The following is a 60948-nucleotide window of genomic DNA, read 5'->3' on the forward strand; positions in this document are numbered from 1 at the left end:
GTATTTTTGCGTCGCACTGTTGCCAGGAAATGGAAAAAGTTTACTAGGAGTATGGCATCAACAAAATATGCGCATTATTTATGATGCACAAATTGGTGCACTCCAATTTGCCACCGAGAATTGTGCTATTAATAATCTTATAAATTAATTATAAGATATAATTCCTTTAATTATTTTTTTTGAATCCTATTTCATAAATAAATAATTAATTAGTCTTTAATTGAATATTATTACAAGCATGTCATGTTATGTCATGTTATGCTATATCTCTCTTTATTTTGATAAAAAATAATTATTTTTTAAAAAATTAATTCTTTATAAATAAACAGTTTTTTTATAATAATAATCAAATTAAATTTTGGAGCCTTAAAATCGAAACGGGGCAAAGCACGTGAGTGTAGTTAAATGAATTTCCTTTAAATTAGTTGAAGGAAATCTAATACAATATCCATCTCATAAATTATGTCCAACCTAGAAAGTAACTGCTTGTTAGGAACTTGATGCGGAGAGGACCCATTGAGCAACTTATTACAGAATTTGAAACAGCCTATCATTTCAATCTGCAATTAATGAGCTCAGTACTTTAACAGCTTTGCATATTCTATGGCAATTAAATATGAGATGGCATCTCTCCACTGGCCATTCATTTAGCTATTTCACTTAAAAAGAAAAGAATTATTAATTATTAGCTCCAAAATATGATAATGTTTGCACGTCATTACACTTCTAAAACGATAACATAGACATGGAAGAACAAATTAATTACCCCTTGGCTTTTAAAAGCGGGATTCTATAGTACCATACGACCCTCTGTAATAACAACTTGATTTGCTACGTAGGGACCTGAAGAATTTAAGAGGAAAATGTTGGGTTACGTAGAGCCTGGTTTTGTGAGCTAAAAAGCATTAGACAGATTATTGATTTGACTGTCATTCAATTTGACGCTTAAGCAAAACTCAACTTTAGAATTTGCTTCAGGTATGCACGATTATTGACTTGAGCGAATATTGGATAGAGAGTTCAACATAAAGAGAGTTTACTCAAGTGTCGCTTGATAGTCTACTCAAGCGAATATCAAACAAAGAGTTTTCTCGAGACGTATGACTAGACATGCCGCTCGAGCGAATAAATCAAAAAATTGCTGCCTTAGGGTCTTCTCACCATGGCCTGTATATATATATATATATATATATGTAGCATTTAAATGTAAAAATTATATCAGATTGAGAGAGGAAGAGGCAAACGGCAATTTGGGAGTTCTAGTGAGAGAAAAGGCCCTAGAGAGAGAATTAAGATTTGTGAGTGGACTGTTGCTCTTGTAACTCATTGTGTGTTTGTTATCTTCTTTTAATAAAATCTCATGCAACTCGATGTGTAGATGTGTGCATGTTGCCAAACCACATCGAATGTGTGTTCTTATTCCTGTATTCAGCAATTATTTTACTATCTTACCATTGTTTGTGGATGCAAGTGGTATTTTCACAATATAAAAAAGAAACCATTAATGTCTAATTAAAGCACTATACATGGATATAATGACATACATGGAAAGAAATAGAATAAAATACAGAGAAGATTTCCATTGTTCTTGTTCTCTTGCATGCTTACTATATATATAGGGCTGGCTATAATTATAACATGCTTAATTTACATGACAAATAAGCTTATGAGAAACGCTATAAGTATCTGCATCATGTATATGTGCCACTCAATTCTGCGAGCTAGCTATCGAGGTTGACGTGCGGGCCGAACATATTGATCTCTCAAGTCTTAACGTCGAAGCTAGCTAGCTAGCTCTAAAATGACCCGACTCCAATTTCTTGCTGCTGCTCTATTTCTTTACTGTACCCTGATCATAACAATGTCCGGCCAATTTCATTTCATTCATGCAAAACCTAGGGGATTGAGCCTAAAGATCATCCCTAGGGACTGCCCAGAGTCTCCTTTATATGCTGGAAACCTGACGCTCCTATCGTACCAGCCTGAGGAAATTCGACTTCGACTGCTTGTCCAAGGCCTTTTCTTTTTGGTGCAGGTAGGCATTGGAACACCAGAGAAACACGTGTTTTTATTCGTGGACACAGGTGGTGGCCTGATTTGGACGCAGTGCGAGCCATGCATCAACTGCTACCCGCAAGCATATCCCATTTACGACTCAACTGCTTCCATTTCTTACAGAAAGCTCCCCTGCAATCACCCACTCTGTCAAGGTGACAGTGCCCTCTACCAATGTCTCGATGGCGAATGCGTTTATAACTATGGCTATGGCAGCGGAGAGACCACCAAAGGCATTGCATCTTTGGATACATTTGAGATTTTAGTTGGTGATCAAACTACTACTGAGTTCATTCCTGATGTAATCTTTGGTTGTTCCAAGGAGTCCAATTTTCCTCAATTTGCCAGTACTGGTGTCATTTCTGGGATCTTGGGATTGAACCTGTCGCCGGATTCTCTGGTGAATCAGCTGTTTGATGACGAGGACCGGCGTTTCTCTCATTGCTTTGTGCCTTTTCTTGATGCAATGATGTCTCCTAGTTTCCTAAAATTTGGCGATGACATTCCCCCGCCGCCGGCAAACATTCAGACAACCCCATTTGTGACACCACCGGGGAAGTATCTCTACTATTTGAATTTACTGGATATAAGTGTTGGTACTCATCGCATAGGATTCCATCCAGACACTTTCAAAATCCAGCAAGATGGCTCGGGTGGTTGTATTATAGACTCTGGAACTCCGATCACTCAAATCGATCAAAACACTCTTATGATCGATGCATTTTACGTGGTGATGACTGCATTTCAGTATTATTATGATTCGTTCAGCCAGCTTCAGAGAATTGGCACGCCGCCGGAACGTTTTGAACTTTGTTACCTGTACCAACCGGATTTCGAGGAGTTTGCCACAATGACGTACCATTTTGAAGGTGGAGACTACTTTGTGGATTCAAAGTACGTAAACTATTTCGCCCAGGGAGGATATTTCTGCGTAGCACTGAGGGAAGGAAATGGGAAAAGTATACTGGGAGCATGGCATCAGCAAAATATGCGCATTACTTATGATGTCAATGGCGGTGCACTGCATTTTGCCACCGAGATTTGTGCTAATAATGATTCTAATTGATATAATATATATGATGGTTGCCCAAAGAGGCTAGCTAGGGGGAAGATCAAATTAATTAAGAGACAACCCTTGATTCTGTTTGCCCCAATTATATATATATATATATATATATATATATATTGAATAAATGGATTGAAATTTATATAGGTAACCACCATGTATTCCTCAAATATTCTTGTTTTTCATTCCGTTGTTACGCTACATTTGGATGTTGAGATGAATTGAATTGAATTATAAAAACTAGTATTTTGGGAGTCTTATTGACATAGACTTAGGATTTGTTTGGAAGTCAAACTCATCTCAATTCATCATTACAACTTTTTCAAATTCTAATATAAAATATAATAAACAATTCAATTTTTTCAAATTTCAAAATAATAATAATATTAAAAAATAATATTCTAATAATATTTTATTATCTCAATTCAACTCAACTCAGTTCAACATCCAAACGCAACCTTAACTTTTTTAAGTTGAGATAAATTTAATTTTTTTAACTTAAAATGTACGAGTAAGTTGGAATAAGTTTAATCTTTTTATGAGAAGTTGAAAAAATAATGAATTTTATCAACAATTGATTTGAGATAAGTTAGATTGAATCACAACTAAACACAACTTTAATTTCTAGGTTGGCAAGTCTCGAAATGGAAAACTTTTATCGGTAAACTTGCTTATTAATTCTCCAACATGCAATTTTATGTGAAAGTCTTATATATGTAAATTAACTATAATAAATACCACAATAAATATTATGTCTGTGCACCGATAATTTATAAATAATATAAGTACTCAGTCGATTTTTCATAAATAAGTCTTTTAACATTAATGTAAAATTATATTCACTCTAAATAAATTCTGAAAGAATTGATTAAAAAAAATCTGAAAGAGTTGTTCCTATAGAGAGCATTGCCGCAATGGTCTAGTTATTGTCAAGTTTAAAATTTGATTAAAAGTTAAGATTTTGGCTAAAGTTAAAGTCATTGAATATATTAATTCACATTAGACTATCTATCTTAAAGTCAAAATAATAATATAATATTATGTGTTTTAATAATAATTTTGTTATACTTTGCAAATACATTTTATACATTAATTAATAATTTAATTTTTACTTAAAATTATCGTTTCCTAACTATTTTTTATGTCGACTTAATTATCCAACATAAATTACATAATATAGCATTGTTTACAAAAAATTATTTACTGAAAAATATGAACATAATATAACCTTATTTAGTAATGAAAGTTTTAAAAAGAATTTAATTATAAAAATTTGTTGATTATTTGTGAATAAAATATGAGTTTGAAGGGTAAATAGTGACTCTTCAACTTTAGAAATTTCTTTAGAATTATGTAGTTCAAAGTCTAAGTAAGAATTTTTTAAGTAGTCCAATACAGATTTATACAAAACTTAATTATATTTTGAATTTTACTTACATTTGACTAGCAAATGCAAATACTCTTAGGCCTCGTTTGTATTTAAAATCTATTTCAACTCATCATATTTTATTATTATAATTTTTTCAAATTTTTATATAAAATATAATAAATTATTTAATTTTTTTCAAATTTTAAAATAATATTTTAAAATTTTCACATAAAATATAATAAATAATTTAATTTTTATTTTATTATTTATAAATCATCTTAATTTATTTATAAATTCAAACCAATCCAAATGAGATGTCTGATATTTTAAATTATCACTTCCAAATAAATAATTTAATCTGATCCATTATTCAATGAGCTGTCAAGTTCAACCCGCATCCTTTGTGAATCATTGTGATGCGACGTCTTATCAACTTCAATATTCAATTCAATTTTTTCCCGAGAGTATTCAATTCATTCATTATCTCTTAAATCTACATCTATTCAATGAACTTAAAAATTAAAATATACATACCCTTCTTTATTGGAAAAAAAAATATATCATTTTTAAGTGGATTAATATTACTCATTATTCAAATTCATATTATCTTTTTATCAACATTAAATTATTAAAAATTATTTATTATATTTTATTTAAAAACATATTATCTAATATCATATTATATAATAATAAGAAAATGATAAAAAAAATGATGAATAAATTTTTTTTTTGTAAATGAGCACTCGTACAAGGATTATAATTCCTTTCTTCTCCCAAACCAATAGAGTTTATAATTCTTTTGCAAAAAAAAAAAAAAAAAAATTAGAGTTTATAATTCTAGGAATGGATGAATTTTACAGATGATATATCTAATAAAAGCTGATAAGTTATAACCAATTTTTAAGATTTTGTAGGATTTTAAGCTCTCGTTTATTTTTATAGATGAGTTAAGTTGAGATTAAAATTATAAGTTGAATAAAATATTGTTAAAATATATTTTTTTAATATTATTATTATTTTAAGATTTAAAAAAATTAAATTATTTATTTTATTTTATATAAAAATTTAATAAAATTATAATGATTAAATAAAATGTGATAGAGTTAAGAGAAATTGTAAAAAAAAACGAGAACTAAAACAATATTAATCGTCTAATAATAAAATAGTGAGACATAGTTATATCAAAGGTATAAACTTTGATGCTTTTTGTTTATCCCCGCGAACAAAACACGTGTCTCTTGACGTAAGAACGAATGCAACATTATATTTATACTACGTTTAAAATAATAAAATTAAATATTTTAATCACTTATTATGTATTTTGACAGATGTTCTCCTACATTTACGCAAAGAATTTGTACGAATAAGAAAACCGATTCAACCGCAATTCTTTTTTTTTTTTTGAAAAAAATTCGATGACTTATCGATCTTGAAGAATCATCCCCTTCTCTTTAAACAGACATTAGGAAAAAAAAAAAAATCTTGTTTGACCATACCGTCACGGTTTGCAAGGAGAGAGAGAAGAAGAAATATCTCAAAGAAGACCAAACCAACACCATCTCGTACTTTGCTGAAAGGTAGATGGGCAGCATCCAATCCAATGAATCCATGCTATGGTCTCTATAGTTATCTCTGTTAGAGTGTTGGTATTAAATTAGTTAAATACATTTTTATCTTTAAATTTAACAAATATTATCTATATTTACTTTATATTAAATTAATTAAATTATTTTTATCTAAATTATAAGCTACAGTAAATCTATTCTTATTTTCAAATATGAAAAGAATTATAACAAATTCAAAAGTATTTTTTGAGATTATTATATTATAAATATCAGACTTTTATTCATATGAGATTTTATCATTTATATATATATATATATATGAAATTATTATATTATATATTATTAGATTGTGAAAATGAAAATAAATATGATTGTTGGATATTATTGAAGATTATAAAAATAAAATTTAAATTAATTAAAAAAATATAAATAATAAAAAATAATAATATTTTATTATTATAGAGAGTGTGATGATTAATCCAATGTAGACTTCAAGTTTTGAATGATTAGTTAAAAATGAAAAAGTTACATATTAGTCAAAATTTGAAAAATATGATGGTCAATCCAATACTAATACTTTTAGGTCGTATCTGCTTTGAAAGTAAGGTAGATGAGAAAACGTGAGATAATTTTAAATAAAAATTAAAAATTAAATAAAATTTTATTTTTTAATATTATTATTATTTTAAAATTTGAATAAATTGTATTATTTATTATATTTTATATAAAAATTTTAAAAAATTATAATAATAAAATATAATAAGATGAAATAGATTGACAATTTCTCAATTCAAATGACTCGATATTTGCGGTATAGAATTTGTAAATACAGCGTTCTCAATTTTTTTAAAAAATAAATATAAAATTTATATAAAAATTAATTTTTTAATAATAAATTCTATTTAAAAAAAAAAAAAAAACTTGGATACTTACACAATCATATATCAACGTCCGACTGAAATCACGGCAACATAAGAAATCTGCATCGTGCTGCAGACGTGGCAATATGCTATTGGTTCCTGAAACCATCAATCTCTGCACATTACCACAGCATAGCTAAACCTTACAGTTTCCAAAACTCCTGTCTCTCTCTCTCTCTCTCTCTCTCTCTCTCTACACCTTTTCCAACAGCGAGAGAGTTCGATCCAACACTACTTTTTTACTCAAAAAGAGTTCCACACCACCACCAAGTCTGAATTATTTGTTAATACTAAATAACATAACATAAAGGTTTGGTTGGACTGAGATCTCGGAGAAGAGTCCCATTAGAGATCTCAAAGGCCATCAAAATTTTCACCAACCCGATCAAGCCACTCAACCAGTCACCAGAGAGCAAGAAAGAAAATCCAATAACCGTCTACGGTGCTTCCTGGCTCTTTGTTGTTTATAAATCTCCACCAGATATCACTCTCAGCCTGTCATAGTTTATGTATTGATCCTTCTTTGTGATCGAGTTCTATTAGATCGTGGCAGGGCTTTAGGTCAAACCAAAGCTTTTGAAAATCCTTTTAAAAGTCATAGTAAAGGTTTTGGCTTTCCCTTCTCCAACTCTCTAAAAGCTGATTGATCTCCTTCCAAGTATATTTTTTTTATTATTTGCTGATCGTCTTTTGCGTTTTTTTTTTGTTTTTTTTTTTTGTGCGAGATATCCAGAAAACCTATTTGGAATCCTTTACACCATGATTTGCTCCGTGAAACAATCTGTCACGACGACGATCAATGGGTCCGATTTGTTTCTTCGGAAGAGGTCTCCAGCACACCCGATTCAGCGATCCTCGCTGTTTTTGCCGGTTCTTCGTAAACCACAGGGATTCTCTTTATCGGTTTCGAAGCCTCTGCATTTATCTTCGGCTGAGAATCTGAGTTTGAAAGCTAGGAGGGATCCGATCAAATGCGAGGCTTACGATGCGGCGGACAGCGCGAAGCCGGTCAAGCCAGTGGAGCCGGAGGCGGTGAATAAGGTGAAGATCGGAATTTATTTCGCAACGTGGTGGGCTTTGAACGTAGTGTTCAATATCTACAACAAGAAGGTTTTGAATGCGTACCCGTACCCGTGGCTGACCTCGACGCTCTCGCTTGCTTGTGGTTCTCTCATGATGCTGATCTCTTGGGCCACTAGGATAGCCGAGGCACCGAAGACCGATTTTGAGTTCTGGAAGACTTTGTTTCCGGTGAGTGGGAACCTCGGTTTTGTTTGGTTGGTGAGAAAGTAGAGTGAATGGAAAGAAAAATGAAGTTTTTAGTATGTATGCCTCTTTATGTGGTTTCGCATTTGATCTTTTAGTTTTTTTTTAGTAATCCTGCATATATTTGTTTGAATTATGAAAAGTTAGAAAATTGCCCTTCTGTTTGGCTGCCGAGAAAGTTAAGAAAAAAGAAAGTGATGTTTTTGTATTGTGTGCTTATGTTGTGTGGTGTAATACATGAAGAAAATGACTTTATTCATCCAAGTAGGCCCAAGTTGTTGAATTTAGTGCAGCTTTGTGGGGGGTTTTAGTGGTGGAAGCTCTGAACTCATAAACTATGATTCCATTTAGCCACATCTTATTGACAACAAAGCACACACAATTAGGGGTTTTGGTGTTTCTAGAGTTCGTCATATGCCTTGGGTTATTGCGATGCTTGAATTCTTTGGCTTTCTTTAAAGGATTGTGAACTCAGTCTCTCTCTCGTTTTCAATAGGTTGCTGTGGCGCATACAATTGGTCATGTTGCGGCAACTGTGAGTATGTCAAAGGTTGCAGTTTCATTCACCCACATCATCAAGAGTGGTGAGCCTGCTTTCAGTGTATTGGTTTCAAGATTCCTGTTGGGTGAGAGCTTCCCGGTGCCAGTTTACCTGTCACTCATTCCAATTATTGGCGGTTGTGCTCTTGCTGCTGTAACTGAGCTCAACTTCAACATGATCGGTACAAAAACAAACTATATATTGTAACTCTTGCAATTATTATCTTAGAATGTTGGTATTGCATTATTATTTGTTCTTCTTTTCCTGATGTATATTTAGTTTGTGACATATATATATATATATATATATATATCTTTATATATGTGTATTTATATATATCTTGTCTAGCTGATTAGAATAGGCAGAAAAAGATACTCCCCAAATTCTTGACATTAACTTTGGACTGCAGAACGCAAAAACTTTTGTTTAGTTAGGCTAAGTCGCAGGATATCTGTTTTGTCTTGTATAAAAAAAAATAAATTGTATATATTACCCCTTGGCCCTTTTGTTGTCAGCATTCAATTTGAAGATTTAAGGTTTTTTTTTTTTTGTATGTCTTCCATATCCATCATAAGATGCAAAACTTGCTTGCTGTTTATTTTTCCAACCCAGGAATCTCCAGTCAGTTGTTGACACTATTTGTTTTGTTTTTGGAATACTTTGTGCCTTGGAGAACGTTTTATGCATTGGTGTAGTTGTTCTTGATTTTCTTTTAGGGTTTGTTTTCAGAACCCTGAATTTGGTTTGTTGACTTTCTCTACTTCAGGTTTTATGGGGGCCATGATATCAAACTTGGCATTTGTCTTCCGAAACATATTCTCAAAGAGAGGCATGAAGGGAAAGTCCGTTAGTGGAATGAACTATTATGCTTGTCTTTCTATGTTATCCCTTTTAATTCTCACACCATTTGCCATTGCTGTGGAGGGACCACAGATGTGGGCAACTGGTTGGCAAACAGCCATGTCTCAAATTGGTCCGCAATTCGTATGGTAATTTTTTGACAACTACCAATTTAGATGTCCTTGTTCTGTTTGGTTGCACAGTTGCAGTCTACTTCATATGTGTGTGGTCTCCCATGATAGATTACGGGGATGAATGGTGAATCAATTGTTTGAAGTAATATTGGGTTGAACAATATGTTTCATACCATCGTTTCACTTTTGGAGATTATAGATCTGCCTTCTCCTTCTCACCTAGACGTTTTAGGTGCACGATAATTGCAGTTTTTTTTATTTTAATTCCTCCCGAGTAATTAGGAAACTGTGAGCCAACTTGTGATAGCTTGTCTATAAATCTATTTTCTTTCTGTTATTCATGCTCAAGACTTTGAATTGTACCGGAAGGAGTCTAGAATCGTCATCTGAATGATAATGCTGTCTCCATATAGCATCAAGGGGCCTGAAACAGTCTATATAAATTCACGATTTCCAACATATTAGACTATTTGCAGATTCAAAAGAAAAGCTTACTTCTTTTAGCCCCAGGCTTCAGCTCATGTGATAAAAGTTAGGTTCGGATTGGGGTAGGTCTCAGATTCAATGCTCTGACAAGAAAAGATAAATTGAAGACAATAAAGAAGAAAAAATGTAGTTTTTTGTGATAGTCAAATGCATATTATTTGGATTGTTATATGATTGACAGTGTTTGATACTCATGGTGCCTTAGATCCTTTTGTTTTTTCAATTACTTGTTAACTGATGTTTTACGAGGTTTCCCTGGAATGTATATACTGTATTTCCTGTTTGGATTCCTTTTCGACTAATTGTAATTTGTGTGGGTGTTAATTGTGCGTGATAGGTGGTTGGCAGCGCAGAGCGTGTTCTATCATCTCTATAACCAGGTCTCATACATGTCCCTGGACCAGATCTCTCCCTTGACATTCAGCATTGGAAACACCATGAAACGTATATCTGTCATAGTCTCCTCAATCATCATTTTCCACACACCAGTCCAGCCCGTCAATGCTCTTGGAGCTGCGATCGCAGTTCTTGGAACCTTCTTGTATTCCCAGGTACTTCCCTGTTCTGTTTATGAGTTGAGCATGATTGCTCATAATTGATTATTATCTTTATCATATCAAACGACTACTACACCCTAAATGGACTGATTGTAATCTGGACAAAGTTTTGCTTGTTCTCATTCTCATTTCACTTGATTGATTGTACATTAGAGATATCCACAGAGAGAGAGAGAGAGAGAGAACAATGGCCGACACAGAAAATCTATCCCTAATTGTTGTGGTAGCTACCTACTTCTTAATGCATAGAGATGCATGGCATGAAGGTTAGGTGGAACCATGTCATGTCTCCTACCCAGAGCAGTTCTGGAGCCTTATTATGCGGTTGGCTAACTCAATAAATCATGGATGGGGTAGAACTAAAGGCTGCTTTCGTAGTGTTAGGGGTTTTGTTTAGGGTTGGGTCTTAGCTACCAATCGTTGATTAGGTGTTTGGTGAGTTCGTGTTGTGCGGACGGTCTAAACAAATTGCCTATTTCAGTTTAATAATTAAAACTATAGGATATACCTTCGTATATTCCCCTCCTCTTGTAAAAGCATAGCATGGGGTCCTTCTCACCGAAGTTGACCGTTGCCATAAATTATGGGAATATGCTTAATTTCTTCCCTTTCACATTATACAACTCGGGGCCTACATTCATTTGAGATTTATTAAAATCTAATTAAATGTTTTCAAATTTACAGGCAAAGCAGTAAGAAGTCTTGGGTTCTCGAATTTAGAATCGAAGAGAGTGGCTATCAAGATTTGCTTCTTGGCCGCAGGGGGCATTGACATTGAGCTGCTTTCAGAATTCATGAGTAGCACTGTTTGTTTTGATTTTTATTTTATTTTTATTTTTATTTTTTGTTATCAAAATGAACCTACTGTTTGTCATGTTGTAGATGATAATTATTAGTTTTGGAGACAGTTTTATTGCCATAAGGGTAAAGTAATGGCGGCTTTTTAGGAGAGTTTTCGAATAAACAAGGATAATTCCTCAAGTCCTTGTCCGTTATGGAAAAACAAGCAATTTCAATGTTCAGTTGCACTAAAATTTGTTGGTATTTTGTGTTCAAGAATTTTTTTTTTTTTTTTTTTTTTTTTTTTTTTTGTTTCTTCTGTGAGTTGGAGAAGGGGGTTCGAATTCCAACTTCCATTTTGGAAGCTGTGATTATTGCCAATCAGGCCTCAATATTGCAGATGTAGACCGACAATGGACTTGGTGGAGATGTTTCTGAGAGTAGTTTTGGAGGTATCCCTTGATGTAATAAGACACAAACAGCATCTGCTTTTGGCAGATTGGAGGGCCCGATCACAAGTTGGCTTTAGTGAGGAATCTTTCCACATTGAAGGGGACATCCCCATGTGACCAAATCTTTCCAGATTTTCAAGTGGGCTGGTTTGGTAGGGAGTTTGCAATATTTTATTTTCCTGGGTTCGCAACATGATTATATTAAATTCATAAATGTTATAGGGATGGGAATGAATCTACATATAAACAACCATTTAAAAAGAAAATGCATTTGTTTTTTCTTCATATTAATCTAAAATTAATTGAACTTTTCTGTATTATTCTAATGAAAGTTTGTTATTTGAGATGTGAATGTTTATTCAAAGGTGTTCGTAAAAATCTGGAAATGATTGATTGATAGCTCTGCTACTGCAATCAACCACGACCTTTTATTTCATTTGGGAGAGTAAGGATAGGAATACATGAAGAGTACCATCTAAATCTGCAAATGCTTGATAGCTGTATGAACATCCTTGTCTCCTCTGCCACTGCAATTAACCACAACCTTGGTTCCACTGGGGAGAGTAGGGCACAGCTGCTCCAAGTAAGCCACTGCATGAGATGTCTCCAGCGCAGGGATTATGCCCTCTAGTCGCGACAATCTCTTGAAACCTGCATGTACAAAATAAATCAAAGACAACGAGTTAAGGGGAATAAAATGTGGAGGATCTTAAGAGCAGCTTCGACCTGGGGCAAACCTGAAAAAAAATAAAGATGGCATACCTTCCAATGCTTCCTCATCAGTTATGTTATAATACTCGGCACGGCCCGTATCTTTCAAATAACTGTGCTCTGGTCCAACCCCAGGATAGTCCAAGCTATTAGCCATAAAGAAAAAGGTGTCCAAAATTTAGAAATAAATACAACATAAAGCCAGACCAAAAGTCATATCAAGTGCCTTACCCAGCACTTATGGAATGAGGTTCAATAATTTGCCCGTCCTCATCCTGTAATAAATAGCTCATAGCTCCATGCAAAACCCCCACTTCTCCTTTTGTCAAGGTAGCAGCATGTTTACCACTGTCCAATCCAAAGCCTGCAGCCTCCACACCAATCAACCTAACATCTTTGTCATCAACAAACTCATGGAAGATTCCCATGGCATTTGAACCCCCACCTACACATGCTACCAGAACATCTGGCATCCCTCCCCATTTTTCCAGTGCTTGTTTTCTGGTTTCTTTACCAATTACTGCATGGAACTCTCGAACCATCATGGGGTATGGATGTGGCCCAGCAACAGATCCCAAAATATAATGAGTTGTCTCAACATTAGTTACCCAGTCCCTAATAGCTTCTGACGTAGCATCTTTCAAGGTGGCTGTCCCAGAATGAACTGCTCTAACCTGTATTGAACAGTTAATTAAACGACGGATTAGAACAGTCAATGCATCAATTAGGCTACATCACAGAAAGAATCAAAGGATGAAAACTATGACAAATAGACCTCAGCCCCAAGAAGCCGCATTCTGAAGACATTAAGTGCTTGCCTCTCCATATCTTGTGCACCCATATAAATGATACACTGCAAACCAAACCGAGCACAAACAGTTGCAGTCGCGACCCCGTGCTGACCAGCTCCAGTTTCAGCAATTATCCGATTTTTCCCCAATCGCTTGGCAAGCAAAGCTTGGCCAACAGCATTGTTGATTTTGTGAGCCCCCGTGTGATTCAGATCTTCTCTCTTAAGGTAAATGTGCGGGCCTTCACCATTTGGACGCTTATAATGCTCAGTCAGCCGCTCCGCAAAGTAAAGAGGACTCTCCCTTCCAACATAATCTTTAAGGATTGCGTTCAGTTCTTTCTGCAATATCAACTATTTTTTAGCTCACAATACAGTAACTTCGACACATGTACATAAATTCATGCACAGTTCACAACTAGAGTTCTTTTCCCCCAAGACACTTGATTAGGAGTAATGTATTTCAATAATGCTCGATACTTTCTCGCTTGATTGAGCTTTGAAAAACTAGGGAATTTTGTTGGAAAGGCAGAAATTGGTTCCTTTTGTGGCAAATTATCAAGCCCTCAAAATTGCTATACACAGTTAAGTTGGGTCTCAGCGTCTCATTACACTCACACCAATGCATTACTTCGATAACACGTCAAAACGATACAAAAATCACGAAAATGAAGCCCTCGGACAAGGAAATCTCAATCCTCTATTTATAACTCTCTATTTGGTATCCGGGAAAATGAGGGGAACCCGAAAAGAAAGATAAAAAAGGTCCGCAGTTTACAAATCAATGTGCTCCGAAAATTCATACTTTCCTCCCGATAAAAAAAGTCTTCGCAAACATCCCAACGAACCAAACCCCAGCAAACAAATGAACCAAAACAGATTGGACATTGGAGGAGTGAAAAGAACCTGAAAGCCCTCGTCGGCGGCTAGAGAGTGGAAGGCGGACTCGAGCTCGGAGAGGGCCTGCATGAGGGTTTCGGGGACATACTTGCCGCCGAACTTGCCGAAGCGGCCGAAGGAATCGGGTCTCTGAAGGAGAGAAGTAGCCGTAGGCATTTGGAGAGCCCGGCTGTCTAGGGAGCAAGATACAGCAAAAGAAGATAGAGCCTTGGAAGGGCAGGAAGGGGTAAATTGGTGGAAGCGGAAGGGCAATTTGGAGGAGAGAAATGGTTTGGGGAGAGCTAAGGTGATAATGGTAGTGGCTGTAGAAGAGGGTGGTGTTGCTGGTGCGGCGGCCATTTGTGGGAAGAAATAGTTCAGGGCTCGATAGTTATTTATTTTTATTAATTTTCAATCAGTTGGGCATTTTAATTTTGGATTTGGCGACGTGGATGGCTTTTTATGCATGCATCTCTCGACCGAATGTACACAACAGGGACAGGTCACTGTCTGGATTTTCTTCACATGTCGTTTTTGCATTCCGCCACGTGCGTGCTTGCTTGGAGATGTTCTTTTTTCTTTTAGCAATATTTAAGCCGGGTTTGGTAATGAAATGATTTTAAATGATAGTTAAAATTTAAATAAAATATTATTATATTATTATTTTTTAATAATATTATTATTTTAAAATTTAAAAAATTTATTATATTTTATATAACAATTTAAAAAATTTATTATATTTTATATAACAATTTAAAAAATTATAATAATAAAATAAGATAAAACACTCTTTAAATTCAAACGATATGTAATACTTTTAAAAATACATTTAAAAATACATTAGCTGAATGTTGTATCATTCAATGAATGACTGAAAAATAATTCACCGATCAAAATATCAAATCATAACGGTTGTTACTTTGTGGATAAGCAAAATGTTCAAAATTGCACTTATACTTTCTACTCTGACAAGAAATTCTTTCTATATTTTATTAATATGTTTTTTAGTAAATAACAGAATCATAGATAGGGAACTATACTAGACTAGGGACCTACCTAATTTTTTTGTATAAACTTTTGACACCAACTATGCAAATTATAAATATTTTTTTTTTAATATTAGTCATCATCTTAATTCTTATCATTGCATGATGTAGCATTAGATAATAAATTTATAAATAAAATATATTAAATAATCTTCAATCATGTAATATCATATCATGAGATGATGAGAATTAAGATTTACTCATATATATATATATATATATATATATATATATACTAGCAGTAGGGTAATAACGTCCAAAGGATGTTTGCCTATTTTTTATTTATTTTTACCTAGTGATTAAAGAAGTTGTAAATTTTTTATTTTTTTAAAAAATGTTTATGATGATTAAAAATATACATGAAAAAAAGAAAATAAAAATAAAAAAAGTAAAATACACATTCAGGACACATTTTCGGATTACTTTTTCGGTAGTTGTATTAGTTTTTTTTAGTTAATTAAGAATATTATCATATTTAAATTATGTTAAAATTTTAATTATTTATATAGTTTTACTTTTTTAAAAATATTTAACAAAATTTCATCATTTATTTAATGATGAAAGATTAGTATTTTATAAATTAAATTTGATAATTTATCTATGATATAATATTTATATGTTAATTATATATTTAAATTAATTTAAATCAGTATTTAAATTAATAATGATGAAAGATTATTAATTTAAATTCTTTACCGAAAACTTTTTTTATTATTTTATTTTTTTTTACTTAATGATTAAGTAAGTGTTTTTAAATGAATATGTGTTTTTTTTTATTTTAAAAAATATTTACACAGTTTAAAAAAATAGTGAAAGAAAAGATAAAATAAAAATAAAAAAAAGATTTTGTGTGTTCGGTAGACGCTTTCTGTTGAAATTATCTGTGGACGTAGCAACGTCCATATCAAAATACTGTTCACTTAAACAGTAATTACTGTTTATTACTCATTTATTTATTTATTGTAAAGACGAATAAACTTTTATTATTATTTAGATTATTTAAAAAAAACTTAAAAAAAATGAAAATAACGTGAATAATAATTACTATTTATTACTATTGACATTATACATGCTAAAAAAAGAAAATAACGTTATATATGCTAAAAAAAACTTTAAAAAATATAAAATAACGTAAACAGTAATTACTGTTTATTACTGTTTTACTGTATACATATATGCGTGTATATACACATACACACATATAATCTATTGGGACTCTGCAGTGCTCTCCAATTTTGCTTATATTTAAATATTGTTATATATAAATGATAATATATATTTTATTTTTTTATTTTTTAAAGTAGAAGAAACTGTATGAGTGAAATTATAATCAATCTTATTTATAATAGCCTTAATTCAAAAAGCAATAGTATTTTTTGGTCAGACTTTCTCTGACGATTTTATCCTAATGAAACTGTCTGTTTTGTCCCTCGTGAAATTGACTGAGAGCTTATGCCGGATGAACAGTAATTTTCTACAACTTCTCCCCCACCCCCCAAAACAAAAAAAAAAAAAAAAAATCACGACATCTGCTTGCTTTCAAACTCAAAAAGACACTTGAAAGTGCATTAGGGAATAAAATGTTGGTAACAAACCAGGAAATACAACAAGCAAACTAAATGAGGCAAAAACTTTCACGAACCGCACTGTCTGTCGACTATATATCTCACATGACCAATATAAAGCTCTATCAAGAAGAAAGCAAGCCAAGAAGTCCAAAAACCCATAAGACAATAAAACAGGAAAATCTAAGATGTAGAAGATCATAACATTATTGATTCGGCATAATTAGATTCCTATATATCACTTATGTGGTATATAGAAAAAGAATTGGAATGGAATGGAGATGAGTTCCATACAAAGTAAATTTCTTCAACGCATACAAAAAATAATTGGAATGGAGATGAGTTCCCTTTGCTTTGCCGTTATCTCCGTTCCACACGGGCATCTCAACTAACAGCTATCGTGTAAGCCCAAATCCACCATGTATTCTCCATCTTAATGTCTCTATCGTCGACAATATTTGCACCAACTACTGTTGTCCTCGACCGCGTCTCCACCATCTCATTCTGCCATTATCGACCTCCAGTCGCACCACTATGAATAACGTTACAACCACTAAGCTCCATCGTGCCCTTGTTTCTTCCGTACAATGCTCTGCTTTTCATTGGGTAAGCTATGCCGCATAGCACCCCTTGGTTCTAGAATGATTTACTTTAAATTACTTTTAGGTCTTCAACTTAAAAGTAGATACATATCTATTACTATATATAAAAACGAAATCATATAATTCAAACATGGTATTCTACCTATAAAAATAGACATTCTATCTATTAAATTTGAAGTGTTATGTTTATAGAGTAGTAATCATTTTAAAAGTAATAAATCATTATAAATTGTTGTAACTTTTAATTTCATTTCATTTATTATATATAAAAATATAAATCGATTCAAATTTCTGACTAAATGTACTATTTAAACATTTATATTGTTTCGTCAAATAAAACATTCTATAAACTGTTTCAAATTATAAAATCCAATATCTCTTTTTCCCATACACAACAATCTGTGCATTGCGCGAGTTATAGGATTGTGTTAGTATAATTACAAAGATGGCCATTGAAAAAAAAGAAAAAGAAGTAAACCGTCTGCCGTGTACCTATCCTGTAAAGGTTTTGAACCTTTTAGTGTATTGACCAAAATGACGCTGACCTTTTTAGATGGGCTAAACTCTCATGGACTTTCGTTGTAGTTGGGCTTATCCTAATTTCAACTTAGTTTTAATTGGCTTGAATTATATGTTGAACCATGTTTTTAATTGGGCTTATTAAATCAGCTTGCATCTCTTGCTTTAGCTGTTTTGTTTGTTTTAGTTCGGCTTATTTAACTTCACATGGGCTTTTGTTTTATTTAAAAATGATTAGTCCATAAATTTTATTTTACAGAAAATATTTACGGATTTTAATTATGTTATTGAGTATTAATTTTACAACAAGATTTAGTAGTAAATAATAAGAGTCTACTTTTATTTTTAGCACGTTAGGTCTGGTTAGGTATTTTTTATGAAAATAATTTACAGTATTATTTAATAGATCTAAATAAGATATAATTTCTTACTAATTTGTAATATGATATTAGTCTTAAATTATTATTAGATTATATTAATAGTTTTGCCAGGATTTGAGTTTTAAATACGATTAGGTCAATTATCAAAAATACTTTTCGTTGTTATTTTGCTAGCTTCGATAAAATAGTTTTATTATAGTTATAACTAGAAAATAAAGAAGTATGTTCAGAATAATTAAATGACATTATTATTCATTAGATTTCTTGTAAAATTGAATATTTATGTTATTGATAAGAAAGTTTAGCCGTTTTATGAATTGAGATTTCACGACTTGTTTTAATGGATTTGTGTAAGGGTTAAATACTTAACTTAATTATAATTTGGAAGTGAGAATAGGTTATTAATATTTAAATAATTTAAAATATCAGTATTCATTGACTTTTGTATTAAACATAATATTTATTTGATTATTCTCTATCGTATGGATTTAATTACGTGAGATATTAGGACACGTTTTCCTAGATATAATTAGTGGCGTCTAATACTTCGTGCAGGTGATGAACTACGAAGTTAGATTTAGGAAGCATCGCATCGAGGTAAGTAATTTAATCATGAATTAGGATCATCACGTCCGCTTAGATAAATTATTATTAAAGTCAGTTATTTGACGACCACTTTTTATGTATCATGCATGTCATAATATATGCAAATATATTGTCCAGTATAGCATACGATTATGTCATTTTGCATCATGTCCAGGTTTAACAGCTTTAATTATGTACGTATTATGTTATGCATATCACGTTGTACAAGACATGTAAGCTTCTTTAAGTTTAAGTGTAAGATAAGATCACACCAGTTTAATCAGGTGGTCATTCAGATATATTGTACTAATACAGATTTAGGATAAATGTGCAAGGAAAACCAGAAGAGTATGATTTAAGTGATAAAGAAAAACTAAAAGAATATGACTCAAGAATTAAAGGAAAAGTATTTTATGATGAATTGGATGTCTTCTCAACTATGTATATATGTCATATAAATATATATATTTATATGACAGACTCTCTACACCTGTAATGAAGAGTATTTTTAAACGATCTTACCATCAATGATCTTCTTACCTTATGCTATTTAATTCTCAGCAATGAATCAATTTTATAGTTCGGATATTGTTATTTATGATATTGCTCCAATTTATAACCGAAAAAAAAAATGAAAATATTAGATTATTGAAGTAAATATACTCCATTTTCTTTTTCTTTTTTTAGTTCAGAAAGTTGAAACTAGTTGTAAAATCTCAGAATCACATGTTCATACTTTACACAGAATTAATGGCAGATAGGTTCACAGTCAATGGCATACATTATGAAGACTCCCAATTTACTTCATGAGTGCATAGACTAGAACATATGGCAAAAGGCTTCAGGAAGTCACTAGCCCATATTATAATGCTTATCCACACCTACCGAGACATCCCTAGTGCAGCTCATTCCTTTTGGGAACTCGACCAAGTCACTAGCACCTATCTCCACCGACTCAGAAGCCCCATCAGGTGTAACCTTTACTTTTCCTTCAAGCAGATAGCAAGTCTCTTTAGTATCACATGTCCATGGGAATTTGCTTGGAGGGCAACCCCACTTGGGCCATTTTCTGATACCGAGTTGGGTGAGCTTGGATTCGGGTGGGTTCTTCTCGATCTTGATTCCCAGTTTCTCAGTGGCCATGGTCTCTGCTCTAATTGAACCAAACTGCCGCCTAACCCTCTCTCGAACAGCTCACGGGAAGAACAGGAAAGAGGTGATAAGGAGTGCTTGGATTTGGCACATAGGAAAGACTGGCTTGGTGATAGAGCACCAGCACGCGCCATGTGCAATGTGTATTAGCGATGACTCGAGATTCTCATTTTTTGTTGGGGGCCAAGTAAATATACTCAATTACAATCTTTCTATTCTTAATAAACTACGCCGACTTGAAAAACAAAAAAACTGCGCCCTCTTTCTAAAATCATGCGATGATTTATACTTCCTAACATCGGTTATATATATATAAATATATATATATATATATATATATATAAAACCAATAAAATAGCCAAAAGAAGCTAAATGTAAAAGAAAAATTATACTTATCATCCTCACACCGCACCACAAATAATTATTTAATTATTTTTTCTCTCTTACCAAATGTATAGCATGTGGTATGTAGTTGATGGGTAGAAGAACTCAATTAGTTTAGAAAGAATAAAACCAATTTTAAAAATTTTAAAAAATAAAAATAAGTGGTGTGATAATAAGTGGCAAAACTCAATGTACAAAAGGAAATACGACCGTTGTCCAACGAGATGAAACTTAAGAAATGATATTGTTAAAAGAAAATTACTACATACACAAAGAGATTACATAAAAATAAACACAAAAACTAATGTGACTTCATAAAATCCGTTAAATCTATTTTATAATAAAAATACATTTACAATCTAAAATATCATATTAAACCATATCAATTTATGAATTTATTTTTATTTACTCTCTTTATAACTAAAGTATTTCTTTCGTTAAAACTTAAAAGGAATGATCGTGATTGAAGAAGAAACCCGAACCAGGCACTCACTCCAAAAAAGCCAACAGGGTCTTAATCACCTAGCCATAAATAATAGTAGTATCAGTAGTCCACCATTTTGTGTCTCTTATCTTTTCCAACATATCAGTTTTGGTTGAGTCAGGCCTTAATAAGTCCCACAATATATATATATATATATATATATATATACAAAATATATATATTAAGCCCAACAAAAGAAAAAGAAAATATAAAATAGAAAGGTATGCTTGAAGTTCTTGATCTAGTCCTCCAAAACCAATCTGCTCAAGTGCTATGGACTTTGCTATAGATATGTACGACTTTTGGAGATTTTGTTTTGAATCCAAAGATAGACTGCCCAGAAAAAAATAATAATAAATAAATAACAGAGTACAAATGTCTTCCAAATGAAAAATTGACTCCAGAGTCGAGCAAGAGGTCAAAGCAATAATGAGGTCCTAACTAATATGTAGAAGAACACGAGTCAAGATATTCACCGGTTATTTCAGCAACCTCGGCACTAAGACAATCAAAACTGAACTCCATCTATAGAAAAAGAAGCACAGGCATTCAGTAAATAGTACCTACGCATATCAAATCAAAACATGTTCCACATGCCAGAAGGAGGCACATCGAGCAGCCAAATTCTCGTTGTCACTCGGCTGAGTTCTCGTGCAGTAGTACATACTCTCGGCTACAAGAAAAGGCAATATATAGAATCATATTACAATGATGCAATGGGACTGTTCAGGTAGAGATTCTAAAGAAATTGTGATAGTTCAATCTTCACTTGCCAATCAATATTTTTCATAACTACACTTAAATAATGAGCCCCCCCATGCTTATTGAAGATTTTATATATATATATATATATATAAGAAAGTTTTACTCATCGAATGAAATAGGCGAAGCCCATGCATACGGGAAACACTTAATTACATTCTATAAAGAAGAAAACGAAAACAAGAAATCATGAATGTAATCTCCATTAAACACTATAGCTAAAAACCATTGACATAAAGAAAACAAAGAATTTCCAGATTTCCTCTCCCTCTCTCTCTCTCTCTCTCTCTTTAATTTTTATGTCAGGGAACCTCTCGAAAATTTCCATACACGAAACTAGTTAAATCGCTAGCTTCTCATAAGGAAGTGTGGCCCTAAAAGATTATTTGCACCCATGAGGTGTTGAACCTTGGACCTTGAAATGAGTGATACCCGAAGGCCAAGGCCTTCACCAAAGGTTTCCTTTCCTTGTTATTAAAACATCTCTCGTTAATTTTCCACCAAATACACCATATAAGACACAAATGAACCATCTTCGACGCAACAACCACTTGAGGAGAACTTTGGATTCCAGTCCAACATGCACGTAGATCCACTACTTTCATAGGCATCACCCTAGCCATCCAAACTTTACTGAAAACACCATCCCACAGTGCCTTTGACACCTCGCAGTACAGTAATAATTGATCCACAGATTTCTCATATTTCTTACACATGAAACACCACTCCATAACAAGACTGCGCTTTCTCAAGTTATCAATCGTCAGAATCTTCCCGAGTGATGTTGTCTGTATGAAAAAATGACTTTTGAAGGCACATGGGACCTCCAAATACTCTTCCAAGGAAAAGGAGAACAATGTTGAGCAGTGAACACCTTATAGTAAGACCGTACCGAAAACGTTTTATTACCTGTAAGCTTCCATAAGATTCTATCCCTCTCATTACCCCCAAACCCCAGTGAGTGTAAGAAGCTGAAAAAATCAGAGACCTCGTCAATTTCCTAGTCTTGTATAGCTCTTATTAAACAAACATCCCATTGCAATATACCATTGGAACGGTTTAACAAATCAGCAACAATAGCATTTTGATTGGCTGCCAAACGAAAAATAACCGAAAACGTACTAGAAAGAACCCGATCACCACACCAAACATCAAGCCAAAAACGGATCCTTGAGCCCTCACCAACAACAAAATTTATACGTTTAGCAAAAATCTCCCAACCCTTTCTAATAAATTTCCAAAGACTCACCCCATAAGTCCCCCTTGCTTCTTTAGAACACCAACCCCCCCAATCACTCACATATTTCCGATCTATAACCTCCCTCCACAATGACTCCCCTTCCAATTGATACCTCCACAACTATTTCCCCAACAAAGCCTTGTGGAAACTTCTCAAATTTCGAACCCTCAAGCCTCCGTTTGAAATGGGAAAACAACTCTATTCCAACTAACAAGGTGAAATTTAGGCTCTGTTTGGTTACGTAGTTCAGATGAAATGAGATGATATATTTTGAATAGTAGTGAAATTTTTTGAGTTATGATGAAATGAAATAGTTTGTAAAAAAAAATGTGTTTGGATAGTGAGATGAGATAAGATAGTTTTTAATTTTTGGGATTTGAAAAAGGTGTGGGTCCCACTGTTGATTAGAGAGCTGAAAAGTGCACTGTTCATGCACTGTTCACTGTCAGCTTTGCATTGTTCATTACTGTTTATTTAAGTTGATGTTTTTAAAATTTGCAGATGAAAGTGTGTTTGGATAGGGAAAACTATTGTACGGTACAGTATTGGCTAACCAAACTGGGCCTTAGTCTCCTCACCCAATCCACCCCAGAGAAATGTACGAAATAATTTTCAATTGGGTTTGTCACCTTTGCAGGCAATGGAAATAAGGATAGGTAATAAGTTCGGAGATTGGAGAGAGTACTTTTGGTAAGAGTAACTCTACCCCCTTTAGAAAGATATAAACGCTTCCAACCTACCAGCCTTTTCTCAATTTTCTCAACTACCTCGTCTCATATGGACTTAGCCTTAAAAGAAGCACCCAACGGAAGAACAAGATATTTCATAGGTAAAAAAACAACTTTACAACCCGATCTTCCCCCACCGGAACCAACTTCGACTTATCCAAATTCACCTTAAGGCTTGATACAGTTTCAAAACATAATAATACAGCCCTTAAGGCTTGAATCTGCTCGCGATTAGCATCACAAAAGATAAGTGTATCATCTGTAAAAAGAAAGTGAGTAAGAGTGATAAAACCATCATACGCATTTCCCACTAATTGAGACTCCCTTTCAATATGTCCCTCCCAACATTGCCCTCCTTTGTGTCATAATTGATAGAACATTCTAACCTTCTTAACTCCCTTTCCTTCTTAGAGGCTGACTTCAAGGCCGATGAGCGACCAGCTTCGATAGCAACAAGAAGAGCCTTAAATTGCTCTTCAAAGCCTACACACGATATCCCCACACATGCCTGTAAATCTCCAACCATTTTTAAAACCAAATTCGAGGCATTTTTAGCTGAAACATGAGGCGGGAGGGTACGTATAAGAGTCGGGCTACCCACATCCTCATCAAAGCATTCCCCCTCATATAATTCCAACTGTAAATTGTGCTCAACCAAATCCCCTCTAGAATCCCCTCTAGAAGAAGTCTCCTGATGTAGATCTTTCGAAAAAGCCAATGACGAGTTGTCATTCATTTCAGGATGCACTAGATTTTCAATTGGAAAAATAGGCTTTAATACCAAAGGAACTGAATCCAACAAATGCACACCATTAACCAGAGGAGCCAAAGATACCAACGGATTAAATTCACCTTCACTCACCACCACCTTTTCAGTGTCCAGAACCACTAATTCTCCCTCTTCCACCTCCGACGACAAAACCATTTTCGACATAGCACCAGAGGGGTCACCGGTGACCAATGAAGTAGTCTGTGCAACCTTCGAGACCATAGAATCAAGTAGCAGCGTTGTCATGCTAGAAGAGGATACCGCAACCAAGACTCCCAATACAAGTCTTAGTCTTCCACACTCGTTTCAGTCTTTTAACCAGGCCCGACCCATTCACTTTATTTTTACCCTTCAAATTTACCTCCTTATGACCCATACCAGAAGCCTGCCCACCCGTACACCCTACTGTGTATACACCAATCCATTTTTACCTTCGGCCTAACCCCAACTTAACCCATTTCAACATTCACATTAATTTCATATCCCATAATGCATCATGCATGGCCTTCAATGAGAAATCATTCCCAACCCCTGACGTGCCTTCATTGGGACTCAAATTGTCACCCTTGAGAATATGAACAGACTTTGGCATCGACTGCCCTCCTACATGCAAGATCTTCCCACCAATCGTCCCACAGACCTCCCTACTGCCCTCCATACACGGTGGCGGCATCTTCAATACCTCTACAAAAGTCCCCTTTCGTCCTTCATCAACGTAAGAATATGATGCAACCTTCTCAGGTACTCTGTATTTTACACCTGAAACAAAGGGAGAAGAAACCTCCCCCCACTCCCCTCGCCCTTTGACCCTTTTGGAACAGCAATGAAGCCGCGCCTTCTTTTTTGTCCAAACTCCGGCACAGACAAAAACCTCCCATAGCTATTGTGAAATCTTTGAACCACCAATACTTGATTCCCCTTCCTACAAGTTTTATAAAACTCAGAGGAACCGATAGATGCTCCACAAGCACCCACCACAAATGCCAACCATACCATAGTAGCAACATCAATGGAAATGAACTTAGTGACCCTATGACTACTCAGTGATCCTCCACCACTGAGCATTTTCTTTTTTAAGCTCAAAGAGCTTCTAATCAATACGTAGCTTTTGACACGAACCCATCAAACAAACCAGAACCAAGAAACAACCCAAAAAATAGCGAGAACAATAGAAGAAAGAAAAGAAGGAATGAAGATGCTTAAATAATTCTTGATCCTATCAAGTCCTATGCTTTGAAATTATTCAGGGCATGAAATAAACTTGGCCAAGTAGTAATGACTGTCGATTGGAGCGGTAGATAATATTGAAGGCTTTGCATGTATTCATGGCTCTAAGGTGTCATCCCTGCCAATGTACCCCCAGTCTCCCCTTTGGGGCACTGATTAAGGCAAACTCCAATTGGGATGACATTATTATTTAAATAGGGGTGATACACAGTAAGATCATGCACCAAGGTGCAATATAAGGAAGAAATACTGTAGCTTATTCACCATATCAGAAACCCAACAAAGCTCACCTCATTTCATCATTTTGTCTTTAAATATGCAGAAACTAATCACGCTAATTACTCCTTCCCATCAAAAATTTAAGTTTCCCACAACAATATTGGATTGGAACTGTCCTAAGACAGTCATGAAGATGGAAAAACTACCACATTTAATTATTTTCTATTATAGATTCATTTTTCCCATTTTTTTAATAAATCTTTACCAAAAGTAAAGTTTCGTTTTATTGAAACAACTTTATGGCAAATCTAAAAGATAGCGTGGCGTGGGGAATACACTAGAAAATATACACCCAATTGACATGGTAGTTACCCACTTCTGAACGCATAAAAAAAATATGGGGTGAAGGTTGGGTGGAACCATTACTTGATCCCAGAACAGTTATGATGCCTTATTATGCAGTAGGCTAAATTGATAGGCCAAGGATAGAATTAACCATCTACCCACAGTACAAGTTGGTTAGGTGTTGTGATTAGGTGGGGTTGGAGGGTTGTTTAGGGTGCGTATTACCTACCAATATTGGTTGATTTGTTGCCGGGTGAACTTAATTTGCACCACTAAATGGGCAGTCTAGATAAATGCCAATTTATTTAATTTGTACAGAGTATCAAATTTAAGATTCGGAACAACAAAATTAAATTGCAACTGCAATAACACAGACAAGATAAGGCAGATGAGACAAAGTAGTTCCCAAAAAGAATGAAGAGAAACAAGAAAGCTAAAAAACTGCCCCCTTATTGCAAGCAAAGCATGCTTTGGATAGATCTCAGCAATATTCTTTTCTTTTTTCTTTGGATAGGTAATCTTAGAAATAATTCCTTTGGCAGGAGAACTATAAAATCGCTATACTTTTCTCTTATAAAGGGAAGAGGAACTTTTCCATGCAACAAACGAAAGCTTATAATTAACACCACAAATCTGCATGGCATCCTGTGGTTAAAAGAATCAAGCCAAAGCAACAAAATCCTAAATATATTCAACCTTCTCCAAATATCCTTCTTCCACTGGTTCCACACAATTAGACAAAATTTGTACTCCAAAATAATCAAACCCCTAAAGCTTTTGGTGGATATCAGGAGTTCCTTCATTCAGCCTAGTCCTATACCTAATCACAAGTAAATAAACAAAAATATCAATGCATTCAAACAGCATTAACATTTCTCAAAGCCATCGCAAACTCATTCATGCACCACATTATCATATTTATAGGATTTGAGAAGTCATCTCCTTCACTTTAGAGAACAAGCATAACTTTGATACGTGAGTTTAAGAGAGGGGGGAAGCATCGCATTTCACATTTTTCCTGTAGTTCCCCTTAATTGAGTAACCGTTGATCATGAAACTCACAATTTCAACGTCCCTTCTAGTTTTTTTTAATCTTTCTTATGGTTAGGAATTTTCCGTCAATACATTCACCCATCTAACAGTCACAAAAAGCCAAATGCCCACCTATGGCCATAAATTTGAGGTGCTGGTTATCCTACAATGGTGAAAACTTGAATAGACAGCTTGACACTGTTTAAGAACCTTACAAAGTTAACAGCATAAGAGCCTCAATGGTCCATATATATATATATATATTTTTTTTTTATAAGTAAAAATATTATATATATATATATATCAAAAGGAGTAACCAAGTACACTGAGCCTCAATGGTCCATATTTACTCCAGGTATTACCAAAAAATCTCAAAACCTTATCATGACATCTAGACATAGGTGTTACCTTTTCCACCTCTATTTGTTCAGCAAACAATAATTCAACTCTTAAAAAGGGAGCAAACACTGCTTGTTTTTTAAAGATATCAAATCCCTAAAAAAAACAGACACCATAGACTGCTACTAACATAAAATACAATAGTCCAACTCAAAGGCAAATTCACCATAAAATGTACTGAAATACTATAATCTGATCTAAACATTTGAAAGCATAAGTTAGATATTAATGAGTGGCCTACCTACTATTACCAAATCTGATGGTGTCTCTTTCAAAAAGTTCGTAATAACGTTGAGGTTCAATGGCATTATCCTGCAAACATCACAGAACATGTTGCAGAATGGCTACAAATGACAAGCAAATTTCATTTTTGTTGATGCTATTTATGCAACTGAACAAATTATTGAGAAAAATGTAAAAGAGATGTCAATATGAGCAACTTACATTAATATGAGTTTTATTTGTGCTTCCGAGGTCCATTAAGTAAGGCCTAACATGGTGGAAACAAAAGAACTTACCTATTACATTGAAGATATTCTCTTGGCAATCAAAAACAGAAATCATAAACTATTTTAGTCTCACCTTACTTGCTTTGATAATGTACCATCAGGTTCTTCCTTTTCTACTTGTCTGACAGGTAGGGGAAAGGAAATTAAACAGTGTTCAAGAACATCAATGACTGAATGAAACTGCTAAATATAGATATACCGGAATTGAATGACAGCATGCTGCTTGCTACAAGATGGGTGGTCTGTCGGAATGTCTGCAACCCTACGTTCCCTCCCAAAAAGATAACAACTTTGACGGTGTATATAAAGGGGCTCTGTCGATGATAGGTACTTCTTAGAACATATGTATAGTGCCAGGAACTAAAAAAAGCCTTCTTGAACATCAAGAATATTCTCTGACAAAGAAAAATTAGTAATGAATAGGTGCAGCTAGCATTAGCTAATATAGCCCACGATTGTTCAACTTTTTGGCTTCCACTCGATGTGAGCAGAAAGGGAGAGTGAATATTAGTTCAATAACATTTTCGACCTCATAATGCTTTATTTATGTATTATTTTAAAGGGGGGAAAATGAGTCAAATGATTTTTTTCCTACTTTTTCATTCTCTTCCCCATGCTAAAAACCAAACAAGAAGATACAATCAGTCTATTATCCACTCCTTTCTTCCCTTCATCCATACATGTCAAAGGACGAACTACCCTCTCCCTCTCCCTTTATTTCATTTCCATTGCTCATTTCCTTTTTCCTTCCCCACCCCCTCATGCAATCAGACATGGTATAAGAAGAATAAACTGAGAAAATCGGCTGGGCAACAAGAGAACATAAAATTTTATTTGTATCAAACAAAGCATAGAGATGTATGGTGCAGGAAGGGAAGCAAGAACAAAGAGATATAGCTTGCAAGCTCTACAGGACTTAAATACTCACCATTTAGCACTTCACCAGCCTTGAAGACATAAAGTCGCCATCTTACATTCGGCTTTCGAGCATCAGGGGGTTCGGTGAAGAGGAGTGTCACACCTAACAAGGAAATACCCACTTAGCAAAGGAATGAAAAATTCAAGGTCAAAACCAATTTCACATCCAACTGGACAATCAAATCAGACAATTCTTCACGACAAAACATGCATAGGAATGGGAATAGCACAGTGAAATCTAAGAAATGAAAATATCACCTCTGACTCTATTGGTTTCTGCAGCAAGCTTTCCAGATAGTTCAAATGAAGGTTTTTGCTGCAATAAAGATAACAATAATTAAATAGGATGCATGTTATTTACTCATTTAAAACAAATTACACTGCAATAATGATGCCCGGCATTTAAGGATAAGCAAGACCTGTTCTTGCCACAAACCTAGCACAAGTTGGTGTAGATAAAGATAGAAACAACAGATCTTGTCATTATGATGAAAAAACCAATATGACCAAGCTAAACCTTACCGTTTCCTTAGCTTCCAGAGCCTCCTCAGCAGCCTTCATCTTAGCTACTGAATCATTCTCATTATTCCTGCTCAAGCAGCAAGCAACCACCAGTTAAAAGCTTTACTTCAAGATCAATCTCAATAAGAATAGTGTATTGTCCGACTTTAGAGAAAGAAAAGAACAAAAGGAAAAAAGATAAGTTAACAAATTCAAGTATATTGATGAGCCTAATTTAATTTATCTACGCTAGTAGGTGCAAATCTAAAATGCATTTTTGCTGTAACTGGAGCAAACTCAGATCCTTAGACTCCAGATCCTAAAGTTAGACTTCCCTTTTTGGTTCAGGGAAGAAGTTGTTATTAATATTATGAAGAATTTCTTTTTCCTTCCCAACTAAATTCTGCAAAATTCTTGTGAAATTTTTAATTTCTTTTATTCATGCAGTTGAGATTATTTCTCAATTTCATTTTATTGATAACATCTTACTTCACATTTATGCAAGGCTTCTTCCCTGTTGGCTGAGGAAATGAAAATGCTGAAATCCAGAACCAAAGGTACAATAGAGAAAAAACAGTCGCATAACAGAACGAAAAGCTTCATATAACGGAAACATTATATATAAATTCTTTTTGTCCCTTATGCATTAAAAAATCAATGTGTACAAATCTAAGGAGAAGAAGCCATTACTCCATTGTGCATTTTCATCACTTCCATCACAGCACAAACTGAACATAGCAATAAAATAGAGCCAGTTTGATAAGTAATAATTTGAGAAACTCAGTAGCTTCAAAGAACTATAATGAGCTGCTTCTTAAAAAGCCGCCTAAAATAGCCCAAGCCACTTAACAAAAGCAAATAAAAGTTCACCGCCAAATGGGCAGCAAGGCAACTTCTGCTTCATAAAAGCAGAAGCTGATGGAAAGCCACACTCCATCAAACAAAGCCTTGGCAATAATATATGGAGTGTGGTTACAAAGTTGCAAATGTGATTTATATATGATAACTGGCCTTTTTTTTTTTCATTTCTCAGCTAATATTATTAGCTTGTGGATAAATCTTAAAAAGATTCCTTGCTGAAGCTTAAGTGAAGAGTTTGAAATTCTTCAGCAGCTTACCGGTCTTCAGAGCCTCTTAAGTTTGCCACCTGAAATTATTTGTCAATTGAACTCACAGTCAGGAACTTTAGATGAGCACCAACACAAGGCAAACAATCTTAACAAATATGCACTTCTGATCTTTTTTCTTTTTCTCCCTTTTAGATCTGAACTCAGGAAATGCATGTCAAAGAAAATAAATAAATTCAACTGAGAGCTCAAGCTAAAAGTAAATCATTCAACAACTAAATTTCTCACCCACTCCATTTTTTTTATCTCTCTACTCCATTTTTTTCTCCCATAAGCTATCTTATTAAGAAAAAGAAGTCATTGTCCATCAATTTTAAAACACTAATTTCTAAAAAATTTATAGCAGTTATCCAAGATGACAGAACTAGTTAATCCTATGTCAATAACTGCCCTGCAAATGGAAAACTAAAGCAGTTCTAGTATGAAAACAATTTTAATTGCATTGGTTTTTTCAATGAGAGAATTATTGTAAGAAAACAAATAAATAAGGAAATTGATTTGAAGGAGTGGATATCACCAGACACCTCGTCACGAGCTCTGGTATCAGCAGCTGGTGGAGGCGAATGAGATCTATGCTTGCTCCTGTGATGACGATCTAAAGGAGAATGAGACCGCTCGTGCCTTGATCTTGAAGACTTGCTTTCATTACCATCTCTACCTGACCTTCTCCCCTTTCTCTCTTCCCCAATTTCCCTATCAGAACCCCTTTCTCTATGTGTCCCAATATCACTACCCCGGCCATGGTTCTTTTCATGCTCTGTATAAATTTCTCTCCTAGTCTCATTATCATCCCTACCTGACCTTTTTTCTTTTCTCTCACTTCCAGTTTCTCTCTCAGAACCCCTTCCCCTATTTGCCCCCCTATCACTCCCCTTTCCCTGGTTCTTTTCATGCTCCCTCTCAGTTTCTCTCTCAATCACATTATCATGCCTCCCTGGCCTTCCCTCTTTCTGCTCACTCACAGTTTCCCTCCCAGAACTCCTTTCCCTCTGTCTCCCCCTATCACTTCCCCTGCCATTATTCTTTTCAAGCTCTCTCTCAATTTCTCTCTCAGCCTCTCTTTCAGCTTGAGCTCTCCTCAACGGCTTTTTCCGGGGAGAAGGCGAGCGAGCTCTCTCAGTTTCCCTTTCATCTTGAGCTCTCCTCAACCGTTTTGTACGAGGAGAAGGTGAGTGAGAAGTGGGAGAACTTGACCTCGCATGCTTTGGAGATTTAGCACGACCAGAATGTTTATCTCTTGCCGGAGAACTAATCCTGTGGGAGCTCTTTTGTCGAGTGGGTGATCTCTCTCCTTGAGGACTCCTTCTATGAAGAGAACCCTGACCCCTCACTGGAGATTCTGAATCATTGGATATATTTCGCCCCATCAGTGATTCACAATACACTATTGGACTTTTCTAGCTGCAAAATTAAGAGTTATAAGTTAAGAGTATAAAACACACGCAGATATACATATACATACATACATACATACATATATATGTGTGTAAGACAAAATCAGAAACCTCTAACAGAGAACTATGACAATAAGGAGGTTAAAAATAGATTTCTGAAGATTTTGAACTCAGGATTTGCAAATTACCCAACGATTGTCAGCTTAAAACGCTGAGGAAAAAAAAACACCCAACCATGAATGCTGCTTTAACTTGCTTCCGAAAGAGAATGGAACGAGGGGATTACTTCAACTAAGCCATGGCATCGAACCAGGCCCAAGTTGAATCATGACTGAATAATCTAAACTTACTGTAAAGTAAAATGCCATAAGAAAGAAAAACCTCAAGACTGAGCATCATTTTTTCCCTACATTTGTCTCAGCCCCAATGTCCAAGAATCCCGAACAATGACATATCAAAACAAAACAACTGATCTATAATTTCCAGCCTCGTGTTTGCCGTCTTGTTGCCAAATACTTCACAAGTATAAGCACCCATATGCCTACGTTAATGAACGTAACGGTGAAACCCTCCCTAACGCTCTGTTTGTCTCAGCGGGAAAATCTCAGGTGAAACACCAATCAAAACGAGAAGCGAAACGACCGAAAAATAAAAGTAAATAGAAGTAGTTACCAACTCGGTGAGCGAGGAGAAACGGAGTGAGTCGGACCGAACTCGATCGGTGCTGATAGGGTTTGGGATTTCGCTCGCTTTGTATGTGCTTATGGTTTCACTGAGGGTTTTGGGAATAACAATCTGATTGGATTTTTGCCCGACAGATCCTCTCCGTCTATGCACAAGGGTCCCAAAATGAACAGACGGCTACGATTAATTCGATCTCACAAGTCAAATAGAGGCAATCTTTTTTTTTTCTTTAAAAAAGCTTCCAAATGCGACGGCAGGATGTTGTGTCGAATGTCGTCGTCTTAATAAATTATCGTCATAACTAACTAGAAAGGAACCGTTGCATTACATTTAGTCATTTACTATCCATACACTATATATTTTGTGCCCGCGAAAAACTTCTGTTTACTTGAATATCAAAAAGACGCAACATTTCGTCGAAACTCGAAACATCGCATCGTTTTCTTCATTGCAACGTTTCACTGATACAAAATGGACCCAATTTATGGCTTTTCGAACAGCCCACGGCAAAACTATCCGGAAGTCATGGCCGGGAACTTGGACATGTTTTCAAGGTTGACCGACGAAATTCTCTTGATCATCATTTTTTTCTTGCCGTTCAAAGAAGCCGCCAGAACTTGCGTTCTATCCAAGCGTTGGCGCCATATATGGCGGGAAACAAAGAACATAGACTTTGATGAGAGGTTCTTTGTCGGAGTTGGTGAATCCCAGGAAAGACAAGAAACTCAGAGACAGATTTTCATAGATTTTGCAAGACAATGGATGAAGAACTATAAAAAAACTGGCATAGATAAGTTTCGGCTCTCATGCTTGAAGCCCGTAAATTTCCGTGAGGATGTCGAGCGCTGCATTGCATTTGCCATTAGCCATAATGTGAAGGTGTTGGACCTTGATTTTTCGGATCCAATATTATGGGAAGAAGATGACTTTGGCAATCATGAAGCTTTGTTTGATTTGCCCATGAATGTGTATGGACATGTTGTTCTGGAATCCCTGAAGTTGTTTTCTTGCAGTTTTCGGGTGTCTGACTTCATGAATCTCAAAGCACTGAAGCACGTATCTTTAGGTTGGCTTCAGTTGAAAGTGTCTTTTATTGAATCTTTGTTACTGAATTGTCCACTGCTGGAGAGTTTGAGCTTGACGAAATGTTGGAACTTAGAGCATCTGCGTATCAACGGACCAAATTTGCGGCTAAGAAGTCTAGTCATCGACAAATGCAATTTTCATAGAGATCATTGGTTTTACATAGAAGCGCCGAATTTACGGTTCTTGAAATATTCAGGGGTGGTGGGAATTTTTGACATAGAGATAAACCGGAACTACATGGAAGAGGCAGATCTGGATTTTGGACTTGAGTTCGAAGTTGATGAAGCTGTCGGTAATCTTCTTCATAAACTCCTAGAACAACTCTACCCCATCAGGGTTTTGACCGTTTGCAGTTACATGCTTCAGGTATATATATGATCTGTGTTATTTCTACATTTCCACACATCTATATTCGATTTCATTTTAACAATTTTTATATCATTGATCTAAGCATGATAGATGTACTCTTTTGGTTAAAGGTTAAACCCTAGGATCAGTTCTACTTGTGTGTGTTTCTCTCTAGGCATCATGAATTTTAGTAAAAAAAGTTCTCGGGATTTTGATTTTATAAGGAATGTGAAGACCATTTATGCTGCATCCCAAGTCTCTTTTGACCGTTTATGTTCACTATTTTAGGTTATTCCCCTTGGAGAAGAACCATTGCGTATGAGTTTTCCCTTGAACTTAAAGCACTTGATACTGAAAGCTGCTATGCACGAAAATGAATTATATGGAATCCGATTCTTCCTGAACAGTTGTCCTTATTTGGAGACTCTTACTATTGAAATAGGTCCTGGAAGAGTTTTTGATGTAAGTATCAATAAGAATTGCTTAATTACTTACTTTTTTTTCCTCGGAGTTATCTTACAAATAATCTCCATTTATTTTGGTTTGTTTTAGGATTATACGCCTCCATTTGAGTTGAACCCTGATAAATTCTGGACGCAGTGCCCCAAATTCGATTGCCTAGTTAGAAATCTTAAGGTGGTAGATATAAAAGGCTTCACAGGGACAAGACATGAAGTTTGCTTGCTTTGCTATCTAATCTTTTATGGGAGTGTCTTGGAATGCATTAATATCACTATTTGGAAGGAAGGAGGAGCTAATGGTGGAAATGTGGAAGTATACCAAAAAAAGAGCTCAAGGGTTGCAGAGTTTTAGAAAAGGCTCCCCAAATCTGCAGATATCAATCTATTGAATCACTGATACTTCTGCTGTTACTATTGACTACAAAAAATGGATAATCGAGCGGCTCTTACTAGCTATTGCATATAGGAATTTGTATGAACTTTGATAATATAACAGACACTGTTAATTTGTCCTTAAACTCAGTATAGTCATGGGTGTATAGGTATGAGTTCTTTGATTTACAGATTGTTTTATTGCTTTCAAGTGTCATTTGAGCAGGGTCTCCAATGTGTTGTTCTTGAATTTCCAACTACAGCCTAATGACTATATTTGGAATGTTTAATTGCAAATTGCACGAGTGCAAGGGAAAGAGAGTGGCTTATTTGACTGATTCTGGTCTAAATTCCACTGAAAAAAAGGAAATTGATTAAGGGATTAGCTTTATAATTGCCAAAAAGTAGTTGCTGTTTTTACTAATCTGGCACATTGCAATGGTGTCGTGTAGAGTTTTCTACAGTCTAATAAAACTATAACACTCGAGGTTTTTTCATATTTCACAAGAAATGTTCTGCTTGTTTTTTATGCAGAAAAGTGTGTTTGTGCTCTTCCATTTCCAGGTGGTAATTGCATCGTCTCATTCATACTTAAAAGTGCTATTGGTATTGTATTATGGACCGCACCCTGAAAAATATGAAGTCCACTGAGGGTAAAGAAATCAAAAGATATAAAATTCTCAGATCTTTGCTATTTCTTTGCTTGTGAAAACATCCTGCTACAACCACTATTCACACCCCTCCCTCCTTTCATTGTAAAACTAGTAATTAGAAATTTAGAAGTTAAAAAAAAAAAAAAACTAAAAAATGGAAAAGAAAAAATGACAAACCATGAAATGGACAAGTACTAGGTGGTGAGCCCTGGGGTCAATCAGCGGGGATTAAGACATTTGATTGTAGTTTTCTTTTCAGCTTTGTACATGTGGATCAGTGCAGAACACGCCTTAGAAGTCGATGATTGGCTCTCCGATGGTCAGATTCCGCTCTACCTTCCATGGCAAGTTAAAGAGCTTGGCCATGACAAATTTGAAAATCTTATTCACATTTATGTTGTGAGTTGCACTTGAGAAGAAAAGGGTCGCCTTCATAGCCCTTGCATATGCCCTGGCCTGTATACACAGAAATCAAACTTGTTAAGCGGCCAAGTCACATGAGAGAAAGGCATAATCTTTAGCAAAAGTCCTGATTTATCTAAAGTTTTCTTTACATTTTAATCCAACTTTAATTAGCATGTGGCCCCCCTGTGCTTATTTCTAACGCGGAGAGAGAAAAGAAGATTGACAAAGGAAGACTTCTATGTCTGCAGAATTTTCCTAGTCATTGTTCATCTTTATAAGAAAGAGAAACACTTTGGTCAATATAGTTACAAACATTGGGGTGTTTGCTTAGTTACCTGAGTCACGATTGTCCACTGCAAATCCGGAGGAAGTCTAACAAAATCATCAAATTTTGTTCCTATTAGAATGGGAATTGCAGTCTGCATATGAAGAAATATGGAAAAAAAAATAAATAAAAATAAAAATATTAGATATAAAATCGTCCATTCATATCAGTTCTTAATCATGAACTTTGGGGCTCCACTCACTCTAAGAAATCATAAGCACTCATTTTGCAGTTCAAGCACCAAATACATTGAAGGTGAAGATGTTTTGTGGGGAATATGAATTTGACATTTCTGTGTAAAAGAGCAATTATTGTACCTTAATATCATGTCTTTTATCTCTTTCCTTAAACAGACACTACTTTATTCTTAAAAAATGTCAATTATAATTTATTGTCATAAAACAGAACTGATGCCTGCATCATCATCAGCATTAATGGAGTCACTGTCTTTATAATTCAGAGACTTTTTCCGTGTGCAAAGGCACTCGCATCAACATTTAATAACTGATGTGAACTATTTATCCAGAATTAATATGATTAATTATTACCTGATTCCACTTTCTTGCTTGACTATACCATCCGATAACACTGAAAATGCACAAAAATGAACAAGTTTTTTCATGAACATGAATACAACAGCTATTCGGATCTACTTTTCACCCAAAAGAAAAGAGAATTATAAGCACACCTATTTAGTGTACTCCGACTAGTAAGATCGAACATGAACAAAATTGCTACTGCATCTTTACAAGCGATTGGAACTTGGTCGTGTGATCCGGGGTCACCTGCATCCAAATAAATATGGAAGAATATTAAGGCCGGAAAAGTTGATTTGATCCGCAAATAAGGCTCTGGAATCAGCAAGAACGGAATCAAACAAGATTAAACATACCTCCCACATCCCAAATGTTTAGTGAAATCCGGGCACCTTGAACAGATAAAGTCTTGTCCATCAAATTTAATCCTGCCATCTGCAAGCTGCTCTTTTCCTGCTCATCTCCTACGTATTTTATCTTCGAAAAGGGAAAACAAATCATGAAGAAAAAGAAAAAAGCTGTTTAGGTTGTGTGACATGTATGAAAGCAGAAATTAATCACCATCAAAGAACCAGAAAATCATGGGACTTGTCGCGAAATACTAAATCTACTCACCACAAAGCTTGTTTTTCCAATCTGGCCATCACCCAAAAGACTGATCTTCAAGGTCACCAAATCTGAATCCGTCTCATACCCACCACAAGACATGGAGGATTCATCGAATCCCAAACCCGCCTCTATTGCCTCCGGCGGAGGAAACGAACCTCGGCGAGACAAGCGCCGGTACTGGCTTGCCTTTCCCGTGGAACAGACAAGAATCCTATCCCAAATGAATCGAAAGAACTGCCGGATAAACGAAACCCTTTGGAGTACGCTCCACCGGATGTTGATGTGAACAACTTTCCGGCAAAGTTGTGACATATTTCTAGCTGCTTCGTGAACAAACTTGGCCATCAAGACGGCTGCCGAACTTGTAATTGTATTCTCATTGTATCTGCGTTGGTTTTGGTACGTTTGGTCTTATTAACCAATTAACAGCGAACATACGGAGGTGACTGTGTTATAGGAAGACAGTTGACCGGTATTTTCTTTTTTGTATTTTTTCTTTTTGATTTCGATTCCCAAACAGTCCACGTTGCCGGCACATTTGAAATGGAAACTACGAAGAAGGGGGCATTTTGGTCTGCTGGCTACCAAAACCTCGGATAAGGGGTATCTTTTGGTCTGAGGCGTGTTTAGATAAGAAGTGTGTAATGCTTATAAGAATATGGAATTTTCTACTTTCTAAAGGGATATTAATATAGCATATTTGATATTATTTTGGCCCACACGAGAGAATGTATTAAGATAAATATAAATAATTAAATATCTCGTCTTCATAATTCCTCTCAACTCATCTCATCTCATTTTATCTAATCATTACAAATTTATCAAATTCTCATATAATATAAAATAAACAATTCAATTTTTTTAAATTTTAAAAAAATATATTCTAACAATATTTTATTTAACTTTTAACTAAGACATTATTTTAACAATATATTAATAATCTCAACTCATCTCATATCTTCTGTGAAAATAGAGGCGTAACTCTACAATTGTTTTATCGTTAAGAGAGAGTTTGACCTACATATAAAATGATTGTTATTATATAAAATAAATAATAAAATTCATATATTCTCATCAATAATATCCATCATTTATAAACTGGAACAAATATTTGTGTGGTGAAGCCAACACGATAACAGTGATAATATAGTTAACTGCTAGCATGAATGATGAGATCAAAACATTTAAAAAAAGTGAACATCCCATTGGTGGATCTAGATCAAGTGAATTTTTTGCCCTTTCGGAATAAAAGGCAAAAGCTGCAAAAACACTTGAACAAAATCACACATTCCCATCTTTAGTTTGGCTCTTTTTCCATTAAAAATATATATATCATAGCAAAAGAAAGAGAAAGGCATAAAAAATAGGTTCTTTGATTGATTGGTTTATGTATAAATCTTCAGCTTCACTCATCCTATATGCTTTTTCTAATGGTCACTTCTTATCTACTTCACCCGCTTATGACATTATATTATTAGTTATTATCAATTATAAAATTAAGAAAAATTCTATTCATCATCATTACACATTACTTTTTTTTTTCTCTTACCAAGTGTGGTATATAAATGATGAGTCGAAAAATTCAATTAATTTAAAAATAATAAAACAACAAAAAAAAAAAAAAAAAAAAGTGGTGTGTAAGGATGATGAATAGCAAAACTCTAAATTTAATGGATTACATGAACTCACGTCAGTTTATAAATTTATTTTTATGAAATCTTTTTATGATTGTAGTACTTTTCTTTTATTGAAAGATAAATGTTTTAGTTATAAAAATAATTTTACAAAAATAAATTTAGAAACTAAAGTTTTTTTATAAGGAAACTGACGTATTTTGATGTGATACACCAAATTATAAAAATATCTTTACTATAAAATAAATCTAAAATGTGTTTTATTATACTCCATTGAGGAAAAAAAAAAAACTTGCGAATCCGTTTTTAACGCATTGAATTTATCAACAAGGTGGATTATAATATTCTATGATGATAAAAAAAAAAAAACATTGATATTTTAATATACTTTTGTCATCGGTTGGTTCGTTTCAGTTTAGGTGCCCCAATAAATAAATAAATATATATATATATATATATATATATATATATATATCTTACATCAATACGTTGGCGTTTTATTGCTCCTTGATTATTATTATTATTTATTTTTCTTACTTGAGTTGAAAACTATGCCCTGCCCTGATCGTTAGGTATTTCTTTCTGTATTTGGTGGCGGTAGGACCCTAGGGAGGTCCAATATTGGAACACCTGGACCGAACGATCTGATTATCATAGAGTGGCTATTTTGTTTGTTGTACGTGTTGGTAATGCTTCTGGGTTGGGTTGGTATGAAAACTCAGTCCAAACGTTAAAGAATGCTGCTAATTAACCTTATCAACATCTAAATAATCATCATTCTGCACATAATTTAGTCCACCTTGTTGTTTAAAAATAGAAGACAAGTGATACACTCGTAAAGAATACGATTTCATTAAAGTAAATTTACAAACGTGACTCTATATGATACATTAGATATATCTATTTTATAATAAAAATAACTTTATAATCTAATATATCATATTAAATCATATCAATTTTTAATTTTACTTTTATAAAATATTTTTGTGGTTAAAGAATTTCGTTTAAGGATATTGTGTAAATAAGTCTCTTTCAACCGATCAAAATTTGAACACCTTGATACAACTCTATTCGCATACAATTAATGAGTAATACTATATACAATCGTATGATATACAAGTTATTCACATTTATTTTGAAAAAAAATAGAGTTCACCATTAAAGAAATAATTTTATTTTCACGTAAGTTCCATATTTATTAAACTTATTTAAAGGAAGTGTGCGAACTTGCATGTCTAATGACTATAATTATAATTTCTCATAATTATTACTACTATTATTCCATCAATATTATTAGAGTTTGGTTCGTAGTAAAAAAGAAAAATGCTTCAATTATAAAGAAATTTTATAAACTGATATATACAATATGTTAAATTGTAAAGCATATCTAATATATCATACGTAACTATTTCAATTTATAGATTTACTTATTTAGAATCTCTTCATATCCTTACTTTAATATTTGTTTTATAATTTAAAGAATAATTGGAACCCACCTCATTAAAAAACAAACAAGTGGGAAGAGAATTGTGTTGGGATGAAATTACATAAAGACCACGTCTAATCATGAACTATAAATTAGGAGAATGATATTTTAATGCATAGATTCGAACACCATCATCGTAGACAGGTTTAATAATATTGTCAATTAAATCTTGGTGCCACGTTGATTTCGTTAATGCGATTTGTCGACACATCAAATGAGACTGAATTGAAATTTAATTCAAATGATGGGCCCTTCTGTCTTAATTCGAATTTAAATATATATATATATATATATATTTTGTAAGTACAAAGTACCCCGAACGTCAAGTTTGTATGGCCCAAAAATCGTCAAATAAAGTCAAATTGGACTTTAATGTTTGAGCTTTTATTGAATTTGGAAAGCAACCACCGGCGAAAATAGGAAGAGGAATTAATCAAGTTATTGGATGCTACGAATGACCTCGTAGCTTTTGTATGTATCCAAGTTGGATTTTGCTGTTGGCATTACAGTTAACAACATATTTCTTGACCCTTCCTAACTTTAAAATAGAAAGATAAATATTACGTTTTAAAAAATATTTATAAGATTAACGTAATTTCATATCATACGCTAGATCTGACTTTATAAAATGAGATAGTATATTAAGTCATATTAGTATATGTGTTTACTTTTATGAAACTCTTTTGTGCTAAAATATTTAAAAAATAAAAACTATCTTATTTTTTTAATGTAAGAAAAATCTATTGATTAAATCACTTCAATAAGCTTTGCAAGGATAAGGATTTTAAAAAATTAAATAGATAAAAATTTTATTTTCAAAATTTTTATATTGAGTTTATTTATTTCTCGACAGAAAAATCTAGATATCTAATATAAAAGTTTAAAGTGTTTAATGATCAAGATTTCCATAATTTTATGATAATCTACAAACCTCAACATTAAAAAATATGTTTAATGAATCAATTAACGAGCTTTTAAATAAAAAAAAATCTTTTAACTAGTAAAAGAAAAGGCTAAATCCGTTAAATTTAGGAAAGTGGAAGTAATGTTCTTGCTTGTCCACTGAAGTGATGTCCACATGGTTATGGGTATAGGACCCATGAGGCCCAAAAAAGACGACCACAAGGCCCAAACGTCTTATAGCCGAAAGAATCCTACTATTTCCAGAGGAGAATAAATACGAGCACGAAGTCGTTAATTTGTACGCAAGAGTTGGCCTCGGCCACGACGGCCAGGCCTTATGCGCATGGTGCAGGGTACAGTCGCCGTACAGGATTTCGATTTTTTAATTTTAAAAAATGTTATATATAGTCGTAGAGTACGAAAATATTATATAAATATTTTAAAAAAGAGTTAAATTTATTATTAAAAAATTAACTTTTTTTCATATTAATTTTATATTTACTCATTTTTTTTTAAAAAAATTATGTGACGTTTGCGTACTAATTAAGTATATGTAACGTTACTTTTATTCCTTCAACAAATTCGCCTTTTTTTGTCTTTTTTTTTTGGGCTCCCGTGTATCTTTGCACGCAGACTGCTCGTTTAGATGACAAATAGAACTGTTGCTCCTGTTATTTATTTGTTCTCAACTCTAGCTCAATTGACAGCCTTGGGTAATAAAACATGTGGTTATAAATTGGGCTGAGCTTCGTTTTGGGCTGTCATTTATGGGTCTACTGGTCTGCTTATAAAATAGAAGTGGGCTTTGGGTAATTAACAGACCCCCAAAACCCTTGTCCGTCCTGTTTGCGTCCTTAAACCCTACTTTCCCGAGTCTCCGGTACAAACGTTCATCAAAGGAAAGCTCTGTCTGAACTCTTCAATGGAGGAACCGAGCTCAGCTTCGAAAGATCAAGGTACACATCTACATATACCACTCCTCGAGTTTTTGTCTCTCCAATTTCGGGTCCCGGGAAAAAACTTTTGTAATAAACTAAGAAATCTCTTCAAAAACTGCCCAATTCAACATAAAATGCTCTGAACTTGGCCGTTTGGAGGATTTTTTTTGGGAGATGAGATATCTAGAAATTCTCATATCGGGACTTATACTGGGAAGTGATTGGGTTAAGGGGTTATGAAATTTCTTGGATATTAGTGAATGTCAATGTGCAACGTGTCAATTATCATCATATTTATGTTTTTTTTTTTTTTTTTTTTTTTTCTCGTTCATTCATATATTTAGTTTTAACTCTATCATTTTAAAACTGAGGATATGTCTCCCTTTGAGGCTCATCTGAATGGGAGGTTAAGTACGCCGATGTTTGTTCTTCCTAATTTTCTAAGCAACTAAACATAACATATGGTTTAATTTATAGGAGTTATTTCTTTCAGGTTTCAATGTGAAACTATAAGCTGAATGAGACTTATGTAAAGTAAATATTGATTGTGATTGGAATTGCAGGAAACTGTAGCAATATTTTTTATTTTATGTTTGTATTTCAATTGCAGTCATTGTAGATGATGATGATGATTATAGTGAGGTTGAACGAGCAGATCCCAGGTTTGAAGTCAAATTGAACCACGAAGCTAAACTTAAAGAAATATTGCATATGATTAATTCGATTGAAAAAAAACTATGCTCAGATGGTGTAAAGGAGTTCATTAAGTTACTAAAAGGTAACACTGGAGGTGAATTGCTCCGTCTATATATAAGGGCTTCTTCTAACTGCTCGGAGCTTCTAGATGCTTGGAAACTTCAACGGGGGAAGCCCGGATTGTCATATATATTGTCACTGGTATCTACTATTCTGGGTCATCCTGATGGGATGTACAATCCAAATGATGCGGAAAGAATAGCTGTTAGTAGGGTTCTTGACAAGTTTGCAAAACTTGTCATGGAAGAATACATGATAGATGTTTATAAGGAACTGAATAGTACAGAAGTGAAGCACCAAACTGCTGCACTGTTGCTAATGGCTTCAATTGTCCGGCGTAGGCCAGGATTGGCCTCCGAGTTTGCAAAGAAATTCGACTTCAAACTCAAGGCATTTTCCAAGCTTTCTGTATATAAAAAGAACCAAAATGAGAAGAGAATGAAGCAGTCATCGAGGAAGGCTTTTGTTGGCTTTGCAATGTCATTTTTGGAGGTGGGGAGGCCAGGATTGTTGAGATGGGTGCTGCAGCAGAAGGAAATGTATTCTGGCGTCCTTCGTGGTCTTGGGGATGACGACGACGAGACTATTATTTATGTTTTGTCCACATTACGTGATAGGGTTCTTGTGGAAGAGTCCTTGGTGCCCCTGGTCTTAGAAGTGTTCTTTTTGGGAGTGTTACCTTGGAACAATTAGTCAGCATTTCTGGAAGAGAAACGGATGGACCTGCTGCAGAGTTGTCGTACCATATTCTTGTCCTTGTTTGCTCTGATCCTTGTAATGGTTTAATGCCAGATTTGAAGAGACACCCAAGTCCATTGAAAGGTAATCCGAAACGACTTGTTGAACTCATGAAAAAGCTAAAAGCAACTGAGATTGGCTATCACAGAGACTTGCTTTTGGCTATTGTTAGTGGGAGTCCCTCTTTTGGTTCAGCATACATGGAAGAGTTTCCTTACAACCTTGAAGATTTTGCATCACCAACCTGGTCAGTTTCCTTATACAATTGCATGTCTAAATGATCTCTCATCATGTGTTTCATTATTTTTTTTTTCTGTATTTGTTTATTTGCAAGGTGACTGAAGCATTTGCAGGTTCTCTACTGTTTCTCTGGCTGCAAACTTGGTTTCCTCAGTGGGCACTGGCCATCCTTTTGGTTTCCTCGATTCTAGGTCTCATAATCCCCCTTTGTTTGATGATGAGCGTGTGCAGAGTATCTTGAAATGCTTGTTTCCTCGTCCATTCAGCCGGTCAGTAATTAATAAGGGGTTGCTTCACTCAAACCTTGTTGTGAAGCATGGAACTCTAAAGCTTCTTTTGGAGGCACTGAAGTTGCTGGACTCCTTCATTGGTGCATTGAACCATGGTTCTTATTTAAGTGATCAAATGATGCAAGGTTGGGCATCTCTCAAGCAAGAAATTCAGAATGAAGTCCGAACCTTGCTCCCTGATCCTCAAGTTTTACTGACTCTACTTTCATCTCTGACTCGCCACTCCAAAACTCATGGGTCTTGTCTGAAGAGAACGGCATATTCAGAAAATTTTACTGAACGTAGCGGCAATAAACTAAAAAAGCTGAAAAACTTTGGGAACAAGGACACAGATATCATTGTAAGTGGAATAGGTTCTACTCCGGGCGTTGCTTTGACTGGAGACAGTGAAAGAGTTGTTGGTTCAGTTGCAGGAGATGAGACTGACAGTGGTAAGGATCTTATGGTTGTTATTGCTGAAATTTGGGATTTAGGCCGACACTCCATGCCTCTGATTACATTGGAGGATACAGGGATTTTCTTTCAATCTAAGCTGCTTGATGCTCTTAAAATTTATATTGTAAGTTTCGTATTCTTTGTTCCCTCTAAATAATTTGGCCTTTAGAATGTGGTTTGCTAGCTTAACTTCGCTGGAAATGTAGTGCTTTTGACGAACCGTCTTTTTTGTTTCTTATCAAAAAATTCCCCCCCCCCCCCCCCCCCCCCTTAGAAGCGCTTAGAATTAGAAAACTTTTATGCTTTTGACTATCATGTAAACTTTTATGTGTCTGTAGCAGAAGTTAAAATCACCCTGCAGCACCAGATGGATACTTATTAGTTTTGTATATCATTCATCGTTAGCCCTCCTGATTTTTTTTTTTTTTTTTTATCGGTAAAAGTAAGATTTTATTGATAGTAAATGACATAGCCCAAGTACACAATACACAAGCAGTATACATAGGCCACCTGAAAAATAAATGGGTGTTATGTGAACTCATCAAGGGTCAAGGAATTTATCAAGGGACAACTGCAAGTGTTGCATTTTCTATGATTGACTTCTACAGGTAATTAGAAAGCTTAGTATAATATTCTTACAATGGCTTCTAAATTTTCTTGTGCAGCGGACAGCACCTACTGCATTGGAAGGTTCATTCGATTTTTTTATAGGTCTCCTCAATAATCCTTTAGCAATGCCAATTAATCTGCAGTACTCCCTCTTGTCTCTGCTAACAGAATACATTGGATTCTCTCCGAGCAGGGGTATTCCCATTAGAACCCCTCCACAGATGTACAAGCATCTTCAATCATTTATTAACTTGTTCATTTTTTCGCCAATCACTGATATAAAGGATCTATCACATGGTTTGGCACAAGCAGCTATGTTTAGTACTGGCGCGTTTGACAAAAACCTAGATGAAATTGGAGCATGGTTCTTATTTTTACCTAGTTATGACAGAGGAAAATCATCTTTTAAGGTCCCAGAGGTTGAACTATTGCAGAGCTTGTCTCCTGTTGTTATCTCATTTTTATGTGATGCCATTTCTACCACCGGGAATAATTTGTTCAAGCATTGGGATATTGTTAAGCATTATACATACCATTTGAAAGGTGTTAAAGGTAATTGGTGAGCATATGCTTCCTACCTGTTCAATTGCATTTCCTTATTGAAAAAAAAAAGTTCAATCACATTTCATTAATCATATCTGTATGCCTTATTTTTGGGCTGTGTGGTTATTATGTGTTAATGCTCTTCCCTCTCTTCTGCATCATATATCTAATTGCTTATGAAGTCTGAGGTGTTCATTGTGGCTGTGGCATGATAACAACTTCAAATGATCAGTACTTTAGGATAACTTTAAGAGGTGCTTCTTCTATAAAAGAAAAACATAGAAAACAGTGTAGGAGGTCAGGATGGTAACAATTTAATAAGATGTTGACAGAGACACATACAATCTTTATGCTTTGAATTATGCATCAATAACCTTTTTTTTTTTTTTTTCTTTTAGCATTTGATCACTAACCGTTATAGTTTAAATAAATCTCTTATAACTCTCTGTTTTATCAGATACTTTCTACTTTGCTCTTGATATTAAATTTATCCACTGATTGCATGAGTGATGCTAATTTTCTTTGGAAATGGTGTTGAGTCGTTCTACTAAGGTCTGCTTTATTTTTCACAAGCCTCTAGGTGATGAGTGGCTGGTTTGTTTTATATTTCCCGAGCCTGTAGAGTGCTAACTTTTTGCCTTGGCTTGGGACTGTTGGTGGAAATCAAATGTTATTTCTGGTTGTCAACTCGTCTAGACTCTTTTTTTTTTTTTTTTTGTTTTTTGTTTTACTATTGTGTGGAACACTATGTTTTATTTTTAATTCTCAAACATGGGGTTTCTCCACTCTTCCCTGAATAGGATAGCGATTGTGCTTCATCTGTATATAAACACAAATATGCCTTTCCTCAGTTAAACTTCATACTAATATAGTCATGTCTTTCACACAAACCATATAGTATGTCATTGCGAGGCTTAAGGTTGTTATTCACTTTACTCTAACCATAATGTGGCCTGGAAGCTCACATCAATTAAATTGGAAATGATCTGCTTGAAGGAAATATTTTGCTATGAACTTATTGACTGTTTTACTTTTGCTGACTACTTTGCTATTCATCGAATTTCCAGATTATCCTACCCTTTGAAAAGAAAGTAAGAAGAGGAGGATAAAGTCTTGTTGTTAATTGATGTTCTTTCTGTCCTTTTATGAAATAAATGATAAATGGTGGGTTTTTTCCCTTTTTAATTTTTCACCCCACTTTTCTGGCAGAAGTATCACCTACTTTCAGTCCTCTTGCTGTATGTGTCTTGCAGAAGTGTCTAAGGTTGCTAACTTCTGAATCGGGAAGCTTTACATTGCCTGAGAAGTCAATCATATCCTTATATGTATGCAATACATTAAAATATCTCTTACAAACTCAGGTAAACATCTTGTCTTTTACCTTTGTAACTGCCTTCTGTTTCTGCATAATCTAATTAAAGGAATGAATTATGATAGGTAGATGCAGGATTGTTTTCTGCGTTGGTTGAATCAGTCTTGTCTGAGAGACTTGGTGACCGCTGCTGTGCAGTTGATGATTCTCGGGATTTCTTCTCTGAGTGGAGACCATTGAAGAACTTACTTCTCTTTTCACAGAGCATTTCACATCAACAAACTTCTTGCATTTTTTCCACTGATAAAAAGGCTCCACCCGTTGATAGTTCTTTTGCGAGCACACTTGATGAAATTAAAAGACTTGTAAGGAGTGGGGATGTTGGTAATATGGCTGGCGTAACCAAAGCATTTTCTTCCTCAATTATTTGTACCTCACCTGATGTGATATTGATAAATTTTCCATCAGTTATGACCATTTCATGTTACCTTTGTGGAGTTCCTACGTCAATTTTATTATCAAAATTCTTTCTTGAACAAAGCTTCCTTACCAGTGTTTCTAAGTTATGGCCTGACATGTTCTTTCCTGGTCTGGAAGTGGCTTTATCTACTGTTCATTGTAAGGACAGTGAGGATGATGCCTGTGGAAATCCATGTCGTTCTTTGGACTTTCAGATGGTGGGTTATGATGGAGAATTTGGTGAAAGTGAATCTGCTGCTGCATTTGGTTTCTTTTTGAAGCAATTACCTTTCGATGTGCTATTTCCTGCTATAATGAACATTGAAGGTCCTTACTCATTGGAGCCCTTGAAAATGCAAGACCTGCTGCTGGCGAAGTTGTCTGACTCTACAGCTGATTGCCACCATATTTCTTATCTTCGGCTTGTGCTATTTTGGATCCATCAGATAAAATTATCTTACAAGAGTAAACCATTAATTGAACTCCAACAACTTGCGGACATTTGCTTTAATCTCGCTGAGAACTTGTTAGCTCAACTATTGATTTTAAAAACTGATTCTGATTCTTCCAGAAATTTTGGGTTTCCTTTCTCAAGACAAGATATTCAAGAAGTGGCTGAATCCATCTTTTGTCATCCTGCTGTGGTAGCATCATTATCCTGTCCTCTTGATTGTAAAGAAGACTTAGGGAATATAAACGTAGCTGAAACTTTGGATATGCTGATTTGTTTATCCAGGCAGACAGTCCATAAATTGGATCATTGTATCTTGAGTATTTTGACGACAACTTCCGAGTATTTGTTGACTCTATGCAGTGACCAAAATTTTGTATCAAAAGCTGGAAAAAGTGCCAATAAGCAGCTTGTGAGGGCTTTTAATGCCTTGGTGCAAAGGCTATTTCTGGAAGCCAGGGACAAGTTTGATCTGTGCATTCGTACTAAAGATATGATACCTTTTCTTCCAACATTTTATTGTCTACATGCTCTGATACGTTTTATATCCCCATTTGAACTTCTTGAATTCGTGCAGTGGATGTTTAATAGCATTGACATGTATGACTTGACAGTTTGGAAATCTTCCAAAACTTCTGCTCTTGCTGTTGGATTTTGTATTGCTGCCGGTGCCTTCAAAAACCTGTCTTCTTATTTGGAGCATCCAATTACAAGGAGGGTATCACTCAATGTGTTGTGGGGAATAGAAGAAGAGAATATCAATATCGACCTCATTGAGGAGATCTATATTAAGGTGGTTAATTTTGCCATGCATTCTGAATCCAATTTTGCAGATACATGTTTGCTTGAAGCTGTTAATGCTGGTAGCAGACAGAAACACAATGAACAACAGAGTATCCATCCATTAAGTTTGATAGTCTCAAGGGCTATAATGATAACTCCTGTGGAAATGCTTTCTCATTGCATTTACAGGACCAGCAAGACAAAAGCTAAATTACTGTTTCTTCTTATTGAGACTAGCTCCTTACATTTGTCACTTTTTGGTCACTTATTTCTGGATATCGTGAACAAAGTTTTGCATGAGGGCATCATGACGGAAGAAAGCTGTGGCCTTGCCCTTTCTGATGAGGACTTTATCATTCTTCTGCCTGCTGCTATGTCATACTTGAACGCAATATTTATGAAATTTGGAAAGCAGTGCCAGAGGCATGTTGAAAACATGGATTCTTTGTATTCAAGAATTCTTTGGAATGGTTTCCTTCACTGGAAGAGCTTTGTCTCTGGAAATGTATTTGATGAAGAATATGGTGAGTTCTTGCCGTCATCTACCCAAGAACTTCTCAGTCTTGTGGATGTCAGTCTTCTTGGAAAATCTATTCATATGTTGCAGTATCACTTTGCCTATGGTGGAGTTTCAATGAAAATGAAAAGGCGATTGAAACTATTTGATAAACTTTTCCCACATTCTACTGCACAAGATGAGCTGTTAGACTGGGTTATTGGTGAGATGGATTCTCGTTCACTAAACCAGTCATTAAACCATATGAACAGAGTTATTGCAAAGTTATCTCTTTGCAGGATTTTGTTATTTCCAAAAAATAATCAGATGCAGTCTCTGCAAAAGGAAGCAGGTCGGAACTTGAAGGAAGGTTCTTTGGAAATGGGATCAAATTCAGATGCATCAAGAATGCGGTTTATAAATATTTTGGTGAATATTTGGCAATGGATTGTTAAGAAATTGCCTATACTCTCTGATAGTTGTGCAAAGGAAAAGAGCACAAACAGTTCTACGCTATGCAGATATTTGGAAGTCTTCATTTTGGAAAATATTTTTGAATTAAGCAAAGAGATGCATGATGATCTTGTCCGATTGCAATCTGTTCCCTTCCTAGAACAATTGATGAGATCGGCACTTCTATATAGGTTTGAGGATCCCACAACTCTGAAAGCACTGCGACATATCCTAACTTCGCTGTGTGATGGAGAGTTTTCACGTGTCCCTTATCTGCAGCTGCTGGTTGCCCACTCTCAGTTTGCTCCTACTCTTCATTCACTCTCCAAATCATCTGGTTCTTCTCCTGTTGGTGCATTTTTAAGGCCTATGTCCAGTATTCTGAGATCACTTGTTATCCCTTCTACTAAACACAATGCAGTTAGTGGCAAGTGTGATGTGTTTTCAAGACAGTTGGAAGTTATTAAATTGCTCCGCAGACTCTTTCCGGACAAGGCTCAATTTGGTTTTGATTCTGGAAAAGATTTTGGTATAAATTTTAGAGAGTTGCATTTACTGCTTTTGTCTTCTTATGGTGCAACACTCAGCGAAGTCGACTTGATGATATATGGTCTGATGCATGATATTGAGTCTGTAAATGGATCAGACTTTGTGAATGCTACTGAAACAGATCACCTATGGGGAAGTTCTGCTTTAAAAGTGAAAAAAGAACGGGATGTGGAGCGGGATATGTGTTCAGATATCATGACTGATACTGAAGGAGTTGGGGAACGTCGGAAAAGTCAATTTAGAGAAAATCTTTCAATTGACCCCAAAATATGTGCGTCGACAGTGCTATATTTTCCCTATGATGCTATTGCACTTGATGAACCATTATCCTTGAACAAGGTTCGGACAAGTTATTTTAGGGATATATTTTTTTGATAAGTATTTTAGGGATATATTGAGTGATTCATGTTTTACTTTTTACTTTTTATAGTTACCATTTTTTAATTACTCCTGAGCTTATCCTAATTCTCACCTGATGATGTCATTGAATTTTATGCAGGCACATCCTCCTGTTGTTGGAAAAATTGAACGTTACGATCCTTTTTTCATCTTGCACTTTTCAGTTCATAGTCTGTCATTGGGCTATATTGAACCGATGGAGTTTGCTGGTTTAGGCTTGCTTGCAGTTGCATTTGTTAGCATATCTTCATCAGATGACAGGATAAGAAAATTGGGTTATGAGACTCTTGGGATCTTTAAGTGTGCATTGGAGGTGATGTTATGTTTTTTTATAGCTTGTTTTCAGAACATGTTTTATATGCACGTATATGTATGCTTGTGTTGCCGAAGTTTCAGTGTCAGCAATTTTCTTATGGTGTGTCGCATAGCTGAAAAGCATTCCTTCATATAGGCTGCGTTTGGATGTTGAGTTGAGTTGAGCTCTTTATGAATAGTAGTGAGTTGAGATGGTGAAGTGAGTTTTGTGGGGTCCACCTAATATGAGTTTAAATGTGTTTGAATGTTAAGATGAGTTTAGATGTATTTCTGGGAAGCTGAAAAAGGTTGTGGGTCCTGCGTGTAAAGAAGTGTTGAATTGAAAAAGGTTGGGTCCCACGTGTAAAAAGGTTTTGAGTTGAGATGAGTTTAATAATTTGAGAGTTGAGTGTTTGGATGTTAGTCTCAGCTTAAAATTAGACTGAACTGAGCTTATCCCAACTGAGTCTATCAACCAAATGGGGCCATAGTGTTGTCATTGTGAAACTGTTTAAGACAAGCACACTTGTCCCTTAGTCCCCAACGAAAATATAAAGTAGTAGATATAAATTTTGGGAAAATGATTCAAGGTTGTTCCCAAGTGGCGGCAGTGTGGAAGATGATCCCATTGTGCATCATGTGGTGTATTTGGTCGGAAAGGAATGAGCATTGTTTTGAAGACAAGGAGCACACAATGGCGGAGCTGCAGAATTTCTTGTACACACTTTAATGCTTTGGTTTTCAGCTATTGTACTAAATGGGAACAATGTGCATGACTTTTTGTCTTTAATTTACCGTTCAATGTATTTAGGTGTTTTTTTGTATACCTCCTGTGTACACAGGCTATGCCTATTTCATTCTTATTTATAAAATTTATCTATTGCTTAAAAAAAAAAAAAAAAAAGGGAAAAGTGCACTTTACACCTTCAAACTATCAGGAATGTTGCACTTTGCACTCCAAACTACATAAATCAAAACATTGTACCCTCAAATGACCAAAAATTTACACTTTACACCCTCATTCAATTATGTGTCACAATCTTGACAGTTTGATCTTAACGGAGGGTGAAAAGTGTCAATATGTTTTTGTTTTAAGGTGCAATGTTTTTGTTTTTGTAGTTTAGGGTGTAATGTGCAAAACTCTTGATATTTTAAGGGTGCAAAGTGTATTTATCCCAATAAAAATGAGTAGGTATACTTGGTTTTGGTGTAGAACAATGTAATGCTGTTATGGTCATATTTTTATAACCTGCATCTACCTCAGACCTTTGAGAAATCTTCTTGATTTGTACAATGGTGGATTGTTTTCCGTTCTGCATCACATTTTTGTTGAAGTTATTTTAACAAAAATGCACGCTTTTATATGCAGAAATTTCAAAAGAGGAAGGATGTAATGCAACTCCGGCTTCTGTTGACTTATGTGCAAAATGGTGTTGAAGAACCATGGCAGAAAATCCCTTCTGTTATTGCTCTTTTTGCTGCAGAATCATCTTTTATATTGTTGGACCCTTCGCATGATCACTATACAGATATAAGTAAGCTTTTGATGCAGTCTTCTAGGGTAAATATGAAGGTAGATGTTTCGTGACCCATGCATATATCTCAATTTCAATTTTCTAATTCACCGATTTATGTTATATTAGTTTATTTGTCTTATAATTGTTGCTTTCTTGCTTATCAAAATATTGTTGCTTATTTTCTATTCTATCTGCAGGGTATACCATTGTTTCAGAAATTTTTCTGGAGTAGCTCTGTTAATTTCAAAGCAGAAAGGTTGTGGATACTGCGCTTACTGTATGCAGGCCTGAACATGGATGATGATGCACAAATATATATCAGAAACTCGATTATTGAGACGTTGTTTAGTTTTTATGTCTGTCCTCTTTCAGATAACAATTCAAAGGCACTGATTCTTCAGGTAATCAACATGCCCATTTGTCTTTTCTGGTTTATTACTTTACCTCACTGTACTGTGTCAACTCCTGGCTATTTTGTTTTGCATATTTTTCTGAAAGTTCTGGAAATTTCTTTCTTGACATAATCTGTTTTTTAGTTCCCTTCAATAAAATTTTATGGTTCATCAAAGCTTCATGGAGTTGTTAGGCTTTTTTGTTTTGCTTATATTTTTGTTTTTGTTTTTCCCATTGGATGCTAGATTCGGGTCAACATGTAGAGTTGTGTGGAATTTTTATTTGAAATTGATTCAGTATGAGAGTAGAATTTTAGAATGATAATTTTGAGGAAAGTTTTTTCTTCAAAATGCAGGGGCGTTATATATATTAAGGAAGAGAAATGTCATCTTCCTTGTGCTATCTTAGTGGAGAGATGTGTCTTGCCCTTGTCTCAGTCTTTTTCCATTGTTTGTCATCCACGAATTGGATATAACCGAAAAAACCAATGTGGTCTCCCCCTGTATTAACAAGTGGAGAGTGAGGTTATGAGCTCAAAATTCACTGGTTGCACGTGTAATATACTGACAAAAGAGAAATCTTTTGCCTATTTAGATCTCTTGTAGGACTAGATCTAAAATAAATTAACAGACATAGCTTGGTCTGCATGCATATATCCATCTTAGATCAGTTGAGCATACTTGTTTCTTTTCCCCATGTAATAATTTTATTTTTTTTATAGGTAATAATAGAATTTATTCCAAGTAAATAGCCATAGGCTACGTAATAATTTTATATTAGTCGTTTGATACTCGTTTCCTGTTTACAAGTTGCTCTCTTCATGATCCTGATGTTAAAAAAATGCATTTTGAGATGGTAGAATGGCAAGACATTTAAGAATGGAGTTGTAGTAATTACTAACAGCATCACCATCCTTATTATCTTCCTCATCCTTTAGTTTTGGTGTGTAAGAATAAGTACATGGAATTGAAAGATACTAATTTGTATTAGATGAAGAAAACTTGTTAATGACAGTTTGGACATCTGCAACAAAAACTAGCAATTGGTGTGCACTGGATTGTAGGAGTGACTTCTTTGAGGTTGTAAATGTTGTAACGATTGGAGAAAACAAAGGAGAAAAGGGGTATAGAAGCTTTGGAGAATCCCTTTTCTTGTGGAATTCGAGAAAGAAAAAATTGTGCTTTCTCTTGTATATACCATGAACTTTGACATGCCCTTTGCGGTTATCATATAATTGCTTTTACATTATAAAAAAATTCAAGAAAAAAATTGTTCTCAAATGTAATGGAATGACAAAATAGGTTCCATGCATCGAGTTGGCTAGAGAACTGTGATCTGTAACTGAGTTGAAATCTTGATCCATTATAGAGATGTTAACATGAAAGTTAGGGCTGGAAATTCATGTAGTCGTCTTTGGTTCAGATCATGTTAAGTTGGGTTTGTATCGCATATGAGTCAACCCTAACTTGACCCATTTAATTAAAGAAGTCAAATTCCTCAACCTTAGCCATTCGTGTTGGTCTGAGTCAGCTTCAAGAATTGTGACGAAAATTGCCAGCTCCGAAAGTCATGTGTCAGGTTGGGGTCATGTCAAATCGAGTCTGGGTTGTATACCAGTTAATCCTAACCTGACTCCTTTTATTAAACAAGTAAGACCCATCAACCCTAATGTGTTAATTTTGTGTTGGATTCGTGGATTGTATCACAATTTGACAGTCCTAATCGAAGTTGGGTACGAGCTCGACCTTTCAACATGGGATTTTACAACTGACAATTCTAATATTTCTTCTTATTTGCACTGCAGATAGTGAAGAAGTCTGTCAAATTGCATAAGATGGCTCGTTATGTAGTTCAACACTGTGGTTTGTTTTCATGGTTATCATCTATTCTCTCATTCTCCAGTGATAAGCTCTTTGAAGACAAAGAAAGTTTTTTCTTAATGCAATTGCATGTCGTATTGGAGGTAATGTACTCATTTCCACTAGGGCTAAACAGTTTTCACTTATTTTTCTTTTATTTTTTCCCCATTTGATATCTGCAAATGCTGATGACCTCATGATGATTTAGTCCATTGTTCTACCTTATGGTGAAGAAAGGAGATGTTATTCACTTAAAATTTTTCTCTGCTCATAAGATGTCACGTATATTTGTATATCTTTTTACCTATAAAATAATGTTCTATTTTCGTGTTCATTTTGTCCCAATGTTGTCAACTTGAATGTTATTGAAGTTTGTTTACGTTATTTTTATCATCATGATGATCAAGAACCTCATTTTTCGTGATGATATGCTGAGATGTGATTGTTTTACAATATAATTGTAATATTTCCATGTTTACGTCATAGAGCACTCCTAACAGCTCAGCTGCTCAATGAACCACAATGAAACACAACTGTTTTGTCTTGTTGCTCAATCAATAATATGTCACTAGTAAATGTACATAGCAGTTTTCTGTTTCTTTCTCAATTAACTTTTCTCTTGTTTGAATTAGGTGGTCATCGATGCTATCTCATCCAGAAACATTACTGAGTGGTTGCACAAAGATGCCCTTGAGCAGCTCATAGAACTTTCTTTGCATCTGTACAAATTCGTAATTGGTGGGTCAACATTCATAGAGGAAAATGTGGCATTGCTTGATCCATTTCTGCAAATAATTATATCAACTCTGAAGATATCGCAGAAGAGGAAAATATACCAGCCCCATTTTACCATATCAGTTGAGGGTTTATATCAAATATATGAGGCTGTTAATGTATATAATTATGCCTGCTCTTGCCCTTGTGCAGAGGCTGGGCTAAGAGCTATACTTATGGGTACACCTGCAGTTGCTATTTTCCACATGGTATCTCTCTCTCTCTCTCTCTCTCTCTCTCTCTCTCACAACCCCCCCCCCCGCGGGCGGGTGCATCAGTATTGTATCCACATTATGCCCTCCAATAGCTTAAAATTGTAACTTCAAATAAAAACAATAGGATCTAGTGATTGCAATATTTCCCACTTAATTTTTTCTGGAGAGCCCTTAATGGGTCACTGACGCAGTACTGCCTTGTCCTTAATACTAAGGGGCTGTCTTGCTGAAAGGTGGCAAGCATCTGGACAGAGATGGCTTGGAGAAAGTAAATGTGAGGTTGTGGTTGATAGAATGAGGAGAAAGGATCCTACTTTTGTAGGCTTACCGCTTACGCAGAGAAATGCTGACAAAATAGACTGGCAGGTTTTTGTAGACTTAACCTGATTTAAGATAGTATGTGCCAATGGATGTAACTTCTATTAGAGAAGCCCAGGATTTAGAGTTGGAGATGTTCTCTATTGTTTTTCAACAAGTTGTATTCGTTTTCTTGGTAAGTGAAAGAAGTTTTATTAATATGATTGAAAAATAGGCGTAACCCAAGTACATAGGATGTATACAAGAGATAACACCTTCTCAAGAACTAGAAATATATACAAGAAAATCATGAAAGCAGAGTCTGTAGCGATTGCACATAACCATGAATTATCAATTAACAAGTTGTATTCTTTCAAGTAGTGAAGATGTGATGATGACCAGATAGTTGGATCCTATCCAAATGATGAATATTTGAGGTTAAATCTTTCTTCAATGCACCCCCCCCCCCCCCCCCCCCCCCCAACACACACACGATCGAATGTTGCTTTCATCATTTGGTTGCCAGCCTTAGGAACCATCTTTTTTTATTTATTATTTTTATTTATTTTTATTTGCACTGGATGTCTAGGACAGAGTCTTGACTAATCTCGGGGGTGCACAAGCCCTCAGCAAGGAATTTACAGCAAGTGCACCTCGGCTAATTCAAGGGAAAATTCCCTCAGTCCGATGGCCCCAAGAGTGTGAATGCGGAGTTTCGACGTACAGTTTATATGGTTCGCCCTAGGACCACAACGCCACCTCTCGAGGTTGCCATGGGAAAGATCTGAACGACAGATAATCCTGGAAAGAAAATATATTGTCGAAATAGATTGGTGCTTTATGTGTATCTAGAATGAGGAAAACAGTGATCACCTTCTGCTACAGCATGAGGTCGTTAGGGATCCATGGGTGGTGATATTTGGCACTTTTGTGATTGAGTGGGTTATGCCCAGTGAGAGGTGGAGATATTAGCACGTTGGCAGAATCCCCATGAAGGTCATAGAAATTTAGAAGTTTGAAGGATGGTCCTCCTGTGTTTAATGTGGTGTATTTGGCTAGAATGCAAAATTCAAGCTTTCAAAGATCAAAAGAGGATGGTGACAAAATTAGAAGCTATTGTACTCAGCACCCTATATGCTTGGATGGCTGCTCACTTTGGCTTCCAATTCTCTGGCTTTTTAGACTTTTAAAGATTTTTGCTCTCTCTTCATCCTTGCTTGTTGGGTGTTTCCTTTTGTAGACTTCCTATGTACTTGGATTGCACCCCTCTACGCTCTTTAATAAAATTGCAGTACTTATTTAAAAATAACAAAATAAGCTGCTTGTAGTTGTTTCATTCTGAAGTAGATCAAACCTGAGTCTTTCTTAGATTTTGAAGCATTTTATACTTGCCTAGTGAGGAGGGAAACAATAATTCTATGCATCCTGCTTTTCAAAATTGATATTTTACTGACAATCTCCAATATAAGCTGCTGGACAGCATCCAGGTAGTCTGTTAAAGCTAGCTAGATTTGTAGGTTTGCCCCTTTTGTGGCTGGCCAAACTTAAGGAATCAATAGTGCGCTGTCCCTATGTTCCTTGCACATTATTCTCTGGCTTTTGTTTCCAAAATTAGAGTTTTTCGTTTGTCCTCCTAGGGGTCCATCTATTCTCATTATTGGATGCTTAGGCTAGGGTGTAAGTAAACATTTTTTTTTTATAAGTAAAGGGCATAAGTAAACATCTTCCATTGGGGTTGTCGAGTATGTCCTTTCATACTTTTTGATGACCAACTTGAGTAACTTATTTTGGCATTTAAGATGTTTATATTTATTGTATTACCATGGAAAATCAGTTTTTGCCCTTTTGGTTTGACTATATTCCAAAATCTTGTTTTTGTATGTTTTGGCAGGGTCGGGAAAAGCTTTCAAGTTTTCTTATGTGGGCAATTTCTACTGCTTCAAAAGCAGACTCACAAATGCCTCAGCTTAAAGAATCTCATCCCCGTTTCACAATTTCTTCAGAGGAAGAGATCTACGAGGAATCTTTGAGATCAAAACTTTTACGTTGGCTAACTGCTGCTGTAATTCTAGGGAAGCTTTCTTTGAAATCTAATGATCTGGACCCTGAATTATCAAATCGGTTAAAATTGGGAACACTGCAATCTTTATGGGATCTTATTGGAAATGCACGTGATGAAAGAATCCAAAATAGATTTGGCTGTGAGAATTTATTAGGTGCTGTGATTTTCTACCTCCAACAGCATCTTGGCATTAATTGCAGAGTTCTCCCATCAGTTATATCCGCACTTAGTCTTCTTTTTTATGCCTCCAGTTTTGCAGGTAAGATATTCTAAACTTGGTTTTAGCTATTTGGCATTCTTGGTTTAGGTGCCAGAGTAGTGGATTTTGGAATCAATTTGTGTGTTTGACTAGGAGTCTAAACTTTGAATATGGTCTTGGGTATTCTACTTCAGCCACTATACTTCACCAAGCAGGGAATCTTAGAAATTGATTAGAAATTTTGAACTCACTTATCGAAAGCACTTATCAAAAACAATTTTAAACTGGCCCTACACCATTGTTTCAGTGGACATTAATTTTGACCTGACGCTTGTTTGGTCTAAATAGCCGGCGTACTGGCGTACTTTTGATGGATATAAATTATTTGTGACAATCAATATTGAGAATGTGATGTTATAATAAATGTCCTTTTGTTAAATAGACTGTGGATCTGTGATGAAGAATACCCTGCTATAAACAGCCAATGTTTTCAGGTTTCCTAGGCCTAGCCAATCCCTTGTAACTGGAATGGGGCTGAGTAGGGGTACAATGAAATGTCTACATGAACATATACGTTACACTTGGTATTACTTAGAGTGGAAGAATGGTGTGACTTTTTTATTTTGAGATTGTTTATTTGAATTATGTCTTTTTAGAGGGATTGAGAAATTCATTGTCAAAAATTAAGCCCGTGCAATGTTTTAATTACCTACAGTTCTGGCCTTCCTCCCAAAAATATATTTTTTTTATAGTGACTGGATGAGATTGTACAAATTATATGTTTATGCAAATATTATTTATTTTTTGTTTGATACTTTTGGTAAAGTGATCGTTTGCTGAGTTTAATTTCATATATTTGTAGAACCCAGATCGGATATCTTCCTTGGTAACAAAACTCTTGTGGCATCACCGTGTTTGAAGATACGTTATCCCGCTGAAGCAAATCCTTCCTGGAGATGGTAATATATCGTGCCCTCCATCCTTTTCCTTTTTCACTCCTTAGTTTTTTGTTACGGCCACAAGATTTGGAACAGAAAGGTGTTCTATAGTTGTAAAGAAGATTCAGAATCAAAAAGAAACAAAGTTTTTCACAGGGGTTGCAGCTGCTAAATGGCATTATTGCGGTCGGAGCTGACGGAAGAACCAAACTGATGATAATTTGCTTTCAAAGAAAGCTGATCTTATGTAAAAATTTGGCCTGACTTTGTTTTTGTTGAATCCTTGATGAAGAATTAGAAAGAGTTCAGTTAACCAGTCACACAAATAGTTGGTATTGTTTATTCACAGTAGATGTTTTGCTCAAGATTTCATGAAATATCGACAAGCCTGGATTCCATCTCTTGCTTTTATGCAGAAGATTGCTTTTATAACATTTATCTCGCTCATCGATCTATAATCTGAACCTGCACGTTCAATATGCAGGTCATATTACCAGCCATGGAAGGATCTTTCATTGGAGCTCACTGACTTGCAGAAGATGGATGAACTCCATGCTTGTCAAACGCTTTTGGTCATTTTTGCAAACGCGTTGAGAAAGAAACCATCAGATTTGCAGGTTTTATCATCTCAAGATATGGAGTCATCTGGTGTGTATGAGTGGGAAAGAAGTATCATAAAAGAGACGTAATTTTTAGATTTTTTTTTTTTTTTTTTTTTTTTTTTTTTTTTTTTTTTTTTTTTTTTTTGATTCCAACCTTTGTTCATGAATATGAGAGGTTATGGAATCAAAATTTTGTCCAGAGAGATTACTTGAACCCCATGATTCTCCATATAAATGTATATTTTTGAGTTTAATAAACTTGGATTTATGGCAAATTCCTCAGTATTTATCATCAAACTGAGCAGTTCATCCTCAGCTCAGCTTCGATAAAAAAAATATATATATATAAAATAAATACCAAATAATTGTGAAAAAAAAAAGAAAGATAGAAAGTGCCTAAATTTCAATGTCACAATTTTTTGATATTTAGATATTTTTCTAAAGGAAAATGCCAGAAGAAAAAAACAGTGAATAATGAGACTTTAAAATGTTTTTCACATTAATGAATGGAAACAAACTGATTATCATACGGTAGCTATTTTGTTTG

The 60948-nt window shown here is 34.9% G+C and overlaps 8 protein-coding genes across 15 annotated transcripts in view; 5 read left to right on the forward strand and 3 right to left on the reverse strand.

Moving 5' to 3' along the window:
* The window catches only part of LOC121235587 (aspartic proteinase nepenthesin-2-like), a 1410-nt gene extending 1262 nt beyond the window's left edge, over positions 1 to 148 (forward strand). Inside the window, exon 1 of the mRNA XM_041131926.1 lies at positions 1 to 148. This exon is cut by the window's left edge and continues 1262 nt beyond it. Coding sequence (XP_040987860.1) covers positions 1 to 148 — 148 coding nt within the window.
* A 1653-nt stretch (positions 149 to 1801) lies between these two features.
* On the forward strand, positions 1802 to 3121 carry LOC121235588 (aspartic proteinase nepenthesin-2-like). The gene has a single exon (XM_041131927.1). The coding sequence runs from the start codon at positions 1802 to 1804 to the stop codon at positions 3119 to 3121; it is 1320 nt and encodes a 439-aa protein (XP_040987861.1).
* Positions 3122 to 7028: 3907 nt separating this feature from the next.
* Positions 7029 to 11827, forward strand: LOC121234309 (glucose-6-phosphate/phosphate translocator 1, chloroplastic-like). 2 transcript variants are annotated; one of them, XM_041130205.1, is made up of 6 exons: positions 7029 to 7581; positions 7709 to 8226; positions 8738 to 8963; positions 9549 to 9771; positions 10580 to 10793; positions 11484 to 11827. In XM_041130205.1, exons 2-6 carry the CDS (start codon positions 7735 to 7737, stop codon positions 11493 to 11495), a joined length of 1167 nt encoding a protein of 388 aa, XP_040986139.1. In that variant the 5' UTR covers positions 7029 to 7581; positions 7709 to 7734; the 3' UTR covers positions 11496 to 11827. The 2 variants fall into 2 exon arrangements, with proteins under 2 accessions (XP_040986139.1, XP_040986138.1); XM_041130204.1 differs by having other exon boundaries at positions 7175 to 7417.
* A 613-nt stretch (positions 11828 to 12440) lies between these two features.
* On the reverse strand, positions 12441 to 14840 carry LOC121234308 (tryptophan synthase beta chain 1-like). The gene is made up of 5 exons (XM_041130203.1): positions 14439 to 14840; positions 13518 to 13874; positions 12974 to 13416; positions 12794 to 12888; positions 12441 to 12682 (listed from the first exon to the last, which is right to left on the reverse strand). Exons 1-5 carry the CDS (start codon positions 14769 to 14771, stop codon positions 12507 to 12509), a joined length of 1404 nt encoding a protein of 467 aa, XP_040986137.1. The 5' UTR covers positions 14772 to 14840; the 3' UTR covers positions 12441 to 12506.
* Positions 14841 to 21018: 6178 nt separating this feature from the next.
* Positions 21019 to 33123, reverse strand: LOC121234942 (FHA domain-containing protein DDL-like). 6 transcript variants are annotated; one of them, XR_005934472.1, is made up of 12 exons: positions 32971 to 33123; positions 31429 to 32305; positions 30896 to 30924; positions 29799 to 29865; positions 29535 to 29592; positions 29287 to 29379; positions 28558 to 28672; positions 28432 to 28479; positions 28294 to 28339; positions 28091 to 28161; positions 21692 to 21801; positions 21020 to 21166 (listed from the first exon to the last, which is right to left on the reverse strand). XR_005934472.1 is itself a non-coding variant. In XM_041131090.1 (11 exons), exons 2-11 carry the CDS (start codon positions 32269 to 32271, stop codon positions 21762 to 21764), a joined length of 1410 nt encoding a protein of 469 aa, XP_040987024.1. In that variant the 5' UTR covers positions 32272 to 32305; positions 32971 to 33123; the 3' UTR covers positions 21468 to 21761. The 6 variants fall into 6 exon arrangements, 4 of the variants coding, with proteins under 4 accessions (XP_040987027.1, XP_040987024.1, XP_040987028.1 ...); XR_005934473.1 differs by lacking the exon at positions 21020 to 21166 and adding an exon at positions 21468 to 21565; XM_041131090.1 differs by lacking the exon at positions 21020 to 21166 and having other exon boundaries at positions 21468 to 21801.
* Positions 33124 to 33507: 384 nt separating this feature from the next.
* On the forward strand, positions 33508 to 35229 carry LOC121235589 (F-box protein At3g62230-like). Its single transcript, XM_041131928.1, has 3 exons — positions 33508 to 34434; positions 34705 to 34878; positions 34969 to 35229. The coding sequence occupies exons 1-3, from the start codon at positions 33508 to 33510 to the stop codon at positions 35227 to 35229; spliced, it is 1362 nt and encodes a 453-aa protein (XP_040987862.1).
* A 688-nt stretch (positions 35230 to 35917) lies between these two features.
* LOC121236108 (septum-promoting GTP-binding protein 1) lies at positions 35918 to 38329 on the reverse strand. Of its 2 annotated transcripts, XR_005934656.1 has the most exons (7): positions 37784 to 38329; positions 37525 to 37645; positions 37321 to 37417; positions 37181 to 37220; positions 36950 to 37046; positions 36643 to 36726; positions 36298 to 36358 (listed from the first exon to the last, which is right to left on the reverse strand). XR_005934656.1 is itself a non-coding variant. In XM_041132609.1 (6 exons), the coding sequence occupies exons 1-6, from the start codon at positions 38120 to 38122 to the stop codon at positions 36194 to 36196; spliced, it is 846 nt and encodes a 281-aa protein (XP_040988543.1). In that variant the 5' UTR covers positions 38123 to 38321; the 3' UTR covers positions 35918 to 36193. The 2 variants fall into 2 exon arrangements, 1 of the variants encoding a protein (XP_040988543.1); XM_041132609.1 differs by lacking the exon at positions 36950 to 37046 and having other exon boundaries at positions 35918 to 36358; positions 37784 to 38321.
* A 4278-nt stretch (positions 38330 to 42607) lies between these two features.
* On the forward strand, positions 42608 to 60514 carry LOC121234370. The gene is given in 15 exon segments (XM_041130294.1): positions 42608 to 42756; positions 43349 to 44134; positions 44137 to 44479; positions 44586 to 45321; positions 45863 to 46358; positions 47562 to 47710; positions 47787 to 51191; positions 51352 to 51564; positions 52915 to 53118; positions 53260 to 53463; positions 55260 to 55418; positions 55947 to 56297; positions 58492 to 58921; positions 59724 to 59820; positions 60284 to 60514. Coding segments are annotated over 15 exon segments (7812 nt in total). The 5' UTR covers positions 42608 to 42722; the 3' UTR covers positions 60489 to 60514.
* The last annotated feature ends 434 nt before the right edge of the window (positions 60515 to 60948 follow it).

The sequence above is a fragment of the Juglans microcarpa x Juglans regia genome, chromosome 6D (genome assembly GCF_004785595.1).
Source record: "Juglans microcarpa x Juglans regia isolate MS1-56 chromosome 6D, Jm3101_v1.0, whole genome shotgun sequence".
In the NCBI taxonomy this organism is placed as follows: Eukaryota; Viridiplantae; Streptophyta; class Magnoliopsida; order Fagales; family Juglandaceae; genus Juglans; species Juglans microcarpa x Juglans regia.

Coding starts and splice junctions, on each gene's coding strand:
- LOC121235588 (XM_041131927.1), top strand. CDS start 1,802: ATGACCCGACTCCAATTTCTTGCTGCTGCTCTATTTCTTTACTGTACC.
- LOC121234309 (XM_041130205.1), top strand. CDS start 7,735: ATGATTTGCTCCGTGAAACAATCTGTCACGACGACGATCAATGGGTCC. Junction 8,964..9,548: donor GCTCAACTTCAACATGATCG/GTACAAAAACAA, acceptor TCTCTACTTCAG/GTTTTATGGGGGCCATGATA. Junction 9,772..10,579: donor ATTGGTCCGCAATTCGTATG/GTAATTTTTTGA, acceptor TGTGCGTGATAG/GTGGTTGGCAGCGCAGAGCG.
- LOC121234308 (XM_041130203.1), bottom strand. CDS start 14,771: ATGGCCGCCGCACCAGCAACACCACCCTCTTCTACAGCCACTACCATT. Junction 13,875..14,438: donor CCGCCGACGAGGGCTTTCAG/GTTCTTTTCACT, acceptor TTGATATTGCAG/AAAGAACTGAACGCAATCCT. Junction 12,889..12,973: donor CCTCATTCCATAAGTGCTGG/GTAAGGCACTTG, acceptor TATGGCTAATAG/CTTGGACTATCCTGGGGTTG.
- LOC121234942 (XM_041131090.1), bottom strand. CDS start 32,271: ATGGGGCGAAATATATCCAATGATTCAGAATCTCCAGTGAGGGGTCAG. Junction 30,925..31,428: donor ATACCAGAGCTCGTGACGAG/GTGTCTGGTGAT, acceptor AAATAATTTCAG/GTGGCAAACTTAAGAGGCTC. Junction 21,802..28,090: donor ATCAGATTTGGTAATAGTAG/GTAGGCCACTCA, acceptor CTTTTCTTGTAG/CCGAGAGTATGTACTACTGC.
- LOC121235589 (XM_041131928.1), top strand. CDS start 33,508: ATGGCCGGGAACTTGGACATGTTTTCAAGGTTGACCGACGAAATTCTC. Junction 34,435..34,704: donor TTTGCAGTTACATGCTTCAG/GTATATATATGA, acceptor TCACTATTTTAG/GTTATTCCCCTTGGAGAAGA. Junction 34,879..34,968: donor GTCCTGGAAGAGTTTTTGAT/GTAAGTATCAAT, acceptor GGTTTGTTTTAG/GATTATACGCCTCCATTTGA.
- LOC121236108 (XM_041132609.1), bottom strand. CDS start 38,122: ATGGCCAAGTTTGTTCACGAAGCAGCTAGAAATATGTCACAACTTTGC. Junction 37,646..37,783: donor TTGGAAAAACAAGCTTTGTG/GTGAGTAGATTT, acceptor CCCTTTTCGAAG/ATAAAATACGTAGGAGATGA. Junction 37,418..37,524: donor AAACATTTGGGATGTGGGAG/GTATGTTTAATC, acceptor ATTTGGATGCAG/GTGACCCCGGATCACACGAC.